Source organism: Mustela nivalis (assembly GCF_964662115.1).
Source record: "Mustela nivalis genome assembly, chromosome: Y".
Taxonomy (NCBI): domain Eukaryota; kingdom Metazoa; phylum Chordata; class Mammalia; order Carnivora; family Mustelidae; genus Mustela; species Mustela nivalis.
The window spans coordinates 12,764,462-12,836,550 of NC_139041.1; positions in this window are offsets into that span (position 1 = coordinate 12,764,462).

A 72,089-nucleotide genomic window follows, 5' to 3' on the forward strand; every position below is an offset into this window, starting at 1 on the left:
GAGGAATACCTTGGCTCTTCGTAAAGGAAAGGAAAACTGAATGGGAAGAATGCAGAGACAGAGACCCACCAAGAGTGACTTAGGACTCTGAGAACCAAGCTGAGGGTTACAGAGAAGAGACACATGCAGGGAATTTTGAAATGCTTAATGGGTGTTCAGGAGCTGTGTCATAGATTAGGAAAAGCACTAGGTCGCATATGAAACTAACATCCGTGAATACTGTGTCAAAAAAAAAAAAAAGACAAAAAAAATTCCAAGAAGAATTCTAAGATTTTCAACAAAAAAAAAAAAATCCGAAAAAAACAATGTGACCCTTTCAAAACCTAAAGAAGGCACAGGGAGAAAAGGAAAGAATTATATTTTATATTATCTTTCCTTATTGAAATGGCATGGGATTTTCCTAAAATGTCCTTATCTGAATTGGGTCTTTATCCTTGTAAATTAGAGTCTACCTGCCTCTTCCATCTCTAAAGTTGATGAGAGGACATGACATTGACTTCGCTAAATACCTAGAAGTGTGGCCCAGGAAAATGACTTGTACCTGGCCCTCTGTGTGCTGGCAGGTGTTTGATTACTGCTTCAAACACTTCAGTCACTACTAAAGAGCTGAGATTTTGTAGGTTTCCTGACCTCATCGTGGGAGATTCTATGTGTCTGAAAATTTAACCTTTTCTCTCCGGTCTTGATTTGCTAGCATAAATGTGTGTATGTGCCTCTTAGGTTATTCTTTTTTCCTTTCTACCAGTTGTCATGTGGTTTCTTACTTTCAGCTGTGTGCTTGTCTCCCTGCTATATCCCAGTAATGGCTTTGCACTTTGTTCATGTTTTCAGAACTGAAGTGTGAGATCTCCGGATTTTTTAATTGGTTTTTTTGTATTTCCTTTATTTCGATAATCATATGTATGATTTCATTTTTTCCGTTAACTTTGGAGTTCGGCTGTTCTTCTACTTGTTCCTCAGGCGTCCAGTTAGGTTCCTTTTTTTTTCCGGTGTTTTTAAATTTTGGAAATGCATGCGTTTAACACTTTATGTTTTCCCAATAAAATGTTTTGGCATCACTGCTTAAGTTTCTTGACATTCTTTTGTTCATGGCTCTTTCTGCATTTCCTTTGGATTTTCTTGCTTGCATTCATTGCTAGTTAGTGAGTGTGTTGTGTTTTCCAACCTTTAGGGTATGGCTGTATTTCCAATTTGAAAGTGATATCTTCCCGTTTTCATACCTTCGTGATTATAAGTGCCCAGGATAGGTTTTGACTTCTCTTCCATGAATTAAGACTGGATTTGGTCTCGAGCTCATTACCTGAGATAGACAAAGTTAGGTCTGCCGCTGGGAAGAACATATCTTACTGTCCTCAGAGACGCAATCTTACTCATGGATCCCCAAAGATCAGGTGGTCTCGAGAGCCCATGTGGACGTCAATTATTCCTTACCACCTTTCCATCCAGATGATCTATCCTGTGCTTAACTTGGATATCATAGTCCCCAACAATATTGGATTAAAGTCCCCATCTTCCTTCCTCTCTGTTCATATGCTTCCAACGTTAAGATACAGCCGTGTTCTGGTATATATGTTGGCAGTTCTTCCAGGTTTCTGATGATTTGATGCTCCATCATGACAAAACACCTTCCGCTCTCTTTTGTCTCTCAAAGGCATGAAAGCACTCTAGATAACTTAGGCACAATCACTTTGGCTCTCTTCACCTTGGCAAGAGCAGAACCTACTTTTCCAAATTTCTTCACTTTCAAGCTATGTGTATCTTTATAGTCAAAGGAAATCTCCTATGGGCAACAGAAGGACGAGCTTGTTTAATATTTGTTGTTTTCTGATGGATCTATTCTCGATTTTGTTTGTTTGTTTGTTTTATTTTATTTTATTTTATAATTTCAACCACACCTACAAAATGTTTGTATTGACGGGAGACTTTCGTCCTGAATGCTGAATAAATTATTGTTAGGTAAGAAGTTCACTTTCTTATTTCGTTTGACTTTTGACTTGAATTCTCTGTGTCTTTCCCTTTTATGGTATTTTCTTTGGGGATGCTTCATTAGTGCGATTTCTCACTTCCTCCCCCTCTTTCGCGTGTCTTATCTCTGTGTGTGTTCGTGTGTGTGTGTGCATGTGCATGTCTTAATGTGTGAGTGGTCTGTGTGTGTTTCACACAAGACTTATAGTTCAATTTCAAGAGGTAGGAATTGGGTCTCTTAAGGTTAGCAATTCAATTTGACATGCCTTGACATCTCACATTCCATCTGTTTCAAGAACATCTTCTGCAAGGAATGTCATCATTTGTACTCTTCCATAAACACATATTCTCACAAAAATGCCTTCAAAAAAACACATTTTGTGTGCCTCATTAGAATCGTATTGTTTCTCCGTATACCCTTTGATTTTTCATACGTTTCTTGACTGTCTTGAGGGAGTGAAATCGTCTGTTTGTTTTCTTTCTGAGAATGATAGATATGACAGAGCCCAAAGCTCTCTGCAAGCCTGTCACATGAGTCATGTGGAAGAATTCATTCTATTTTAAGTCTCAGTAAGAATTTGCGTTGACATCGAAGACAGTGAGATGGTAGTAGTGTCTAATAACATCGTGGTTATCTTCAGCCATGAAGGCAAAAGGAAGATGACAACAATGACGGAGGCGGGGTGGAGATTGACCTGAAGCCTACACAGTAAACTCCACAGAGTGAGAGATCAGAGGTCGCAGAAACTATGGGAGTTTGGAGACATGGCTCATGGGAGATTTGGGTGGTTCGTGCATCAGAGGGCAGTGATCCCATGCAAAGGACAAAGGCACAGGAGAACAGGGCACACTGGGATACGACAAGGAACCTGTTTCCAAGTGCAATTGGCTGTGACCAACAGAGGGCCTGAGTTCATGACAACACAATTTTTGAGGACTGGAGTTTTCAGATCAGCAGGGGTGACAGAATACGACTCGAAAGAACACCATATTTTTCTTGCAGGGGACACCAACAAGCAACCCGGTGCAGACAGCCTGGAGACCATGATCAGAAACAATACCAGGAGATGTAGTTGGGGGAGACTGGGTCCTGGCAGTGCATCCATGAGAGGCAGTGTTTGTGAAAATGATTCGATGGGTGCATAAGAAATGTTCGGCTCTCACACCAGTAGCAATAAATCTGAGCTAATGGCCAAAACAGGATGGTGAGACATTTGCTGTCTACCCTGCCAACACAAAAACCCAACCGTGGAACACTTGAGGGACTGCCTTCCTCAGTCCAAGATGCTTAGTCCAAGAGAACACATTCTCCCATAGGGGACAAAAAGAATTCCTTGACCACATGCTCTCTTCTGAACACAGCATTCTGCAGGCCTGCATTCTATTGGGTTGTGGAATGTCTCCTTTCACACGCACACCAGATCCTACTAAGTAAAACCTTAGCATATTCAGCCCGGGGCCCAAACATAGCAAACGCCAGACAAGGAGGGCCCTTGCAGTTGACTGGTCTCAAGGACAGGGTCAGCCACAACACAACAGCAGATGGCATGCATCACACACACACACACACACACACACACACACACACACACACACACCTCCATCATCCCTTAAGGGCCAGCACTTGTTCACTCACGGATTTCCTCTACTTGAAGACATTCACCTCAGGATGGAAAAAGAATGAGCATTCAGAATACGGAGAGGAAGACAAAAACTTATATCCAAGGGTTATTCATTCTCCTGTTCTTTGTCTTCCTGGATCTCCTCACCAACCTGAAGCATCAGCTGCGTGTCACGCTCTACTGACCCCTTGTTGACACATGTTCATTCTCTTCTGGCTCCATTATAACATGCCCATCTTCTACAACAGGCACTGTTTGATTCTTACATGACTTCATTTGGCTGAGGGTCATGAGAGGTAGAAAGCAGGCTTGTGCTGCCACATCCCCATGCAGTTCCACAGGGGTAGCTGCTCCACCCTGAGGGAGTGCTCAAGGTTCTTCCACATTCGAATCCTCTTCAATGCGTCCTTTTGGACATACAAGTTGTCTTCCTGAAACGGGCATGGAAGTCTTTCAGATGGCTTCTCTTGGGCTATGGGTGTCTTCCAAAATGCTCTCCGTTTGCTTCTGTGGACTCAAAGTACATGAGTCCATCCTGGACCTAAGGTTCTACACCTAAGGTGTAGAGTCTGCCTTTGATGCATGGTCATTTTTGAATATTGGGAGGCCTTGTAGGCAACATTTCTGGAGAGGCTAGAGGTACTCGTGTCCTCCCTGTTGAAGACTGCCGACATGTCTTTGGCACGGTTGCGGGTGTACAGTTTTCTTTCCTTGGGTGGCCCTTCTCCTGTTCAGAAGCTCTGTGATTGTGTGGGAGGGCCTTATCCTTGTGCCAGGCTCAGATTTCCTCCCCTGAGGCTTTGCTTGAGGCCTGATTGTTTCTTGCCCTGTCGTGGTTAAGATGGAATGGTGGATGCTTGTCTTTCTCTGGAGTCCAGAGGGTTGGTGCTGATAATCACAACCAATGACTATGAATTGGGCCCTGTAGAAGGTGACTCCGACTTGCTTCATAAACTGCCTTGTTGAGAGACCAGACATCTCCAGCGGTTCAGGACGGTCTGGAGTGCTCTTGGCCCACTCACGACTACTCTAGCCAATTGTAGTGATCAGGCGTGATGTAATGAGGAGTGGTTGCTATGAACTCAAAGCATTGTGTCATCACAAATGCTACCTTCACTGAAGCAGCTGTCCCTCTCCCATGACCTTGGTGTCCTAAGGCTTTAGGTAGGAAGCCCCCAAAGAACAGAACAAGAGCCCTCTGAGTCTAATCAAAAACTCAGGTTGTCTTGTGGGTTAGTGTCCCACTTCCTCTTTCTGGAAAAAGGGGAAAGAAAATGATGTTCAGTATACCTTCCTTTAGGCCAACATTTTTCCAGAGACGGCAAGGTGTCCTATTTTCACTAAAATTTCTAGCGATCTCAAGAAACAGTGAGGCCTCATGGGTATCAACTCTTAGTTGGTCTCATCTCTTAGTTTTCTGAAACACACGGCTAATGGTTTAAGGCTCTGTCTACCTGGCTTTCCCTTACACACCTTTGCAAAGTCTTATAGGAGAGAGTCATTCTGCATCAGGGCTAAATCTAAGGAGAGGCCTGGACCGCACCCGTTGTCATCATTAGTTGTCCTTGTTGCGGTAACGGGTATAATCATGTTGACCATGTCTCTTTAGTCAGAAGGATAGGTACGGCTAATATCGATGGCTTGCATGGCCCATTCGAGCAGTCCTTTGCAGTGAGCCGCAATGCCCTTGCAAGGACTAGTGGATAAGGAAGGCTTGGTCCATTTTGGCAAGACAGTATTCCTCGGCCGTTGAAGAGAATGAACGCCCTGGACCTTGCCTTGACATGAAAGTCCCATGCCTGGCTGATGTGAAATGAAAAGGCAAGCAGAAAAAGGGAAATATCATATGGCTTCCCACAATATGTGCCTCATAAGGAATACCTTGGCGCTTTGTCCTCTTCAATAAACACATATTCTCATAAAACTGCCTTCACACAATCACCATGATTGTGTGCCTCATTAGTTTCATATTGTTTGTCCCTATACCCCTTGCTTTTTCATCTGTTTCTTGACTGTCATGATGGATTGAAATCATCTGTTTGTTGTCTTTCTGAGAATGATAGATGTGACGAAGCCCAATGGTCTCCGCAGCACTGCCACATGAGGCAACTGGAAAAATTCATTCTTTCTTATGTCTCCGTAAGAATTTGTGCTGACATGGAGGACAGTGAGGTGGTAGTAGTGTCTAATAACCTCGTGCTTGTATTCAGCCAAGAAGGCAACAGGAATATGACCACAACAACTGCAACAGAGTGGACATTGACGGTAAGCCTACAAGGTAAACTCCACAAAGAAGAAAGGTAGTTGCAGAGACTAAGGGAGAAGTTTGGAGACATGGCTTATCGGAGATTTCGTTGGTTTTTGCATCAGATGCCAGTGATCCCTTGCAAAGGACAAAGGCACAGGAGAGGAGGGCACGCTGGAAAACCACAAGGCACCTGTTTCCCAGTGCCATTGGCTCTGACAAGAAGAGGGTCTGAAGGGCACGAGTTCTTGACAACACAATTCTTGAGTGCTGTAGTTTTCAAATCAGCAGGCTTGGCAGATATAAACTTGAAATAACTCCATGTTTTTCCTTCATAGGTCACCAACAAGCAACCATGTGCAGACAACCTGGAGACCATGATCAGCGACAATACCAGGACACGCAGTTGGAATATGGTGGGTCCTGGCAGTGCATCCATGAGAGGCAGTGTTCGTGGAGTTGTCTCAATGGGGGCATAAGAAATATTGGGCTCCCACACGAGGAGCATCAAGACCGAGCTACTGGCCAATACAGGATGGTGAGGAGCATCCTCACCTCATACAGAGCACCAAAAGACTGCCTACTCTGCCCATACGAAGTCCCAACCATGGAACCCTTGAGGGACAGCCTTCCTCACTCCAAGTTGTTTAGTCCACGTAGAACAGACTCTCCCATAGGGGACGAGAAGAATGCCTTGACCACATGATCTCTTCTGAACACAGCATTCTGTAGGCCAGCGTTCTGTCTCTTTTCACAGTCACACCAGAGCCCACCAAGGTAAACCTCAGCATATTCAGCCCAGGCTCCAAACACACCAAATGGCAGGCAAGGAGAGCCACTGCAAATGGCTGGTCTCAAGGACAGCGTCAGCCAGAACACAAACATCAGATGGCATGCATGCCACACACACACACATACACACACACACACACACACACACGACAAAACTTAAGGGCCCGCCCTTGGTCACTCAATGATCTCTTCTACCTAAATAAATTACCCACAGGATAGAAAACAGAATAAGTATTTCGAATACAGAGAGGAGACAGAGATCTAGATCTAATACAGGATGGAAGAATCAATAGATGCCAAGGAAAAAGAATAAGAAAGGATCACGGCTAGGAAATCATAGTGAAGCTTCTACATATAACACACCCGATGTAGGTTTGAAAGCAGTGGCCTAGAGCCTCCATATAAATCAGAAAACATAGAAGATATCAGAGAGTCTCGAACCACAGAGATAAATCTGATAAAGATAAAAGAACCTAAAGAGCTCCTGAAGAGAAGATTGTAGGAGACTGGATGCAAAGACTGGGAACATGGCAGAAGTAAAGTATCCAATTAGTGACCTGGAAGTAGAAGCCTAGAAAATAAGGAAGCAAATTCTAAGAGAGAACGAAGAATGACGAAACATGATGATGAGCTTAGAGAATCATCATCCAAAATAAAAAGGAAATAGGATGTCTATTGTAGGATAAGTAAGGGTGAGAGAAAGAAAAGAGGGCTGAACATGGATTTGAGAATCGGGGCTGTCAATGACCCTCATCTGGGAGCTGAAAAAGTGTTCCAGAATTGAGGCACACAGGACTCCCATCACCTTCCACATTAGCAGAGCACCAAAAGATATTTTCCCCCTCTAAAATCTAGGCATGAGGAATTCTCTTTAGGCAAATAAGCATCGGAGAATAGTTTGTCCATAGCCCAGTCACTGACTTCAAGAGGAAAACTATACCAACTCTCAAAGCAAGCTGGATAGCTCAAGCAACACCCGACCAAGCCAAAATCCTTATCCCCTGCATTTCTGAACAATTACAGAGCAGTGGTTCTTGTCTAGAACCAGGAGGTATTCAGAAGTCAAAGGTTGGGTCCCTTGTTGTGTCCATCAGTTCAGACGCGGCCTTCAGATTAACTCATGATTCCAGGATCTTGGCTATGACTCTGGACTCAGGTTCTCTGCTCAGGGGCAAGTATACTTCTCCGTCTCGAGCTCCAACCCCTGATTGCCATCTCTCTGTCTATCTGTCCAATACGTGCATGTGCATCATTTGACAAGATAAAAAATAAACCAGGGTACATTAATTGATTCATACCAGAGGATGTTTTCTTGAATTAGGACCTAGGTTCCTGTGGAGGGTAGCCAGGTACAGAGAACCTCTCACCATCCTAAAATCCCCTACCTTCGCTTTGAGCTCCCACATTTATTCTACTGTTCTTTGTCTCCCTGGATCTCCTCACCAAACTGAAGCATCTGCTGTCTGTCGCGCTGTACTGACACCTTGATGACAATTGTGCATCTTCTCTGGGCTCCATTAGAACATGCCCATCTTTCGCAAGAGGCACTGTTTGCTTATCTCATGAAACAATTTCGGGGATGATCATGAGAGGGTAAAGGAAGGTTTGTGCTGCCACATTTCCATGCAGTTCCTGAAAGGGTAGCTGCTCCAACCTGAGGGAGTGCTCAAGGTTCTTCCACATTAGAATCCTCTTCAATGTGTCCTTTTGAACATAAAAGTTGTCTTCCTGAAATGGTTAGGAAGTCTTTCAGATGGCTTTATTTGGGCTTTGGGTCTCTTCCAACATGCTCTCCATTTGATCCTGTGGACTCCAAGTTCATGAGTCCATCCTGGACCTAAGGTTAAGGGTGTAGAGTCTGCCTTGATGCATGGTCATTTTTGAAGATTGCGAGGCCTTGTTGGCACCCTTTCTAGAGATGTTCGAGGTACTTGTGTCCTCGCTGTGGAAGACTCCAGACATGTCTTTGGCACGGTTGCAGGGTTTCATTTGGAGCACTCCTTGCGTTGCCCTTTTCCTGTTCAGAAGCACCATGATAGGGTGGGAGGGCCTTACCCTTGTGCCGGGCTCAGATTTCCTCCCCTGAGGCTTTGCTTGAGACCTCATTGTTATTTGGTCTGTTGTGGTTAAGATGGAATGGTGGATGCTTGCCTTTCTCTGGAGTCCAGAGGACTGGAGCTGACAGTCACGACGAAACACTACGAACTGGGCCATGGAGAAGGTGACACGAACTTGCTTCGCATACTGCCTTGAATTGAGACCGAAGCAGCTCCAGCAGTTTGAGACAGCTTGGTGTCCTCTTTTCCCACCCAGCCAAGTGTAGTGATCAGGCGTGGGTTGATGAGGAGTTGTTGCTATGACCTCAAAGCTTTGTGACATAACAGATGCTGGCTTCACTGAAGCAGCTGTCCCTCTCCAATGAACTTGGCGTCCTATGGCTTTAGGTAGGAAGCCCCGGGAAGGACAGAACAAGAGCCCTCTGAGTCTGATGAAATACTCAGGTGTTTTGGGGGTTAATGTCCCACTTCCCCTTTCTAGACTAAGAGGAAAGAAAATAACGTTCAATATACCATCCTTTAAGCCAACATTTCCCCAGATACGGGAAGGTGTCCTATTTCCACTAAAATTTCTAGAGAGCTCAAGACACAGGAGACCTCGTGTGTATCAACAGCTCTCCGTGGGTTTTGTCATCCTGTGGGTGAGAGCATCTTTGTCAGCGTCTTTTGCCTATGGGTCAGTGATGAGTATGGATGGAAAGTCCCTTTTCGAGGAAAAGGTGAGGGCTTCGATATACGGTGCTGTCTGTGGCCTCATCTTCTAGTGTTCTGAAATGCACGGCCAGGGAATAGGGCTCTGTCTCCCTGGTTTTTCCTTAATTACCTTTGCAAAGTCTTTGAGGAGACTGACCTTTGGCATCACAGCTAACTCTTAAGGGAGAGGACTGGACTGCACCCATTGTCATCATTAGTTAACTATACTTGTTGTGGTAAGGGGTATAGACACGCAGACCAAGTCTCTTTAGTCAGAATGAAAGGGACGGCCTATACCGATGACTTGCAAGGCACATTCGAGCGGACCTTTGGAGTGAGCCGCAATGCCCTTACAAGGGCTAGTGGATAAGGAAGGTTCGGTCCATTTTGGCAACACAGTATTCCTCAGCCATCGAGGAAAATGAACCCATGGACCTTGACTTGACATGAATGTCCCATGCCCTGCTGATGGGAAATGGAAAAGGCAAGCAGAAAAAGGGAAATGTCATATGGCCTCCCACAATATGTGCCTCGGGATGAATACCTTGGACCTTAGTACAAGAAGGGAAAACTAAAGGGAAAGAAGTCAGAGAATGAGACCCACCAGGAGTGACTCACGACTCTGAGAACCAAGCTGAGGGTTACAGAAAAGACAACTGTTAAAGGGGTGTTCAGGAGTTGTGGCATATATTAGGAGGAGCACTGGGACGTACATGCAACTAAAACATCCGTGAATACTCTGTCAAAAACGGGGTAGGATGATAGGCAGGCCTCTCAACAGAACAGCAACAACAACAAAAATTCAGAGGAAAACAATCTGGCCCTTTAAAAACCAAAGGAAGTCACAGGGAGAAAAGGATAGCATTATCTTGTTTATTATCTTTCCTATTGAAATGACATGGGATTGCTTTACTAAAATGTCCTTCTCTGAATTGTGTCTTTATCCTTGTGACTTATATTCTACCCGCCTCTTCCATCTCTGGAATTGATGAGAGGACATGGCAATGCCTTCGCTCAATACCTAAAAGAGTGGCCCAAGAAAATGACTTGGACCTGGCCTTCGGTGTGTTGGCAGGTGTTGGATTACTGCTTCAAACGCTTCAGTCACTACAAGAGAGCTGAGATTTTGTAGGTTTTCTGACCTAATCTTGGGGGTTGCTATGTGTCTGATAATTTATCCTCTTCTCTCCAGTCTTGGATTTGCTAGCATAAATGTGTGGTGTCTCTTAGGTTATTCTTTTTCCCTTTCTTCTAGATCTCAATTTGTTTTATACTTTCAGCTGTTTTCTCGTCTCCCTGTTTTATCCCAGTAATGGATTCTGCAGTTTGTTCATGATTAAGACACTGAATTGTGAGATCTCTTGATTCTTTTTCCTATTGGTTTGTTTGTATTTCCTTTATTTTGATAACTATATGTATGATTTCATTTTTTCTCTTAACTTTGGAATTTGGTTCTCCTTCTTCTTATTTCTTCAGCATTGAGGTAGGTTGCTTTTGTGTGTGTGTGTTTGTGTTTATATTTTGGAAATGTGCACATTAACAGTATTTAGTTTCCCCATAAAATGTTTTGGCATCACCCCATAAGTTTCTTGAAATTCCTTTGTTCATGGCTCTTTCTGCTTTTCCTTTGGATTTTCTTTCTTGCATTCATTGCTAATTCGTGACGTGTTGTGTTTTCCAACTTTTAGTGTCTGGCTGAATGTCCAATTTGAAAGTGATATATTCCCGTTTTCATACCTTTATGATCATAAGTGCATAGGATAGGTTTTGACTTCTCTTCCATGAATTACCCCTCGATTGGACTCCAGCTCATGATCTGTTATATACAAATTTCGGTCTGCCTTTGGGAAGAACATATATTATGCTCCTCAGATACACAATCTTTCTCATGGATCCCCAAAGCTCAGGAGGTCTAGAGAGCCAATGTGGACGTTTGTTATTCCTTACTGCCTTTCCATCAAGATGATCTGTGCTGTGCTTAACATGAATATCATAGTCTCCAACAATATTGGATTAAAGTCCCCATCTCCCTTCCTCTCTGTTCATATGCTACCAACGTTTAGATACAGCCATGTTCTGGTATATACGTTGGCTGTTCTTCCAGGTCTCTGATGTTTTGATGCTCCATCGAGACAAAACACCTTCTGCTCTCTTTTGTCTCTCAAAGGCATAAAATCACTCGAGATGACTTAGGCACAATCCCTTTGGCTCTTTTCTCCTTGGCAAGAGCAGAACTTACGTTTCCAAATTTCTTCACTTTCAAGCTATGTGTATCTTCATAGTCAAAGGAAATTCCCTTGGGCAACAGAGGTCGAGCTTGTTTAATATTTGTTGTTTTCTGATGGATCTTTTCTCGGTTTTTTTGTTTGTTTGTTTTATTTTATTTTATTTTATTTTATTTTATTTTATTTTATTTTATTTTATTTTATTATTTGTAATTTCAACCACACCTACAAAATGTGTGTATTGACGGGAGACTTTCGTCCTGAATGCTGAATTAATTATTGCTAGGTAAGAAGTTCACTTTCTCATTTCAGTTAACTTCTGACTTGAATTTTCTGTGCCTTTCCCTTTTATGATATTTTCTTTGGGGATGCTTCATTAGTGCGATTTCTCGCTTCCTCCCTCTCTTTTGCGTGTCTTCTCTGTGTGTGTGTTCGTGTGTGTGTGCATGTGCATGTCTTAATGTGTGCGTGGTCTGTGTGTGTTTCACAAAAAACTTATAATTAAATTTCAAGAGGTAGGAATTGGGTCTTTTAAGGTTAGCAATTCAATTTGACATGCCTTGACAACTCACATTCCATCCATTTCAAGAACATCTTCTGCAAGGAATGTCATCATTTGTACTCTTCCATTAACACGTATTCTCACAAAACGGCTATGACCTCAAAGCTTTGTGACTTCACAGATGCTGGCTTCACTGAAGCAGCTGTCCCTGTACCATGACCTTGGTATCTTATGGCTTAAGGTAGGAAGCCCCCTAACAAGGACAGTACAAGAGCCCTATGAGCCTGAACAAGAACTCAGGTTGTCTTGTGGGATAATGTCCCACTTCCTTTTCTAGAGACAAAGAGGAAATAAAATGACATTCAGTATAACTTCCTTTAGGCCAACATATCCCCTGAGACGGCAATTTGTCCTATTTCCATTACAATTTCTAGAGATCTCAAGAAACGGTGAGGCCTCTCGGGTTGAGCACTCTCCGTGGGGTTTGTCATCCTGTAGGTAGAGCTTCCTTTGTCAGCGTCTTTGGCCTATGGGTCAGTGATAACTAAGGGAAGGAAAGACCCTTTTCGAGGAAAAAGGTGAGGGCATCAATATATTGTGCTGTCTGTGGCCTTGTCTCCTAGTGTTCTGAAACATGTGGTTAAGGGATTAGGCCTCTGTGTATCTGGCTTTCACTTAAAAACCTTTGCAAAGTTTTTGAGGAGAGTGATATTCTGCATCAGAGCTAACTCTTAAGGAAGAGGCCTGGACCACACCCATTGTCATCATTAGTTATCTGTACTTGTTGTGGTAACGGGTATATATATGTTGACCTAGTCTTTTTAGTCAGAAGAAAAGGGATGGCCTATACCGACGGCTTGAGAGGCCCATTGGAGCAGACCTTTGGAGTGAGACACAATACCCTTGCAAGGACTAGTGGATCAGGAATTTTGGGTCCATTTCGTCACCACAGTGTTCCTCAGCCGTCGAAGTGAATGAAACGCTGGACCTTCCCTGACATGAATGTCCCTTGCCTGGCTGACGGGTAATGGAAAGGGCAAGCAATTTAAGGGAAATATCATATGGCTTCCCACAATATGTGCCTCGGGAGGAATACCTTGGCCCTTAGTAAAGGCATGGAATACTGAGGGGCAAGAAGTCAAAGAAGGAGACTCACCAGGAGTGACTCAGGACTTGAGAACCAAGCTGAGGGTTACTGAAAAGAGAACTGCTTAATGGGTGTTCAGGAGTTGTGGCATATATTAGGAGGAGCACTAGAACGTCCATGCAACTAAAGCATCCATGAATACTCTGTCAAAAACAGATGATAGATGATAGGCAGACTGTCTCATCAGAACAGCAACAACAACAACAACAAATCAGTGGAAAACAATCTGGCCCTTTCAGAACCAAAGGAAATCACAGGGAGAAAAGGAAAGCATTATATTGTTTATTATCTTTCCTTATTGAAATGACATAGGACTGGTTTCCTAAAATGTCCTTCTCTGAATTAGGACTTTATCCTTGTGAATTAGAATCTACCTCCTCTTCCATCTCTGGAATCGATGAGAGGACATGACAAGGCCTTTGCTCAATACCTAGAAGAGTGTCCCAGGAAAATGACTAGTACCTGGCCTTCTGTGTGTTGGCAGGTGTAGGATTACTGCTTCAAACACTTCATTCAATAGTAAATAGCTGAGATTTTGTAGGTTTCCTGACCTAATCTTGGAAGTTTCTATGTGTCTGGGAATTTATACTTTTCTCTCAGTTCTTGGATTTGCTAGCATAAATGTGTGGAGGTGCCTCTTAGGTTTTTTTTTTTTTTTTCATTTCTACCACTTGTCATGTGGTTTAATACTGTGAGCTCTGTGCTTTTCTCCCTGTTTTTTACCAATAATGGCTTCGGCGCTTTGTCCTTGTTTTCAAACCGAAGTGTGGGATCTCCTGATTTTTTTTCCTATTGGTTTGTTTATATTTCCTTAATTTTGATAATCACATGTATGATTTCTATTTTTCTGTTATCCCTGGAGTTCGGTTTTTCTTCATTCTGTTCCTTCAGTCATCCAGTTAGGTGGATTTCTTTTTCGGTGTTTTCAAATTTTGGAAACGCATAAATTTAACCCTATATGGTTTTCCCCTAAAATGTTTTGGTAACATCCCATAAGTTTCTTGACATTCCTTTGTTCATGGCTCTTTCTGCTTTTCCTTTGGATTTTCTTTCTTGCATATTTTGCTAGTTTGTGAGTGTGTTGTGTTTTCCAACTTTTAGTGTCTGGCTGTATTTCCATTTGAAATGATATCTTTTTGTTTTTGTACCTTCGTGATCATAAGTGCACATGATAGGTTTTGACTTCTCTTCCATGAATTGCGACTGGCATTGGACTCGAGCTCATGACCTGCGATAGACAAAGTTAGGTCTGACGCTGGGAAGAACATATGTTATTGTCCTCAGAGACGCAATCTTACTCATGGATCCCCAAAGTTCAGGTGGTCTCGAGAGCCCATTTGAACGTCTCTTATTCCTTAGCACCTTGCCAACCAGATGATCTCTTCTGTGCTTAACGTCGATATCATAGATTCCAAGAGTATTGGATTAAAAACGCTATCTCCCTTTCTGTCTGTTCATAGGCTTCCAGCGTTTAGATACACCCTTGTTCGTGCTGTATATGTTGGCAATTCTTCCCGGTTTCTGTTGTGTTCTGTTGTGTTGATGCTCCATCAAGACAAAACACCTTCTGCTGATCTTTTGTCTCTCGAAGGCATAAAATCACTCTCGCTGACTTAGGCACAAACACATTGGCTCTTTTCTCCTTGGCAATATCATAACCTACGTACTCCCAATTTCTTCACTTGCAAACTATGAGTTTCTTTCTTAGTCGAAGAAAATTTCCTATGAGCAACAGAAGGTCGAGCTTGTTAATATATGCTGTTTTATTGTGGATCTTTTCTACTTTTTTTTTTTTTTTTTTGGTTTGGTTTTGGAATTTCAACCACTCCTACAAACTGTTTGTATCGATGGGAGATATTAGTCTCATTTCCGTTGGCTTCTCACTTGGATTCTATTTGCCTTTCCCCTTTATGGTATTTTCTTTGGGTATGCTTCATTGTTACGATACTTCGCTTCCTCCCTATCTTTTGCATGTCTTATTTTTGTGTGTGTTTTTGTGTATGCATGCGCATGTGTTAATATGTGTGTGGTCTGAGTTTCACATAACACTTATTATTAAAATATGAGAGATAGGAATTCAGTATCTCATGTGTAAGCAATTATTTGACATGCCTTGAAAACTCACATTCCATCCGTTTCTGAAAATCTCCTGCAAGGAATGTCATTTCTTGTCCTCTTAGAGAAACACTTGTACTCACAAAACTGCCTTCAAACAAACACCACCATTTGAGTTCCTTAGAGTCGAACTGTTTGTCCCAATACCCTTGCTTTTTCGTAAGTTTTTTGACTTTCATCAGGGAGTGAAATCGTCTGTTTGTTGTCTTTCTGAAATGATAGATGTGACGAAGCCCAATGCTCTCTGCAGCACTGCCATATGAGACAAGTGGAAGAATTCATTCTTGCTTATGTCTCAGTAGGAATTTGCGGTGACATAGAGGACAGTAAGATGGTAGTCGTGTCTAATAACCTCATGCTTGTCTTCAGCCATGAAGGCTACAGGAAGATGACCACAACAACTGTATTGGGGTGGAATTGACTGGAAGCCTAAAAGGTAAACTCCACATCGAAAGAGAATGGAAGTTGCAGAGATAATGGGAGAAGTTTGGGTACATATCTCAGAGGATATTTGGTTGGTTCCTGGATCAGAGGCCCGTAGCCCATGCAGAGGACAAAGGCACTGGACAGCAGGGCACACTGGGAACCCACAGGAACCTGTTTCTCAGTGCTCTTGGCTGTGACATGCAGAGGGTCTGAAGGGCACGAGTTTTTGACAACACACATCTTGAGGGCTGGAGTTTTCAGATAAGCAGGCTTGGCAGACATAGACTCGAAAGAACACCGTCTTTTTCCTGCATAGAGAAGGCAGAATGATGTAACATGATAATGTCTTTAGGGAATATCTTGTAGGAGAAGTAAGAGTGAGAGAAAGAAAAGAGCCCTGAACGTAGATTGGAGAAATCAGGATTGAAAGTGACCTTCATCTGGGAGCAGAGACAGAGGTCAAGAACCAGAGGCACCGAGGATTGCCATCACCTTCCACAGATGCGGAACACAAAAGACATACTGTCATTCCCCCTGGAAAATCTAGGCATGGAAGTATTCTCTTAAGGAAAATAGGCATAGGAGAATATTTTGTGATAGCCCAGTCACTGACTTTAAGAGGGAAAGCTATACCAGCTTTCGAAGCAGGCCAGATAGCTCAAGCAACACCCGACCAAAACAAAATCGTTATCCCCTGTATTTCTGAACAATGACAGAGCAGCGGTTCTTGTCTAGAAACAGGAGGTATTCAGAATTCAAAGGCTGTTCCAGGGTTGTGTCCATCAGTTCAGAGTCAGCCTTCAGATCAACTCATGATTCCAGGGTCTTGGCATTGACTCTGGTCTCAGGTTTTCTACAGAGGGGCAAGTAAGAATCTCCCTCTCCAGCTTCAAACGCTGATTGGGATCTCTATGTCTCTGTTCAATACGTGCATGTGCATCATTGGACAAGGAAACAAAAACTAAAGCAGTGCACAATAAATAACTGGGGCCTGGGGATGTTTTATTGAATTTGGACCTAGGTTCCTATGGAGGGCAGCAAGGTATAGAGAGCCTCCCACCATCCTAAATTGCCAGACCTTCACTTGGAGCTCCCTTGTTCATTCTCTGGTTCTTTGTCTTCCTGGATCTTCTCACCAACCTGCAGCATCTGTCACGCTGTACTGACCCCATGTTGACACACTGTGCATCATCTCGGGGCTCCATTGGAACATGCCCATCTTCTGTAAGAGGCACTGTTTGCTTATTGCATGTAACCATTTGGGGGATGGTCATGATAGGGTGAAGGCAGGCTTGTGCTGCCACATCTCCATGCAGTTCCACAGAGGGTAGCTGCTCCACCCTGAGGGAGTGCTCAACGTTTCCGCATTCAAATCCTCTTCGATGCGTCCTTTGGACATACAAGTTGTCTTCCTGAAACGGGCACGGAAGTCTTTCAGATGGCTTCACTTGGGCTATCGGTCTCTTCCAAATTGCTCTCCGTTGGCTTCGGTGGACACCAAGTACATGAGTCCATCCTGGACCTAAGTTTCTATGGTGCAGAGTCTGTCTTGGATGCATGGTCATTTTGGAAGTTTTGGAGGCCTTGTTGGCACCGTTTCTGGAGACGTTCGAGGTTCTCGTGTCCTCACTGTGGATGACTCCAGACATGTCTTTGCACAGTTGCGGGGGTTCACATTGATCTTTACTTAGGTGAACCTTTTCCTTTTCTGTAGCTCTGAGTTTGTGTGGTATGGGCGCGCCTCATCTTCCGCATGGCTCAATTTCCTCCTCTGAGGTTTTGCTGGCGGTCTGATTGTTTCTTTGCCTATCGTTGCTAAGATGGAATGAAGGATGCTTGTCTTTCTCTGGAGTCCAGAGGGTTGGTGCTGACAGTCACGACCACACAGTACAAATTGGGCCATGGAGAAGGTCACACCGACTCGCTATGTAAACAGCCTCGGTGAGAGATCCAGGTGGCTCCAGCAGTTAGGGATGGTGAGGTTCTCTTGGTGCACCCATGAAGACTCCAGCCAAGTGTAATGATCAGACATGGGTTGAGGAGGAGTGGTTGCTATGACCTCAAAGCCTTGTGACATCACAGATGTTGGCTTCACTGAAGCAGCTGTCCCTCTCCCATGACCTTGGTGTCCTATGACTTTAGGTAGGAAGCCCCGGGAAGGACAGAACAGGAGCCCTCTGATTCTGAACAAGAACTCAGGTTGTCTTGTGGGATAATGTCCCACTTCCCCTTTCTAGAGACAAAGAGGAAAGAAAAAGACATTCAGTATACCTTCCTTTAGGCCAACACATCCCCTGAGATGGCAAGTTGTCCTATTGCCAATACAATTTCTAGAGATCTCAAGAAACGCTGAGGACTCCGGGTATGAGCGCTCTCAGTGGGGTTTGTCATCCTGTAGGTGAGAGCTTCCTTTGTCAGTGTCTTTTGCCTATGGGTCATTATGACTAAGGGACAGAAATTCCCTTTTCTAGGAAAAAGTGAGGGCATAGATATATGGTGCCGTCTGTGGCCTCATCTCCTAGTGTTCTGAAACACGTGGCTAAGGGATTAGGCCTCTGTATATCTAGATTTCACTTAAAAAACTTTGCAAAGTCTTCGAAGAGAGTGATATTCTGCATCAGAGCTAACTCAAGGAAGAGGCCTGGACCGCACCCGTTGTCATCATTAGTTTACTGTACTTTTGTGGTAATGGGTATAGACTTGTTGTCCAAGTCTCTTTAGTCAGAAGGAAAGGGACGGCCTATACCAACAGCTTGCAAGTCCCATTTGAACAGACCTTTTGAGTGAGCCACAATGCCCTTGCAAGGACTAGTGTATCAGGAAGTTTGGGTCCATTTCGGCACTACAGTATTCCTCAGCCATCGAAGTGAATGAACCCCTGGACCTTGCCTTGACATGAATGTCCCTTGCCTGGCTAAGGGGTAATGGAAAAGGAAGAAGAAAAAGGGAAACATCATATGGCTTCCCTCAATATGTGCCTTGGGAGGAATACCTTGGCCCTTAGTAAAGGAAGGGAAAACTGAAGGGAAAGAAATCAGAGAAGGAGACCCATCAGGAGTGACTCAGGAATCTGAGAACCAAGCTGAGGGTTACTGAAAAGAGAACTGCTTAATGGGTGTTCAGGAGATGTGGCATATATTAGGAGGAGCACTAAGACGTACAAACAACTAAAGCATTCGTGAATACTCTGTCAATAACGGATGATGGATGCTAGGCAGCCTTTCTCAAAAGAACAGCAACAACAACAACAAAAATTCAGAGAAAAACATTCTGGCCCTCTCAAAACCAAAGGAAGTCACAGGGAGTAAAGGAAAGCATTATATTTTTTATTATCTTTCCTTACTGAAATGACATGGTATTGGTTCCCTAAATTGTCCTTCTCTGAATTAGGTCTTTATCCTTGTGAATTAGAGTCTACCCTCCGCTTCCATCTCTGGAATTGATGAGAGGACATGACAAAGCTCTTCGCTAAATACTTAGAAGAGTGGCTCAGGAAAATGACTTGACCTGGCCTTCTGGGTTTTGGCAGGTGTTGGATTCCTTCTTCAAATGCTTCAATCACTACTAGAGAGCTGAGATTTTGTAGGTTTCCTGAACTAATCGTGGAAGTTTCTATGTGTCTGGGAATTTATCCTTTTCTCTCAGTTCTGGGATTTGCTAGCATAAATGTGTGGATGTGCCTCTTCGGTTATTCTTTTTTCATTTCTACCGCTTGTCATGTGGTTTAATACTGTGAGCTGTGTGTTTGTCCCCCTGTGTTTTCCCAGTAATGGCTTCGATGGTTTGCTCTTGTTTTCAAACCGAACTGTGGGATCTCCTGATTTTTTTTTCCTATTGGTTGGTTTGTATTTACTTAATTTTGATAATCACTTGTATAAAATCTATTTTTCTGTTAACTCTGTAGTTCGGTTTATCTTCATTCTGTTGCTTCAGTCGTCCAGTTAGGAGTCTTTCTTTTTCAGTGTTTTTAATATTTGGAAATGCATGAATTTAAACCCTATATGGTTTCCCCATAAAATGTTTTGGCCTCATCCCATATGTTTCTGAACATTCCTTTGTTCATGGCTCTTTCTGCTTTTTCTTTGGATTTTCGTTCTTGCATATTTTGCTAGTTCCTGAGCGTGTTGTGTTTTCCAACTTTTAGCATCTGTCTGTATTTCCATTTGAAAGTGATATCTTCCTGTTTTCTTACCTTCGTGATCATAAGTGCACAGTATAGGTTTTGACTTCTCTTCCAGGAATTACGACTGGCGTTGGACTCGAGCTCATGACCTGCGATAGACAAAGATAGGTCTGCCGCTGGGAAGAACATATCTTATTGTCCTCAGAGACACAATCTTACTCATGGATCCCCAAAGTTCTGGTGGTCTCAGAGCCCTTGTGGACGTCTTTTCTTCCTTTGCTCCTTCCCATTGTCCTGTGATTAAGGTGGATATTATAGTCCCAACAGTATTGGATTAAAGTCGCCATCTGTCTGTTCATAGGCTTCCAATGTTTAGATACGCTCTTGTTCGTGGTTTATATGTGGCAATTCTTCCAGGTTTCTGTTGTTTTGAAGCTCCATCAAGACAAAACACCTTCCACTAATATTTTGTCTCTTGAAGGCATAAAATCATCTCGCTAACTTAGGCACATGCACATTGGCTCTCTTCTCCTTGGCAATAGCATAACCTTCGTCTTCCCGATTTCTTCACTTGCAAGCTATGACTGTCTTTATAGCGAGGAAAATCTCCTATGGGTAACAGAAGGTCTAGCTTGTTTAATATTTGTTGTTTACTTAGGGATATTTTCTACATTTTTTTGTTTGTTGTTTTTTTTTTTGGAATTTCAACCACTCCTACAGACTGCATTGAAGGGAAACTTTGGTTCTGAATACTGAATGAATTAATGATAGGTAATAGTTCCCTTTCTCATTTCGGTTGGCTTCTCACTTGGATTCTATTTGCCTTTCCCCTTTATGGTATGTTCTTTGGTTTTCTTCATTGGTACGATCCCTCGATTCCTCCCCATCTCTTGCATGTCTTATCCTTGTGTGTGTTCATGTGTGTGTGCATGAGCATGTGTTAATGTTTGTGATGTCTGTGTGTTTCACATCACACTTATTAAAATACGAGAGATAAGAATTCGGTCTCTTATGGGTAGCAATTAAATTTGATATGCCTTGAAAACTCACAATCCATCAGTTTCAGGACAATCTCCTACAAGGAATGTCATCTCTTGTCCTCTTTGAGAAACACATGTTCTCACAAAACTGCCTTCAAAAAACACCACCATTCCAGTTTATCATTAGAGTCGTACTTTTAGTCCTGATACTAACAGTTAGTCCTGATCAGTATTTTTCGTTTGATTCTTGACTGTCATGAGTTAGTGAAATCGTCTGTTTGTTGTCTTTCTGAGAATGATAGATGTGATGAAGCCCAATGCTCTCCGCAACACTGCCATATGAGACAAGTGGAAGAATTCATTCTTGCTTATGTCTCAGTACAAATTTGCAGTGACATGGAGTACAGTGAAATGGTAGTAGTGTCTAATAACCTCATGCTTGTCTTCAGCCATGAAGGCAACAGGAAGATGACCATGACAACTGCAGTGGGGTGGAAATTGACATGAAGCCTACAAGGTAAACTCCAAGCGAAAGAGAATGGAAGTCGTAGAGATGATGGGAGAGGGTTGGAGACCGGGAAGATTTGGTTGGTTCATGGCTCAGGGAAGATTTGGTGGTTCGTGGATCAGAGGTTGGTTCGTGAGCCCATGCAGAGAAACAAGGCACAGGAAAGCAGGGCACACTGGGAACCCACAAGGAACCTGTTTCCCAGGGCTGTTGGCTCTGACACACATAGGGTCTTAAGGGCATGAGTATTTGACAACACAAGTCTTGAGGGTTGGAGTTTTCAGATTAGCAGGCTTGGCAGACATCGCCTTGAAAGAACACTGTATTTTTCTTCATAGGATACCAACAAGCAACCAGGTGCAGACAGCCTGGAGACAATGATCAGAGACAATACCAGGAGACGCAGTGGGAAGATGGTGAGTCGTGGGAGTGCATCCGTGAAAGGCTGTTTTCCTGGAGGTGTCTCAATGTGGACATAATAAATTTTGGGCTCTCAAACCAGCAGCATCAAGACAGAGTTACTGGCCAAGACAGGTAGGTGAGGACATTGGCTACCTACCATGCCATCACGAAATACCAAACGTGGATCATGGAGGACTGCCTACCTCAGTCCAAGATGATTTCAATGGGTGGCGCTTTTCCTGCTCAGGAGCTCTGAGATTGGGTGGGAGGGTCTCACCCTTGCACAGGGCTCAGATTTGCTGCCCTGAGGCTTTGCTTGTGGTTTGATTGTTTTTTGGCCTGTAGTGGCTAAGATGGAATGAAGGATGCTTGCCTTTTTCCGGAGTCCAGAGGGATGGTGCTGACAGTCACAACCAAACACTATGAATTGTGCCATGGAGAAGGTGACATTGACTAGCTTCACAAACTGCCTTGGTGAGAGACCCACGAAGCTCAGCGGTTTGGGACAGCTTGGCATCCTCTTGGCCACCTATGACTACGCCAGCCAAGTGTAGTGATCAGGCGGGGGTTGATGAGGAGTGGTTTCTATGACATCAAAGCATAGTGACATCACAGAATGTGGCTTCACTGAGGCAACTGTTCCTCTCCAATGACCTTGGTGTCCTATGGCTTTAAGTAGGAAGCCTCGGGAAGGACAGAACAAGAGCCCTCTGAACCTGATCAAGAACTCAGGATGCCTTGTGGGTTAATGGCCAACTTTCCCTTTCTGGAGACATAGAGGAAGGAAAATGACATTCAGTATACCTTCCTTTACACCAACATATCTCTAGAAATGGCACGGTATACTTTCCACTATAATTTCTAGATATCTCAAGAAAAGGTGAAGCCTTGCGAGGATGAGCAACTCTCGGTGGGTTTTGTCGTCCTGTGGGTGAGGGCATAAAATGACAGCGTCTTTTGCCTATGGGTCAGTGATGATTAAGATACGGAAAATCCCTTTCTGAGGTAAAAGGTGAGGGCATCGATATATGGTGCCGTGTGTGGCCTCCTCTCCTAGTGTTCTGAAACATGCGGCTAAGGGATGAGGCCTCTGTCTACCTGGCTTTCCCTTAAACACCTTTGCAAAGTATTCGAGGAGAGTGACATTCTGCATCAGAGCTAACTATCAATGAATAGGCCTGGACCGCACCGATTGTCATCATTAGTTAACTGTACTTGTTGTGGTAACGGGTATAGACATGTTGACCAAGTCTCTTTAGTCTGAATGAAAGGGACGGCCTATACCGACGGCTTGCAAGGCCCCGTCGGGCAGACCTTTGGAGTGAGCCACAATACCCTTGCAAGGACTACATGATCAGGTAGTTTGGGTCCATTTCGGCACCACAGTATTCTTCAGCCGTCGAAGTGAATGAACCCCTGGACCTTGCCTTGACATGAATGTCTCATGCCCTGCTGATGGGAAATGGAAAAGGCAAGCAAACAAAGGGAAATATCATATGACTTCCCACAATGTGTGCCTCTGTGAATACCTTGGCCCTTAGTAAATGAAGGGCATACTAATGGGCAAGAAGTCAGAGAAGGAGACACACCAGGTGTGACTCAGGACTCTGAGAATCCAGCTGAGGGTTACAGAAAATAGAAAAGCTTAATGGGTGTTCAGGAGTTGTCGCATATATTAGGAGGAGCACTAACACGGTCATGCAACTAAACCATTCGTGAATACTCTGTCAAAAACGGATGATGGATGACTGGCGGTCTCTCTCAACAGAACAGCAAAAACAACATAAATTCAGAGGGAAACACTTTGCCCCTCTCTAAACGAAAGGAAATCACTGGGAGTAAAGGAAAGAATTATATTGTTTATTATCTTTCCTTAATGAAATGACATGGGATTGGTTTCCTAAAATGTTCTTCTTTGAATTGGGTCTTTACCTGTGAATTAGAGTTTACCCACTTCTTCCATCTCTGGATTTGATGAGAGGACATGACAATGCTTTCACTAAATACCTAGAAGAATGGACCAGGAAAATGACTTGTACCTGGACTTCTGTGTGTTGGCAGACGTTTGATTAATGCTTCAAACGCATCAGTCACTAGTAGAGAGCAGAGATTTTGTAGATTTCATGACCTAATCTTGGAAGTTTCTATGTGTCTGGGAATTTATCCTTTTCGCTCAATTCTTGGATTTGCTAGCATAAATGTGTGGATGTGCCTCTTCGGTTATTCTTTTTTCCTTTACCAGTTGTCATGTGTTTTCATACTTGCAGCTGGTTCTTGTCTCCCACTTTATCCCAGTAATGGCTTCTGAGGGTTGTTCGTGTTTTCAAAATGAAATGTGAGATCTGATTTTTTTCCTATTGGTTTGTTTGTATTTCCTTAATTTTGACAATCACATGTATGATTTCAATTTTTCTGTTACCTTTGGAGGTCGGTTTTTCTTCATCTTTTCCTTTAGTCGTCCTTTTAGGTGGCTTTCTTTTTCGGTGTTTTTAAACATTGAAAATGCATGCATTTAACCCTATATGGTTTCCCCATAAAATGTTTAGGCATCATCCTCTAAGTTTCTTAGAATTCCTTTGTTCATGGCTCTTCTGCTTTTCCTTTGGATTTACTTTCTTGCATTCATTGCTAGATAATGAGTGTGTTGTGTTTTCCAAATTTTAGTGTCTGGCTGTATTTCCAATTTGAAAGTGATATCTTCCTGGTTTCATACCATTGTGATCATAAGTGCACAGGATTGGTTTTGACTTCTCTTCCATGAATTACGACTGGATTTGGACTCGAGCTCATGATCTGCGATAGACAAAGGTAGGTCTCCCGCTGGGAAGAACACATCTTATCCTCAGTACGCAATCTTTCTCATGGATCCCCAAAGTTCAGGTGGTCTCGAGAGCCCATGTGGACATCTGTTATTCCTTAGCACCTTCCCATCCAGATGATCTGTCCTGTGCTTAACTTGGACATTTTAGTTCCCAACAGTATTGGGTAAAAGTCGCGATATCCGTTCCTGTGTGTTCATAGGCTTCCAACGTTTATATACATCCTTGTTTGTGGTGTATATGTTGGCAATTCTTCCAGGTTTCTGTTGTTTTGATGCTCCATCAAGACAAAACACCTTCCACTTATCTTTTGTCTCTCGAAGGCATAAAATAACTCTCGCTGTTAGGCACAAACACTTTGGCTCTCTTCTCCTTGGAATAGCATAACCTACGTCTTCCCAATTTCGTCACTTCCAAGCTATGAGTATCTTTATAGTCGAAGGAAATCTCCTATAGGCATTGGAAGGTCGAGCTTGTTTAAATTTGTTGTTTTCTTATGGATCTTTTCTTACCTTTTTTTCTTTTTTTTCTTTGGGAATTTCAACCACTCTTACAACTGTTTGGATTGACGGGCAACTTTAGTCCTGAGAAATGAATGTGTTATTCATAGGTTCACTTTGTCATTTCAATTGGCTTCTCTCTTGGATTCTATTTGTCTTTTACCTATATGGTATTTTCTTGGGGTTGCTTCATTGGTACTCTTCCTCGCTTCCTCCCCATCTTTTGCGTGTCTTATCTTTATGTGTGTTCATGTGTGTGTGCATGTAAATGTGTTAATATGTGTGTGGTCTGTGTGTTTCACATCACACTTATTATTAAAATACGAGAGAATGAAATTCGGTCTCTTATGGGTACTAAGTCAATTTGACATGCCTTGAAAACTCACATTCCATCAGTTTCAGGAAATCTCCTTCAAGGAATGTCATCCTTTGTCCTCCTCAAGAAACATGTGTTCTCACAAAACTGCCTTCAAACAAACACCACCATTTGAATTCGTCATTAGAGTCCTAATGTATGTCCCAATACCCTTGCTGTTTCGTATGTTTCTTCACTGTCATGAGTTAGTAAATTCGTCTGTTTGTTGTCTTCCCGAGCATGATAGATGTGACAAAGCCCAATGCTTTCTGCAAGACTACAATAAGGACAAGTGGAAGAATTCCTTCTTGCTTATGTCTCAGTACAAATTGTAGTGACATAGAGGACAGTGAGATGGTAGTAGTGTCTAATAACCTCATGCTTGTCTTCAGCCATAAAGGCAACAGGAAGATGAACACAACAACGGCAGTGGGGTGAAAACTGACCTGAAGCCTACAAGATAAACTCCAGAGCGAAAGAGAACGGAAGTTGCAGAGATGATGGGAGAAGGTTGGAGACATGGCTCAGGGGAGATTTGGTTGGCTCGTGGATCAGAGTGTCGGAGCCCATGCAGAGGACCAAGGCACAGGAGAGCAGGGCAAACTGGAAACCCACAAGGAACATGTTTTGCAGTGCCGTTGACTGTGACACACGGAGGGTTTGAAGGGCACGAGTACTTGACAACACAAGTGTTGAGGGTTGATGTTTTCATATCAGCAGGCTTGGCAGACATCAACTTGAAAGAACACCATCTTTTTCCTGCATATGACACCAACAAGCAACCAGGAGCAGAGAGCTGGAGACTATGATCAGAGAAATTAGAAGATACATAGTGAGAAGATGGTGAGTCGAGGGAGTGCATCCGTGAAGGGAGTGTTAATGGAGATGTCTCAATGTGGACATAATAAATTTTTGGCTCTCGCAACAGCAGCATCAAGACAGACCTACTGACCAAGCCAGGTAGGTGAGGACATAGGCTGCCTATCCAGCCAACACGAAATCCCAACCATGAAACACTTGGAGGACCTCCTTCCTCAGTCCAAGATGCTTAGTCCAAGGAGAACAGATTCTGCCTTAGGGGATGAGAAGAAAGCTTTGACCACATGTTCTCTTCTGAACACAGCATTCTGCAGGCCTGTGTTCTGTTGAGTTGGTGGAATTTCTACTTTCACTGGCACACCAGAGCCCACTGAGGTAAACCTCAGCATATTCAACCCCGACCCTAAAATCACCATACAGCAAGAAAGGAGAGGCACTGCAAATGACTCAACAAACCTTAAGATCCCGCCCTGGGTCACTCCCGTATCTCTTCTTCCTAAAGATATTACCCTCAGGTTAGAAAACAGAAGGAGTTTAACAAATAAAGAGAAGTGACAGAGACCTAGATCCAATGCAAAGATGGAAGAATCAATTCATGCCCAGGTGAAGGAAGAAGGAATGATAACAGCTAGACAATCGGAGTGAAACCTCTACATAGAACACCTCCGATGCGGGTTTGAAAGCAGCGGCCAGGATACTCGCTGTACATCAGAAAACATTGAAGATATCAGAGTCTCGAACCACTGAGAAAAAACTGATAAAGATAAAGGCACCTAAAGAACTCCTGAAGCCAAGATTGGTAGGAGACTGGATGCAAAGTCCGGGAAAATGTCAGAAGTGGAGGATCCAATTAGGGACCGGGAAGAACAAGCCTAAAAAATAAGGACGCAAATTCTTAGAGAGAAGTCAGAATGATGGAACATGATAATGAGCTTAGGGAATTTCCAAGGAAATGAAAGAGGTGCCTCTTGTAGGAGAAGTAAGAGTGATAGAACAAAAAGAGGGCTGATCATAGATAGGAGAACTCGGGGCAGAAAAGGATTCTCATCTGGGAGCAGAGACAGAGGTCCAGAATCAGAGGCACAGAAGACTCCCAACACCTTCCACAGAAGCGGAGCACCTAAAGACATAGTGTCATTCCCCCTGGAAAATCTAGGCATGGAGGTATTCTCTTTAGGCAAATGAGCATCAAAGAATAGTTTGTCAATAGCTCAATCACTGAGTTCAAGAGTAAAAGCTATATGAGCACTTGAAGGAGGCTGGATAGCTAAAGCAACACCAGACCAAGCCAAAGTCCTTATCCCCTGCATTTCTGAACAATGACAGAGCAGCGGTTCTGTCTAGAACCAGGAGGTATTCAGAAGTCAATGGTTGGGTCCCAGGTTGTGTCCATCAGTTCAGAGGCGGCCTTCAGATTGACTCATGATTCCAGGGTCTTGGCATTGACTCTGTTCTCAGGTTCTCTGCTCAGGGGCAAGTAAGCTTCTCCCTCTCCAGCTCCACCCCCTGATTGGGATCTCTGTGCCTCTCTGTCCCATATGTGCATGCGCACGTTGGATAAGATAACAAAGACAAAAACATTGCACAATAATTGACTGGGGCCATAGGATGTTTTATTAAATTTGGACCTAGGTTCCTATGGAGGGCAGCCAGGTACAGAGAACCTCCCACCATCCTAAAATGCCCGACCTTCGCTCGGAGCTCCCTTTTTCATTCTACAATTATTTGCCTTCCTGGATCTCCTCACCAACCTGCAGCATCCACTGTCTGTCGCGCTTTACTGACCCCTTCTTAACACATTGTGCATCCTCTCGGGGATCCTTTAGATCATGACCATCTTCCGCAAGAAGCACTGTTTGCTTATCGCATGTAACCATTTGGGGGATGGTCATGAGAGGGTGAAGGCTGGCTTGTGCTGCCACATCTCCATGCAGTTCCACAGAGGGTAGCTGCTCCACCCTGAGGGAGTGCTCAAGGTACTTCCACATTCGAATCCTCTTCAATGCGTCCTTTTGGACATACATGTTGTCTTCCTGAAATGGGTCCGGAAGTCTTTCAGACTTCACTTGGGCTATGGGTCTCTTCCAACATGCTCTCCGTTGGCTCCTGTGGACTCCAAGAACATGAGTCCGTCTGGACCTAAGGTTCTAGGTTATAGTGTCTGCGTTGGATGCATGGTCTTTTTGGAAGATTGGGATGCCTTGTTGGCACCGTTCCTGGAGACCCTAGAGGTACTCGTGTGCTGGCTGTGGAAGACTCCAGACTTGTCTATGGCACGGTTTTGGGGTTCACTTTGAGCTTCCCTTGGATGGCCCTTTTCCTGTTCAGATGCTCCGTAATCTGGTGCAAGGGCCTCATCCTTCCGCAGGCTTGGATTTCCTTCACTTAAACTCTGCTTGTGGTCTGTCAGTTTCTTGGCCATCGTGGCTAAGATGGAATGAGGGATCCTTACCTTTCTCCAAGGTCCAGAGGGCGGTTCTGACACTCACGACCAAACACTATGAATTGGAACATGGAGAAGGTGACACCGATTCGCTTCGCAAACTGCTTGATGAGAGAACCAGGCAGCTCCAGATGTTTTGGACGGCTTGGTGTCCACTTGGCCCACAAATGAGTATTCCAGTCAAGTGTAGTGATCAGGCCTGGTTTGATGAGGAGTGGTTGCTATGAGATCAAAGCTTTGTGACATCAGATGCTCTCTTCACAGAACTAGCTCTCCCTCTCCCATGACCTTGGTGTCATGGCTGTGAGTAGGAAGCCCCGGGAAGGACAGAAGACGAGCCCTCTGAACCTGATCAAGAACTCAGAATGTCTTGTGGGTTAATGTCCAACTTGCCCTTTCTGGAAACATTGAGGAAGGAAAATGACATCAGTATACCTTCCTTTAGGCCAACATATCCCCAGAGACAGCAAGGTGTCCTTTACTACTACAATTTCTAGATATCTCAAGAAAAGGTGAGTCCTCGTGGGTAAAGCAGCTTTCCGTGTGGTTTGTTTTCCGTGGTGAGAGCGTACTTTTCAGTGTATTTTGCCTATGGGTGAGTAATGTAAGGTACGGAAAGTCCCTTTCTGAGGTAAAAGGTGATGGCATTGATATATGGTGCCCCCTGTGGCCTCGTCTCCTAGTGTTCTGAAACATGCGGCTTAGGGATTAGGCCTCTGTCTACCTGGCTTTCACTTAAACACCTTTTCAAAGTCTTCAAGGAGAGTGACATTCTGCATCAAAGCTAACTCTCAATGAAGAGGCCGGACCGAACCCGTTGTCATTATTAGTTAACTGTACTTGCAGTGGTAACGGGTATAGACATGTTGACCAAGTCGCTTTAGTCAGAAAGAAAGTGACGGCCAATACCGACGGCTTGCAAGGCCCATTTGAGCAGACCTTTATAGTGAGGCACAATGCCCTTGCAAGGTCTAGTGCATCAGGAAGTTTGGGTCCATTTTGGCACCACAGTATTCCTCTGCCGTCGAAGTGAATAAACCTCTGGACCTTGCATTGACATGAATGTCACATGCCCTGCTGATGACAAATGGCAAAGGCAAGCAGACTAAGGGAAATATCATATGGCTTCCCACAATATGTGCATCGGGAAGAATAACTTGGCCATTAGTAAATGAAGGGATACTGAAGGGCAAGAAGTCAGAGAAGGAGACCCACCATGAGTGACTCAGGACCCTGAGAAACCAGCTTAGGGGCACAGAAAAGAGAACTGCTTTGGGTGGTCAGGTGTTGTGGCATATATTAGGAGGAGCACTAGGACGTCCATGCAACTAAAGCATCCGTGAATCCTCTCTCAAAAACGGATGATGGATGATAGGCAGGCTTTCTCAACAGAACAGCAACAACAGCAACATAAATTCAGAGGAAAACTATGTGGTCTCTTAAAACCAAAGGATGACACAGTGAGTAAAGGAAATAATTATATTATTTATTATCTTTCCTTATTGAAATGACATGGGATTGGTTTCCTAAAATGTCCTTCTTTGAATTGGATCTTTAACCTTGTGAATTTTAGTTTACCCGCCTCTTCCATCTCTGGATTTGATGAGAGGACATGACATTGCCTTTACTAAATAACTAGAATAGTGGCTCAGGAAAATGACTTGACCTGGCCTTCTGTGTTTTGCCAGGATTGGAATTACTGCTTCAAATGCTTCTGTCACTACTATAGAGCTAGAATTTTGTATGTTCCTGACCTAGTCTTGGAAGTTTCTATGTGTCTCGGAATTTATCCTTTTCTCTCAGATCTTGGATTTGCTAGAATAAATGTGTGGGTTTGCCTCTTAGGTGTTTCTTTTTTCCTTTCTACAAGTAGTCATGTAGTTTCATACTTTCAGATGTGTGCTTGTCTTCCTCTTTTATCGAGTAATGGCTACTGCAGTTTGTTCGTGTTTTCAAAACTGAAGTGTGAGTCTACTGATTTTTTTCCTATTGGTTTGTTTGTATTTCCTTAATTTGGAAAATCAAATGTCTGATTTCAATTTTTCTGTTAACTTTGGAGTTCAGTTTTTCTTCATCTTGTTCCTTCAGTTGTCTTTTTAGGTGGCCTTCTTTTTCAGTGTTTATAAATTTTGGAAATGCATGCATTTAACCCTATATGGTTTCCCCATAAATTGTTTTGGCATTATCCTCTAAGTTTCTTAGAATTCCTTCGTTCATGGCTCTTTCTGCTTTTCCTTTGGATTTTATTCCTTGCATTCATTGTAGTTCGTGAGTGTGTTGTGTTTTCCACTTTTAGTGTCTGGCTGTATTTCCAATTTGAAAGTGATATCCTCCTGGTTTCATACCTTCGTGATCATAAGTGCACACGGTAGGTTTTGACTTCTCTTCCGTGAATTACGACTGGATTTGGACTCGAGCTCATGACCTGCGATAGACAAAGGGAGGTCTACCGCTGGGAAGAACATATCTTATTGTCCTCAGAACGCAATCGTACTCATGGATCCCTAAAGTTCAGGTGGTCTCGAGAGCACATGTGGACATCTGTTATTCCTTAGCATCTTTCCATCCAGATGATCTGTTCCGTGCTTAACGTGGATTTCATAGTTGCCAACAGTATTGGATAAAAGTCGCCATCTCCCTTCCTTTGTGTTCATGGGCTTTCAAGGTTTAGATACACCCTTGTTCGAGGTGTATATGTTGGCAATTCTTCCAGGATTCTCTTGTGTTGATGCTCCATCAAGACAAAACACCTTCCGCTTAGCTTTTGTCTCTTTAAGGCATAAAATCACTCTCGCTGACTTAGGCACAAACACATTGGCTCTCTTCTCCGTGGGAATAGATAACCTACGTCTTCCCGATTTCTTCACTTGCAAGTTTTGAGTATCTTTATAGTCGAAGGAAATCTCCTATGGGCAACAGAAGGATGTGCTTTTTTAATATTTGCTGTTTTCTTATGGATGTTTTCTAACATTTTTTTTTTATATGGAATTTCAACCACACTTACAAACTGTTTGTATTGACGGGAGAGGTTCATCCTGAGTACTGAATGTATTATTGATAGGTAATAGTTCACTTTCTCATTTCGGTTGGCTTCTCACTTCGATTCTATTTGCCTTTCACCTGTATGGTATTTTCTTGGGGTTGCTTCATTGGTACAATTCATTGATGCCTCCCCATCTTTTGCATGTCTTATCTTTGTGTGTGTTCATGTGTGTGTGCATGTGCATGTGTTAATGTTGTGTGGTGTGTGTGTGTTTCACATCACAATTATTATTAAAATACGAGAGAATGGAATTCGGTCTCTTGTGGGTAGCAATTCAATTTGACATGCCTTGAAAACTCACATTCCATCGATTCCAGGAAATCTCCTGCAAGGAATGTCATCTTTTGTCCTCTTCAAGAAACTCGTGTTCTCACAAAACTGCCTTCCAACAAAGACCACCATTTGAATTCCTTATTATAGTCATACTGTTTGTCCCAATACCCTTGCTTTTTCGTATGTTTCTTGACTGTCAGAGTTAGTGAAGTTCTCCGTTTGTTGTCTTTCTGAGAATGATAGATGTGACAAAACCCAATGCTCTCTGCAATACTGCGGTAAGAGACAAGTGGAAGAATACCTTTTTGCTTTTGTCTCAGTACGAATTGCGGTGACATGGAGGACAATGCGATGGTAGTAGTGTCTAATAAACTCATGCTTGTCTAGAGCCATGAGGGCAACAGGAAGATGACCACAACAATTGCAGTGAGGTGGAACCTGACCTGAAGCCTAAAAGGTAAACTCCAGAGCAAAAGAGAACGGAAGTTGCAGAGATGATGGGAGAAGGTTGGAGACATGTCTCAGGGGAGATTTGGTTGGTTCATGGATCAGAGGGCCGGAGTCCATGCAGAGGACCAAGGCACAGGGGAGCAAGGCACACTGTGAACCTACAAGGAACCTGTTTCCCAGAGCTGTTGACTGTGACATACAGAGGATCTGAAGGTCACGAGGACTTGTAAACTCAAGTGTTAAGTGCTGAAATTTTCATATCAGCAGGCTTGGCAGACATCGACCTGAAAGAACACCATCTTTTTCCTGCATATGACACCAAAATACAATCAGGAACAGACAGCCTGCAGATATAATCAGAGACAATACCAAGAGACGCAGTGAGAAGATGGTGAGTCGTGGGAGAGCATCCGTGAATGGAGTGCATCAGTGTTAATGAAGATGTCTCAATGTGGACATATTTATAAGTTGAAATGAGGGTCCTTGTCTTTTCGAGGAAAAAGGTGAGGGCATCGATATATGGTGCCGTCTGTGGCCTCATCTCCTACTGTTGTGAAACACGTGGCTAAGGGATTAGGCCTCTGTGTATCTGGCTTTCACTTAAAAACCTTTCCAAAGTCCTCGAGGAGAGTGATATTCTGCATCAGAGCTGACTCTTAAGAAAGAGGTCTGGACTGCACCCGTCGTCATCATTAGTTTACTGTACTTTTGTGGTAATGGGTATAGACATGTTGACCAAGTGTCTTTAGTCAGAAGGAAAGGGAAGGCCTATAACTACGGCTTGTAAGGCCCATTCGAGCAGACCGTTGGAGTGAGCCGCAATGCACTTGCATGGACTAGAGGACCAGGAAGTTTGGGTCTATTTTGGCACCATAGTATTCCTCTGCCGTCGAAGTAGAAAATAGAAATTCCCTATGACTCTGCCATTGCACTAGTGGGTCTTTACCAAAGATACAGATGTAGTGAAAAAAAGGGCCATTTGTACCCCAATGTTTATAGCAGCAATGACCATGGTCGCCAAACTGTAGAGAGACCCAAAGTGCCCTTCAATGGAAGAATGGGTAAGAAAGAAGTGGTCCATTTACACTAAGGAGTATTAATGCTTTCCTCAGAAAGGATAAATACCCAAGTTTTGTAGTAACATGGATGGGACTGGAAGAGATTATGCTGAATGAAACAAGTCAAGAAGAGAAAATCAATTATCGTATGGTTTCACTTATTTGTGGAGCATCACGAATAACATGGAGGACAAGGGGAGATGGAGAGGAGAACGGATTTGAGGGAAATTGGAAGGGGAGGTGAACAATGAGAAACTATAGACACTGTAAAACAATCTGAGGTTTCTGAAGGGTCATGGGGTGGGAGGATGAGGGAACCAGGTTGTGGGTATTAGAGAGGGCACGGATTGCATGGAGCAAGATAGGGTTTGAATTCTCTTCTATTAATTGCAACTGGATTTGGAATACAGCACACGATATGTAATAGACAATGCTAGGTCTGCCTATGGAACAACTTCTCCTATGGTCCTCAGAGATACATCTTATACATGTTTCCCCAAAGCTCAGGTGGTCTAGAGATCCCGTGATGATGTCAGTTATTCCTTCCCACCTTTCAGACTTTATGATCTGTCCTGTGCTTAAAGTGGATATCGTAGTCCCCAAGAATATTGGATTTTTGTCCCCACATTCCTTCCTTTCTGTTAATATGCCTCCAACATCTAGATACACCCAGGTTAGTGGTATATATGATGGAAATTCTTCCAACTGTCTTATGTTTGGATGCTCCGTCAAAACTAAACAGCTTCTGATAATTTTTTTTTCTCTGGAACGCATAAAATCTCTCTATCTGCCATAGGCACATTCGCTTTGGCGGTCTTCTCCTTGAGAATTGCATATTCTATGTCTCCCCCAGTTCTTTCCTTTCAAGCTATTGGCATCTTTATAGCCAAAGGAAATCTCCTATGGCCAACAGAAGGTCAAGTTTGGTTTATGTTGTTTTCATGTCGACCTTTTTTGCATATTTTAAAAATTTTCATCCTTCCAACAAACTTTTTATAGGGATAGGAAAATTTATTCCTGAATACTTGATCTAATTATTGATAGTTAAGGAGTTAACTTTCTAATTTTGGTTCATTTCTGACTTGTATTCTCTGTGCCTTTCACCTTTATGGTATTTTCTTTGGGATTTGCTTCCTTTATGTGATTCCTCACTTGCTCCCCATCTTTTGTTTGTCTTATCAGTGGGGAAGTGTGTTTTGTCTGTGTTTGTTTCATATAACACTTAAAATTAAATTTCAAGAGATAATAACTCGGTCAATAATGCATAACAATTCAATTTGATATGCCTTGAAAACTCACATTCCATCACTTTCAGCCAAATTTCGTACAAGTTATGTCCCATTTATGCCTTCAAGCAAACACACAATATTGTGTGCCTGGTTAGAGTCATATTGTTTGTACTTTTTCCTCCTGCTATTTCAAATGTTCCTTGACTATGATGAGACGGTAAAATTGTTATTTGTATTTCTGAGACTGAGAGATGTGATGTAGCCCAATGCTCAACAAAACTCTACCACATGAAGCTAGTGGCAAGAATTCGTTATTGATTATAACTGTAGTAATATGTGGTGCCTATGGAGGACAGATTTGGTAGTATTTTCTGAGAACTCCAGGCTTGTCTTCAGCCATGAACACAAACTGAAGATTACCACATATAATAAAATATTTTGGAAAATGACCCGAAGCATACCAAACTCCACAGTAAAGGAAAAAAGTAATCCCAGAGAATATGTGAGAAGATTTGTGACATGAGTTAGGGGATATGTTGTCGTTGGTACTTCAGAGTGCAGTGAGCCAATGGAAAAGGTAAAGCCACAGGAGAGAGGAGTACACATTGGGAACACACATGATGCATATATCCCAAAGCCATTGCCTTTGACCAGCCGAGGGTCTGAATGGCACAAGTTCTTGCCAACAAAGAATCTTATTGCCCAGAGATTTCATATCAGCCTGCTTGGCAGACATCGACTCAATAGCACATTGTGTTTCTATTGGACAGGACACCACCAAACTACCAGGTGCAGACAGCCAAGAAACCATGATCAGAGACAATGCCAGAAAACATAGTGGGAAAGTGGTGGGTTCTGACAGTGCAACCATGAGAGGCAAGGTTCGTGGAGATGACTCGATGGGGGCATAATAAATTTGGGGTTCTCGCACCAGGAGCATAAAGACTGAGTTAATGGCCAAAGACAGGTCGGTGAGGACATTTCCTGCCTAAACTGCAAGCAAGAAGTTCCAACGGTGAAACACTGGGGGGACAGCCTTCCTCAGTCCAAGTTGCTTAGTACAAGGGGAACAGACTCTCCCTTAGAAGACTAGAAGAAAGCCCTGCCCACATGCTCTCTCATGACCACAACATTCTGCAGGCTTCATTCTGTTGTGTTGGTTGAATGTTTCCTTTCACAGACACATCAGAGCCCACCAAGCTAATCCTCACCCTATTCAGCCTAGACTTCAAACACTCTGAACATCAGGCAGGAGAGCCTGTGCACATAACTGGCTCAAGGACAGGGGACAGCAACAACACAACAGCAGAGGGTATGCATGAAACACCCACATGAGACTCCCAAAAGGGCCAGCCCTTGGGCACTCCATGATCTCTTCTTTTAAAGATATTACTCTCAGGTTATAAAAGAGAATGGGCTTTTCAAATACTGAGAAAAAGACAGAGACCTGTACCTAATGCAAAGATGGAAAATCAATTAATGACGAGGTAAAAGAACAAGAAATGACCATGTCCAGGCAGTCAAGGGAAACCTTTGCATGTAACGTGCCTGATGGATTATTGATAGCAGCAGCCAGAATACTCACTATACATCAGAAAAATCAGAAGTCATCAGGGAGTCTTGAACCACACAAATATAAAGTGATACAAATAATATAAATAAAATAAAATAAAATAAATAAAATAAAATAAAATAAAATATAAAAGACTCCTGGTTGAAAAGATTGATAGCAGATTGAATTGAATGCAAATACGTAAAGATATGTAAAGATAATTAAAATACACTTCTTTCCTTTTCTCTGTCTGTCTTCATCTGGTTTTGAAAGATACAGATTGTTTTTCTTTTAATTTATTTGTTATTTGAGGAAGCAAGCCTATCATCCATCATCCATTTTTGACAGAATATTCATGAATGCTTTCTTTCCATATACAACCTAGTGATCATGCTAATATATGCCACAACTCCTCAACACCAGTTCCCTCATTCCTTGCATCTCATTCTTTTCTGCAACCCTCAGCTTGGTTCTGAGAGTCCTGAGTCACTGCTGGTTTGTCTCCTTCTCTGTCTTATTCCCCTTCTGGTTTCCCTTCCTTTCTAAGGGCCATGGCATTCCTCCTAGGGCACATGCAAGAGAAGTCATATGATATTTCCATTTATCTGCTTGCTTTTTTTCATTTTGCATCACCCAGTCATGTGGCATTCATGTCAATGCAAGTACCAGGGTTTTATCGTCCCTGAGGGCAAAAGAATACTGTGTTGTCAGCATGGTCCACACCTTCTTTATCCACTAGTCATTGCAAGAGCATTGTGGCTCATTCCACAGTTCTGCTCGAGTGGGCATTTCATGTCATTGATATAGTCCATTCCACTTTCTCAGATTAAAATATTTGATCAACATGGGTATACCCAATGCCACAGCAGATAGAGTTAACTAATGATGACAAGGTGTGCTGTCCAAGGCTCTTCCTTAAGAGTTAGCTCTCATGCAGAATGTCACTCTATTGAAGCCTTTGTAAAAGTGTTTAAATTAAAGCCGAGTAGACAGAATCCTATTCCCTTATGTCTAGTGTTTCAGAACACTAGGAGATTAGGACAGGCATCACAATACATTCATGCCCTAACATATTTTCTTGAAAACAGACTTTCCGTCTCTTAGTATTCACTGACTCATAGGGGAAAGACACTGACAAAGGACCCTCTCACGCACAGGATCACAAACCCGACGGAAGGCTATTGATAGCCAAGATGCTTGACTGTTTCTTGATATCTCTAGAAATTGAAGTGGAAATTGTAACACCTGGCCATTTCTGGATAAATATTGGCCTTAAGGATGGTATACCGAAGGTCATTCTCTTTACTCTTTGTCTAGAAAGGGAAAGTAGGACATTAACACAAAGACAACCTGAGTTTTTGAATAGGCTCAGAGGACTGTTTTTTAGTTCTTCCAGGGCTTCCTACCTAAAGCCATAGAACTCAAAGGTCATGAAACATGGACTGCTGCTTCAGTGAAGCCAGCTTCTGTGATGTCACAAAGCTTTGAAGACATAGAAAACACTCCTGTTAACTACACTTGCCTGGAGTAGTCATGTGTGGGCCAAAAGTATCCCAAGCACTCCCAAACCACTGGAGCCGCCTGGGTGTCTCACCAAGGCAGTGTGCAAAGCGAGTTGTTGTCACCTTCTCCATGGCCGAATTTGTAGTTTGGTCATGACTATCAGCACCGGCCCTCTGGACTCTGAAGAAATGCAAGGATTCAGCATTCCATCTTACCCATGAAAGACCAAGAAACAATCAGGCTGCAATCAAAGCCTAAGGGTTAGAACTCTGCACCCTGCACATGGGTATGGTCCTCCCACCCAATCAGGGCACTTCTGTGCAGGAAATGGGCCACCCAAGGAAAGTTTAAATGGAACGCCTGCAACCATGCCAAAGACAGGTCTGAAGTCTTCAACAGTGAGGACTTGAGTACTTCTAGCGTTTCAAGAAATTGTGCTAACACTACTTCCCAAACTTCAAAACTGACCAAGCACCAAAGACAGACTCTACACCCTCGGACCTTAGGTTCAAGAAGGACTCATGCACTTGGTGTGACAGGAGCAAACATGGAGGATGTTGGAAGAGAGCCATAGCCCTATTAGAGCCATCTGAAAGACTTTCATGCCTGTTTCAGGATGACAACTTGTATCTCCAAAAGGACACATTGAAGAGATTTCGAATGTCCAATGTCTAAGAACCTTGAGCATTCCCAAAGGGTGGTGCAGTTACCCTCTAGGGAGCTGCATGGAGATGTGGCAGGACAAGCCTGCCTTAACCCTCCAATTACCATCCAACAAATGGTATAAAGTGATTAGCAAACCGTGCCTCTTGCAGAATATAGGGATAACCTAATGAATCCAGGAGAAGAGTAACAATGTATAAACAAGGGGCCATTACACCAGGTCAGACTATGATGCTACAGGTTTGTAAGAAGATACAGGAAGACAAAAACAAAACAACACACACACACACACAAACAAACAATAAGAACAAAATGCTCAGAGCCAAGGTCTGGCATTTTAGGATGGTGCTCTGTCCCAGGCTACATTCCATTGGGACCTAGGTCCAAATTAAAAAAAAAAAACCACTCTGGCCAATTGAATCCTTGTACCCTGGTTCTGTTTTTGTTTTTGTTTTTGTTTTTTTCAAGTGATGCACATGCACGTATTTGACAGAGAAACAGAGAGATCACAATGAGGTGGTGGAGCTTGAGAGAGAGAATCTGGCTTGTCCCTGAGAAGGGAACCTGAGACCAGAGTTGATGTTATGGCCCTGGGATCAAGAGATGAGAGTAGGCCATCTCTGAACTGATGGACACACTCTGGACCCAGTCTTTCTCTTCTGAATACCTCCTAGTTCTAGGCAAGAACCACTGCTCTGTCTTTTTCAGCAATTCAGGGGATGCAGATTTTGGCTTGGGCTGGTGTTTCTTGAGTTTTCTGACCTGCTTTGAAGCTGATGTACCTTGTTTCCTTGAAGTCAGTGATTGACTATGGACAAACTACTCTCCCACGCATATTTGGGTACATAAAATTTCTCCATTGTAGATTTTTTGGGGAATGATACTATGTCTTGTGTTGCTCTGCTTCAGTGGTTGGGATTCCTCTTTGCCCCTGAATCTGGATCACTGCTTCTGCTCTCAGAAGAGGGACATCTTCTGAGTGATTTATCAAAAAAAAATGTTCATCCGTCTTCTTTTCTCTTGCTCCTAGTTCTCATAAAATAGGCACATCTTTCCATTCCTTGGAATCGATGATTTCCCTAAGCTCATTGTCATGTTCAATCATTCTTCCTTCTCTCTTTGGATTTGCTTTCTTATTTTCCAGTATTATTCTTACAGGTCAATAGTTTTATCCTCAGATTCTGTCAGCTTTTTTGACTTTACATCCAATACGCTACCCATCTTTTCATCATGAAATCTTTATTTTATCTTTTTTTAATCAGTTTTATCTCTGTGGTTAAAGACTTCCTGATGTCTTCTGTCTTTTTTTTTTTATGTACAGGGAGTATCCTGTCTATAGAGTTCTATCCTTCATTGGGCGTGTCACTTGTAGAGTTTTCACTCGTATTGCATGGCCATAATCATTTTTTATTCCTTTTCCTTGGCATCAATTGATACTTCCATCTTTGAATAGAATACAAATCTCTGTCTTCTTCTCTGTACTCAAAATCCAATTATGTTTTCTAGCCTGAGAGTAATTTATTTAGGAAGAAGAGGTGATGGAATGCCCAAGGGCTGGCCATTGAGAGAGTCTAAGGTGTGTGTGTGTGTGGCATGCATGCCCTTTGATGTTGTGTTGTTGCTTTCCTCCTGTATTAGAGGCCAGTTATCTGCAGGGGCTCTAGTTTCATGCCATTTGATGTGTTTGGGGTCTGGGCTGAATATGCTGAGGTTTAGCTTGCTGGGCTCTGGTGTGCCCGTGAAAGGTGACATTCAACCAACTCAACAGAATGAAGGCTTGCAGAGTGTAATGGCCAAAAGAGAGGTTGAGGGCAGGGCTTTCTTACCAGTCCACTACAGGAGAGTCTGCTTTCCTGGGACTAAGCAACTTGGACTGAGGAAAGCATCCCAATGTATTCCGGTGCTTGGGATTTCCTGTTTACAGGTTAGGCAGCTAATATCCTTACGGTCCATTTTCCCACTGTTTCTCCTGGTATTGTCTCTGATTATGGTTTCCAGTCTGTCTGCATATGGTTCCTTGTTGGTGTCCTCTCCAGGAGAAAACCAGTGTTCTCTTGAGTCGATGTCTGCCAAGCCTGCTGATATGTAATCTCCAGGATACAAGACCCTTTGTTTGCAAGATGCATGCAGTGCAGACCCTCTGCTGGTCACAACCAATGACATTCGGAAATATGCTCCTTGTGAGTTCCCAGTATGCTCCCCTCTCCTGTGCCTTTGTCCTTTGCATTGGCTCACTGCCCTCTGAAGCACCAACTGCCCATGTCTTCTTAAGCCATGTCTCCAATCGTCTCCCCTAGTTTCTGCAACTTATTTTCTCTTTTGCAATGGAGTTTAGTTTGTAGGCTTCAGTTCAGTTTCCACCAAGTTGTAGTTGATGTGGTAATCCTCCAGTTGTGTTTATGACTGAAGGAAGCATGGAGTTCTTAGACACTACTACCATCTCACTGTCCTCCAAAGGTACCTCGGATTCTTACTGAGGCATTAGAAAGAATGAATTCTTGCCACTTGCCCCATGTGGCAGTGTTCTGGAGAGCATTGGGCTATGTCACACCTATCAGTCTCAGAATGACAAATAACATACGATTTTACTCTCTCGTATTAGTCAAGAAATATGTGGAAAAGCATAGGAAAAATGTACAAACAAGACAACTCTAAACAGGCACACAAAATATGGTGTTTGTTTGAAGGTAGGTTTCTTAGAATATGTGTTTATAAAAGAGGACTACGTAGGACATACGTTGTGGGAAATGTGGCCGAAAGTGATGGATTCTGAATTTTCAAGGCATCTCAAATTGGATTGTTATCCAAAGAAGACCAACTTACTACCTCTTGAAATTTAATTATAAATGTTATGTGAAACACACACGGACAAATACACACACACACACTCACACACAGATAAGATGCACAAAAGATGGGGACAAAGAGAGAAATCACAGTAAAGGAAGAAAACACCAAATAAAATAATATACAGTGGAAAGGCACAGAGAATCCAAGTCAGAAATCAACCAAAATGAGAAAGTTTACTCCTTACCTATCAATAATTAGTTCAACTATTCAGACTAAAATCTCCCATCACTGCAAACATATTGTTGAACTGGATGAAAATAAAAAAAAAAAAAAAAAGAAAAATAAAAGGCCAAACTGTCCACAAGAAAACACAAAAAGTAAACAAGCTCGACCTTCTGTTACTCATAGGAGATTTCCAAAGAATATGAAGATACACATCTTGAAAGTGAAGGAATTGGGAAGATATAGGTTATGCAAATGACAAAGGGAAAGAAGCCAAAGAGATTGTGCCTATGGCAGGTAGAGAGATTTTATGACATTGAGAGACAAAAGATTACTGGCAGGTGTTTTGTCTTGATGGAGCATCAAGACATCAGAAACTTGAAAGAATTGCCAATATATAAACCACCAACATGAATGTGTCTAAATGTTGGAACCATATTAACAGAAAGGAAGAGATACGGGGTCCTCAATCCAATATTGTTGGGAACTACGATATCCTCTTTCAACACAGTACAGATCATCCAGATGCAAAGGTGGTAAAAAGTAACAGACATCATCATGGAGTCTCTAGACTACCTGACCACATGCATAAAATTTTGTCTCTAAGGACCATAAGAGAAGTTCTTCCAAAGGGCAGATCTAACTTTGTGTATCACAAATAGTGTGCTGGAGTCCAAATCAAGTCGTAATTAATGGAAGTATATTAAGTGAAAGAATGGAAGAATAAGTATCTTGTATACTTATGACCATGAATGTATGAAAATGGAAAGAATTCACTTATGAATGTAAAACAAACTCAGACACTAGTAGGTGGAAAACACAACACACAACTAAACTAGCATGGATCAAAGAAAGAACATCCAAAGGAAGATCAGACAGTGCCATGAAATAAGGAAAGCCAAGAAACTTAACCTAAAAAGTTTTCGGGATGATGTGAAAACATTTTATGGGGAAACAATATAGGTTAAATGCGTGTATTTCCAAAAATTAAAAACACAGAAAAATAGCGACCTAACTGGATGCCATAAGGAATAATAATAAGAAGAAGAACCAACCGCCAAAGTTTACAGAAAAAATGAAATACTACAATTGATTATAGATAAATGAAACACAAACATACGAAAAAGGAAAAAATCAAAAGAACTCAAACGTCTGTTTGAAAACTTTAATAAACTAGCGAAGCCAATACCTGAATAAAACAGGGAGATAAGCACACAACTGAAAGTATAAATCCACATGACAGCTGATAGAAAAAAAAAAAAACCTGAAATACGACTCTACACAATTATGCCAGCAAATCCAAGAACTGAGTGAAAAGAATTTATTCGAAGACACATATCAACTCCCAAGTTTAGGTCAGTAAGTCTACAAAATCTAGGCTCTCTACTAGTAACTAAAGCATTTGAAGCAGTAATCAAACCTCTGCCACACACAGAAGGCCAGGTCCAAATCATTTTCATGAGCAACTTTCTAGACATTTAATGAAGGGAAAGTTGTTTCTTCTATTGATTCCAGAAATGGAGGCAGGGGGACTCTAGTTTACAAGTATAAAAACCCAATTCAGTTAAAGACACTATAGGAAATAAATTATATGCCTTTTCAATAAGTAAATATAATAAAATTATAATTTTTCCTTTTCTCTGTCTCTAATCATCTGGTTTTGCAAAGGCCAGATTGTTTATCTTTTAATATTTTTTGTTCTGTTGAAACCAGCCTATCTACTGTCATTCGTTTTTGACTGAGTATTAACGGATGTTTCAGTTCCATATATGACCTAGTGCTCCTTTTAATATATGCCATACTCCTCAACAACCATTAACCAGTTCCCTCATTCCCTAAATAACTATATTTTCTGTAACCCATAGCTTGGTTCTCAGAACCTGAGTCACCACGGGTTTGTCTACTTCTCTGACTTCTTCCCCATCAGTTTTCCTTTCTTTATTAAGGGCCATGGTATTCCTCCTGGGGACATACTAGGGAAACCTTATGATATGATATTTTCCTTTTTTTTGCTTCCCTTTTTCATTTCACATGACCCAGTTCTGTATCATTCCTGTAAAGGCAAATACCAGGTTTTCATCCTCCCTGATGGCTGAAAAATAATCTGTTGACAATATGGACCACACTTTCTTTATCCAAGAATCTTTGCAAGGACATTGTGTTTAAATCCACAGCTCTGCTGGAGTGGGGATTGCAGGCCATCAATATAGGCCGTTCCTTTTCTGATGATTAAAGGGACTTTGTCAACATGGCTATTCCCTTTAAAGCAGCAAGTAGAGCTAACTAACGATCACAAAAAGAGCTCTCCAGGGCTCTAAAATAAGAGTTAGCTCTGATGCAGAATATCACTCTTCTTGAAGCCTTTGCAAATGTGTTTAAGGTAAATACATGTAGATATAGCCCTAATCCCTTATGACTAGTGTTTGAGAACACTAGGAGATGAGGAAACACAAAGCAAAATACATCTATGCCCTAAGACTTTTCCTTGGAAATGGATTTTCCATTCCTTAGTTATCAGGGACCCATAGGGAAAGATGCTGAGAAAGGACTCTCACCCACAGGATGACAAACCCCACGGAGAGCTGTTGATACACAAAATGCCTCACTGTTTATTGAGTTCTCAAGAAATTGCAGTGGAAATAATTAAATCTAACCATCTCTTGAGAAATTCTGGCCCTAAAGAATAGTATACTGAATGTTATTTCCTTTACTCTTTGTCTAGAAAGGGGAAGTGGGACATTAAAACCCAAGGCTACCTGAATTCTTGATCAGGCTTAGAGGGCTCTCTTTCTCTTTCTTTCTACCTAAAGCCATATGACTCAAAGGTCATCAGAGAGGGACTGCGCTCCAGTGAAGCCACTTTCTGTGATGTCACAAAGGTCATAGCAAGCACTTATTATCAATCCACGCCTGAGTAGTATACTTGGCTGGATTAGTCATGGAAGGGCCAAGAGTATCCCAAGTCTCCCAAACCGCTGAAGGCACCTGGGTCTCTCACCAAGGCTGTTTGTGAAGCGAGTTGTTGTCACCTTCTCCATGTCCGAATTGGTAGTCTTTGGGGGGTGACTGTCAGCACAAGCCCTATGGACACCGGATAAAGACAAGAATCTACCATTCCACCTTAGCCACCAAAGGTCAAGAAGCAATCAGGTCTCAAACAAAGCCTTAGTGAAGTAATTCCACGCCCTGTATATGGGTATGGTCCTCCCACCCAATCAGGGCGCTTCTGACCAGGAAAAGGGCCACCCATGGAAAGCTTAAAGGGAACACCCACAACCATGCCAAAGACATGTCTGGAGTCTTCAACAGCGAGGACATGAGTACCTCCAGTTTCTATGGAAATTGTGCCAAAACAGCCTCTCAATCTTCAAAACTGACCAAGCACCAAAGGCATACTCTATACCCTAGACCCTTAGGTCCAGGAAGGACTCATGTACTTTATGTCCACAGGATCAAGCATGGGGCATGTTGGGAGAGACCCATAGCCCAAGTGAAGCTATCTGAAAGACATTCATGCCCGTATCATTATGACTACTTTTATATCCAAAAGGCCGCATTTGAGAGGATTTGAATGTTGAAGAACCTTGAGCATTCCCACAGGCTGGTGCAGCTACCCTCTGGGGAAATGAATGGAGATGTTGCAACACAAGCCTGCCCTAAAACTCTCATGACCATCCCCCAAGTGGTTTCATGTGATAAGCAAATAGTGCTTCTTGCCTATAATGGGCATGTTCTCATGGATCCAGGAGAGGGTGAATAATGTGTCAACAAGGGGCATGTACCGGGGGACAGACAATGGATTCTACAGTTTGGTGAGGAGATCCAGGAAGACAAAGAGCAGGTGAATGAGCAAGGAAGCTCCGAGAAAAAGTCTGGCATTTTAGTATGGGAGGAGTTGCTCTGTACCTGGCTGCATTCCATAGGAAATGGGTCTAAATTAAATAAAACGTCCTCTGGCCCAAGTCAATCCTTGAACACTGGATTTTGTTTTTTTTTGTTTTGTTTTGTTTTCGTTTTTTTGTCAAATGATGCACATGCACGTATTTGACAGAGAGACAGAGAGATCACAATGAGGGGGTGGAGCTGGAGAGGGAGAAGCTGACTTGCCCCTGATATGGGAACCTGAGACCAGAGTCGATGCCATGGCCCTTGATTATGACTTGAGCTTAAGCCTGCCTCTGAACTGATGGAAACACCCTGACACCCAATTTTGCTTCTTTATACCTCCTAGTTCTAGACAAGTACCGCTGCTTTGTCATTGTTCAGAAATTCAGGCGATTCAGATTTTGGCTTGGCCAGGTGTTGCTTGAGCTATCTGACCTGCTTCAAGAGATGATCTAGCTTGTCCTCTTGAAGTCAGTGCCTTGGCTATGGACAAACTATTCTCCCACGCATATTTGGGTAAAGAGAATTCCTCCATTGCTATCTTTTGCAGGGGGAATGACACTATGTCTTGTGGTGCTCTTCTTCTATGGTTTGTGATGGGAATACTCTGTGCATCTGAATTTGGATCTCTGTTTCTGCTACCAGATGAGGGACATTTTCAGCACAGATTTCTCAAAGACAAGTTGAGCCCTCTTTTTATTTCTCACTCCTATTCTCCTTCAATAGGCACCTCTTTCTTGGAGTAAGATGACCTCCTTAAGCTAATTGTCATGTTCCATCATCCTTTCTTGTCTCTTCAGATTTGATTCCATATTTTCCATTTTTTTCTTCCAGGTCACTATTTGGATGCTCTGCTTCTGCCAGCTTCCTGGACTTTGCACCCAGTCTGCTACAAATCATTTCACCAGTGACTCTTTAATTTTTTAATCACGTTTAGCTCTGTGGTTTGAGACTCCTTAATGTCTTCTGTGTTTTTCTGATGTACAATGAGTCTCCTGGCTGCTGATTTCAATCTTCCAATGGGCGTGTTACATGTCAAAGTTTAACTTCAATTGCCTGCACATGATCATTTATTGTTCTTTTTCCTTGACATCAAATGATTCTTCTATCTTTGCATTGGATCTAGGTCTCTGTCTTCTTTTCATTAGTTCGAAAGCCTCTTTTGTTTTCTCTCCTGGGTGTAATTTTTTTAGGATAATGAGATCATGGAATACCCAGGGTCTCCCCCTTGAGGGAGTCTTCCATATGTGTGGCATGCATGCCCCATGCTGTGTGTTGTGGCTGTCCCTGGTTTTTGGAGACAGTCATCTGCAGAGGCTCTCCTTGCCTGCCATTTGGAGTGTTTGGGGTCTGGGCTGAATATGATGAGGCTCAGCTTGGGGTGCTCTGGTGTGCTTGTGAATGGAGATGTTCAGCCAACTCAATGGAATAAACGCCTGTTGAATGCTGTGGTCAGGGGAGAGCATATAGGTAGCGCTTTTTTCTAGTCCCCCACGGAAGAGTCTGTTCTCCTGGGTCTAAGAAACTGGGACTGCAGAAGGGAGTTCCCTAAGTGTTCCATGGTTGGGATTTTGTGTTTGCAGATTAGGCCGCTAATGACCTCACTGACCTGTCTTTGGCCAGTAGCTCAGTCTTTATGTTACTGGGGCAAGAGCCCAAAATTTCTTCTGTCCCCATCGAGTCATCCCCATAAACACTGGCTCTCATGGATGCATTGCCAGAACCAACCATCTTCTTACTGTGTCTCCTGGGATTGTCTCTGATTATGGTTTCCATGCTGTCTGAATCTGTTTGCTTGTTGGTGTCATCTCCAGGAGAAACACAATGTTCTCTCGAGTCGATGTCTTCCAAGAGTGCTGATCTGAAAACTCTGGACTTTGTTGGCAGGAACTCGTGACATTCAGACCCTCTGCTGGTCGCAGCCACTGGCATTGGGAAACATGATTATGTGAGTTCCCAGTGTGTTCCTCGCTCCTGTGCCTTTGCCCTTTGCATTGTCTCACTGCCCTCTGAAGCAATCCCCATGTCTCCCAAAACCATGTTTCCAGGCTTCTGCCGAAGTTTCTTTGAATTCTTTTCTCTTTTGCTGTGGAGTTTGCTTTGTATGCTTCAGGATCATTTCTGCCATATTGCACCTAATGTGGTAATACTCCAGTTGTGTTTCTGGATGAAGACAAGCCTGGAGTTCTCAGATACTATTACCATCTCACTGTCCTCCAAAAGCACTGCAGATTCTTACCAAGCCAAAGAAAGAATAAATTCTTGCCACTTGCCCATATGGTAGTGTTGTGGAGAGCATTGGACTACATCTATCAGTCTCAGAAAGACAAATAATATACAATTTTATTCTCTAATGGTAGTCAAGGAACATGGTAAAAATCAAGTGAAAAGGGGACAAAAAGCATGACTCTAACCAGGCACCCACAATTTGGTGTTTGTTTGAAGGCAGATTAGTGAGAATATGTGTTTATAGAAGAAGACTACCTGGGAAATTCTTTGCAGGAACTGTGGCTGATAGTGATCGAATGTGAGCTTTCAAGGCATATCAAATTGAATTGCTATCCTTAAAAGACCGACTTCCTATCTCCTGAAATTTTGTTATTAGTTTTATGTAAAACACAGACAACACACACACACACACACACGCACGCACACACACACACACACACACACACACACACAAACACACACCAAAAAGACACACAAAATATGGGGTGGAAGTGAGGAATTGCTCTAAAGGAATCAAACTCCAAAGAAAATACCATAAAGAGGAAAAGGACACTGAATCTAGGTTGGACAAAAACGAAAATGAGAACATTAACTACTTACCTCTCAATAATTAGTTAAAGTATTCAGGACTAAATTCTCATTTCCCTATAAACAGATTTTTGGAAAGAGGAATATTTAAAAGTAAAAAAAAAAAAAAAGGCAAAAAAGGTCCACAAGAATACAGCAAAAACTAAACAGGCTTGTCCTTCTGTTGCCCATAGATTTCTTTCCACTAAAGATACACATAGCTTGGAAGAGACCTATAGCATAAGTGAAGCCATCAGAAAGACAATATTTGCCATTTCAAGATTTAAACGTGTATCTCCAAAAGGACGTATTGAAGAGGATTCAAATTTTGAAGAATCTTGAGAATTCCCGCCAGGTTTTGCAGCTACCTCTAGGAAACTGAATTGAGAAATGGCAGCAGAAGACTTCATTAAACCTCTCAATACTATCCAAAAATGGCTTCAGATGATAAGCAAACAGTGCCTCATAAGGAAGATGGGCATGTTCTCATGGAGCCCTGAGAGGATGAACAATGTGACAACCAAAGGCCATTACATTGGGACAGACAGTCCCACTGTATGCTACAGTCCCACCATATGCTACAGGTTGAAGGAGAGATCCAGGAAGACAAATAATAGGAGAATGAACAAGGGAGCTCAGACCTAAGGTCTAGCATTTTAGCATGGTGGGAAGTACTCTATACCTGGCTGCATCTCATGGGGACCTAGTTCTAAATTAAATAAACCATCCTCTGGCCTCAGTCAATCCTTGTAAAATGTTTTTTTTTTTGTATTTGTTTTTTATCAAATGATGCACACGCACGTATTTGACAGAGAAACAGAGAGATTACCGTCAGGTAGTGGCACTGGAGAGGGGGGATCAGACTTGCCTCTTAGCATACTCTGAGACCAGAATCGAGGCCATGACCCTTGGATCATGAGATGAGTAAAGCCCGCCTCTGAACTGATAGACACACAGTGGCCCAAACTTTTGTCTTTTTAATACCTCATAGTTCTAGACAAGAACCACTTCTCTGTATTGTTCATAAAATGCTTGGTCAGGTGTTGATTGCTCTATATGACCTGCTTCTAGACCTGCTATAACTTGTTTTGAAGTCAGTGACTTGGCTATGTACACACTACCTCCCCACGCATAATTGGGTAAAGAGTATCCCACCATTGCTAGCTTGGCAGGGGGAATGACACTATGTCTTCTGTTGCTCTACTTCTGTTGATGGTTATGGGACACCTCTCTGACTCTTAATATGGATCTCGGTTTCAGCTCCCAGATGAGGGACAATTTCAGTTCTGATTTCTCAAAGAAAATTTGGCCCTCTTTCTTTTCTTGCTCCTAGGTCTCCTACAATAAACACCTTTTTCCATTCCTTGGAGCTGATGATTTCCCTAATCTCATTGTCATGTTCCATCATTCTTCACTTTTTCACTGGCTTTGCTTCCTTATTTTCCAGTGTTTGTCATCCAGGACACTAATTTGATCCTCTGCTTCTTCCAGGTTCTTGAGATTTGCCTGCAGTCTGTTACCAATCCGTTCATCAGAGACTCTTTATTTTATTTTATTAATTTATATTATTTTATTTTTATCACTTTTATCTCTGTGGTTCAAGACTCCCTAATGCCTTCTATGTTTGTCTGATGTACAGTGAGTATCCTGGCTGCTGCTTTCCATCTTTTTGCGGTCGTGTTACATGTACAGGTTCCACATTGATTGCCTGGTCATGATCATTTCTTCTTTGCCTTTGGCATCAGTTGATTCTTCCATTTTGCATTGGATCTAGATATCTCTCTTCTTCTCTGTATTCAAAAAGCCCATTCTTTTTTCTATTTTTTTTAAATTTTTAGCATAACATTATTCATTATTTTTGCATCACACCCAGTGCTGCATGTAATACATGGCCTCTATAATATCCAACACCTGGTTCCCCCAACCTCACACCCCCTGCCACTTCAAACCCCAAAGATTGTTTTTCAGAGTCCATAGTATCTCATGGTTCACTTCCCCTTATTTCCCTCAACTCCCTTCTACTCTCTAACTCCTCAAGTCCTCCATGTTATTTGTTATGCTCCAGAAGTAAGTGAAACCATATGATACTTGACTCTCTCTGCTTGAGTTACTTCACTAGAATGATTTCTTCCAGCCCCGTCCATGTTGCTATAAATGTTGGGAATTAATCCTTTCTGATGGAGGCATAATACTGCATACTGTATATGAACCATATCTTCCTTATCTATTCATCCCTTGAAGGTATCTTGGTTCTTTCCACAGTTTGGCGACCGTGGGAATTGCTGCTATAAACTTTGGGCTACAGATGACCCGTCTTTTCACTGCAGAGTCATAGGGAAGCTCCATTTTTTATTTCTTGAGAAATATCAATGCCGTTCTCCAAAGAGGCTGCACCAATTTGCATTCCCATCAACAGTGTAAGAGGGTTCCCCTTTCTCCACATCCCCTCCAGCACACGTTTCCTATCATGCTAATTTTGGTCATTCAACTGGTGTAAGGTGATAACTCAATATGATTTTCATTTGAATCTCCCTGATGACTGGTGATGATGAACATTTATTCATGTGTCTGACAGCTCTCTGTATGTCTCCATTAGAGAAATGTCTGTTCATATCATTTGCCCATTTTTTGATATGATTGTCTGTTTTGTGCGAGTTGAGGTTGAGGAGTTCTTCATAGATCGTGGATATCAAACTTTTGTCTGTACTTTCAATTCCAAATATCTTCTCCCACTCCGTGGGTTGCCTCTTTGTTTTCTTGTCTGTGCAGAATCTTTTGATTTTGACCCCTTTCCCTCTAACTACCCATGTCCTCCATGCTTTTAGTTATGCTCCACAAATAAGTGAAACCATATGATAATTGACTCTCTCTGCTTGACTTATTTCACTCAGCATAATCTCTTCCAGTCAAATCCCTGTTGATACAAAAGTTGGGTATTCGTCCCTCTGATGGAGTCATAATACTCCATAGTGTATATGGACCACATCTTCCTCCACATCTTCCTTATCTATTTGTCTGTTGAAGGGCACCTTGGTTCTTTCCACAGTTTGGCGACCCGCCATTGCTGATATAAACATTGGGGTACAGATGGCCCTTCTTTTCACTACATCTGTATCTTTGAGGTAAATACCCAGGAGTGCAATGGCAGAGTCATAGGGAAGTTCCATTTTTAATTTCTTGAGGAAACTCCACACTGTTCTCCAAAGAGGCTGCACCCACTTGCATTCCCACCAACAGTGGAAGAGGGTTCCCCTTTCTCCACATACCCTCCAACACATGTTGTTTCCTGTCTTGCTAATTTTGGCTATTCTAACTGGTGTAAGTTGATATCACAATGTATATCTTGAAAGAAGTTGCTGTGGCTCATATCAGAGAGGTTACTGCCTATATTCTCCACTAGGATGCTGATGGATTCCTGTCTCACGTTGAGGACTTTTATCCATTTTGAGTTTATCTTTGTGTATGGTGTAAGAGAATGGTGGAGTTTCATTCTCCTACATATAGCTTTCCAGTGTTCCATCACCATTTATTGAAGAGACTGTATTTTTACCACTGTATATTTTTTCCTGTTTGTCGAAGATTATTTTCCCATAGAGTTGAGGGTCCATATTTGGGCTATCTATTCTATTCCACTGGTCTATGTGTCTATTTTTTATGTCAGGACCATTCTGTCTTGATGATCACAGCTTTGTAGTAAAGCTTGAAATCAAGTAATGTGATGCCCCCAGTTTTATTTTTGTTTTTCAACATTTCGTTAGTGATTCAGGGTCTCTTCTGATTCCATTCAAAATTTAGGATTATTTTTGCATCTCTTTGAAGAATACCAGAGAATTTTGATGGGAATGGCATTAAAAGAATACATTGCTCTAGGCAGTATAGACAATTTCACACTGTTTATTCTTTTGATGCAAGAGCATGGAATGGTCTTCCATCTTTTTGTGTATTCTTCAATTATTTTCATGAGTGTTCTGTAGTTCCTCGAGTACAATTCCTTTACCTCTTTGGTTAGTTTTATTCCCAGGTACCTTATGGTTCTAAGTGCTATACTAAATTGAATTGATACTTTAATTTCTTTTTCTGTATTTTCATTGTTAGTGTACAAGAAAACCACTGATTTTCACATTGACTTTGTATCCTGCCAAGTTGATGAATTGTTTTATGAGTTCTAGTGGTTTGCGGGTGGAGTCTCTTAGGTTTTCCATATAAAGAATCATGTTATCTGCAAAGAGAAAAGGTTTGAATTCTTCATTTCCAATTTGGATACATTTTATTTCTCTTTGTTCTCTGACTGCTGTTGCTAGGACTTTTAATACTATGGTGAACAAACATCTTAGAAACCATGAAAAAGAATGAGGGAAATAAATAATGCCATGAAACGTTCCAACGTCAGAATTATCAAAATCCCCAAAGGGAAGGATAAAGAAGGAAGTCTCAAAAATCTAGTGAATTAAGTTCTTCACGAAAATTTCCCAATCTCACATATTGAACCAGCAATCATGTACTAGAGACCTAACAGTCTCCTCCCAAGATTATAGATAACAAAAACAAACCATCAAGAAAACTGATAGTCAAACTGAGGAATCAAAATTGAAGGTATAAACTTTTGAAAGTCACTAGTTCATAGAGGTTCCTTACTTACAGTGGAAAGCCCATCAGAATCACGTCAGACCTCTCCACAGAGATGTCTCAAGCAAAAAAGGCCTGGAAAGATATATTCAGGGCACTAAATGAGAAGAATATGCAGCCAGGAATACTTTATCCAGCAAGACTGAATTTCAAAATGGATGGAGAGATAAAGAGTTTCCAAGACCGGCAAGGCTTAAAAGACAATGCAACTACCAAGCCAACACTGAATGAATATTAATGGGGGTTCTATAAAAGAGGAAAAAATCCTAAGAATATCATTGAACAGAAATATAGAGACATTTTACAGAAAGATAGACTTCAAAGGTCACACAATGTCAATAAAAACATATCTATCAATAATCACTCTCAATGTGAAAGGCCTAAATGTGCACCGCCAAAATGGCACAGGGTTGCAGGTTGGATAAAATGACAGGATCCGTCCACACTTTGTCTACGAGAGACTTTTGAACCTAATGATACACGCAGACTGAAAGTGAAAAGACGGAGAAACATCTTTCATGCCAATGTACTCAATAAATGCTGGCTTAGCAATTCTCATATCAGATAAATTAGATTTTAAACTAAGACTATAGTCAGAGATACAGAAGGACATTGCATAATTCTTAAAGGGACTATCAACCAAGATGATCTAACAACTGTAAATAGCTCTGGCCCCAATATGGGTGCAGCCAATTACATAAGAAAACTGTTAATCAAGATAAAAAGTCATATTAATATGAATGCATTAATAGTAGGAGATCTTAACACACCTCTTTTATAAATAGACGGATCATCCAGGAATAAAATCCATAAAGAAACAATAGCATTTACTGACATATTGGACCAGATGGACCTCATAAATATATACAGAACATTCCTCCCTAAAACAACAGAACACTCATTCTCTCAAGTGCACATGGATCTCAATCACTATCCACCAAGACGATCTAACAATTGTAAATATCTATGCCCCCTATATAGGAGCAGCCTATTACATAAGAAACTGTTAGTCAAGATAAAGAGTCATATTGACATGAATACATTATAGTAGGAGATCGTAACCTACCTAACATCATCCAAGCAGAAAATCCATAAAGAAAGCATTTAATGACACATTGGACCACATGGACCTCATAGATATATACAGAATATTCCATCGTAAAACCACAGAATACTCATTTTCTCAAGTGCACATAGAACATTCACAAGAAGAGACCACATACTGGCTCACAAATTAGGACTCAACCTATACCAAAAGAATGAGAATATTCCCTGCATATTCTCAGATCACAATGCTTATAAACTGGAGATCAATCACATGAAAAAGTTCCTAAGGAACTCAAACACCTGGAAGCTAAAGAGCTCCTTGGTTAAGAATGCTTGGATCACCACACACAAAAATAGACTTCCAATGGATGAAAGACCTCAATGTGAGAAAGGATTTCATCAAAATCCTTGAGGAGAACAGAGGCAGCATCCTCTTTGACATCAACCGCAGCAACATCTTTCTAAGAACATCACCAAAGTCAACAGAAGCAAGGAAACAAATGAACTATTGTGATTTCATCAAGATCAAAAGGAAACAGTGAGCAAGACCAAAAGACAACTGACAGGCTGGGAGAATATATTGCAAATGACATATCCAATAAAGGGCTAGTATCCAATATGTATAAAGAGCTTGGAAAACTCAACACACAAAGAACAATGTAATACTCTGCAACCATCAAAAGAAAAGAAATCTTGCCATTTGCAATGACGTGAATGGAACTAGAGGGTATTATGCTTAACGAAATAAGCCAATCGGAAAAAGATAACTATCATATGATCTCCTTGATATGAGGAAGTGGAGATGCAATGTGGGGAGTTTGGGGAGTACGAAAAGAACAAATGAAAGAACATGGGATTGGGAGGGAGACAACAATAAAGGACTCAATCTCAAAAACTAGACTGAGGGTTGCTGGGGTGAGGGGGGACAGGAGAGGGTGGTGAGGATATGGTCTTCGGAGAGGGTATATGCTATGATTAGTCCTGTGAATTGTGTAAACTTGGCGATTCACACACCTGCATCACTGGGGATAAAAATAAGTTATATATTGATAAAAATAATGAAGTAATTACTTTAAAACTTTTTAAAAAGATAGAAGTCTTGAATCATCCAGGAGATCATAGAAGAACTCAAACAATTCAGGGAAAACAATGAGAATGAAGACATTTTGGTCCAAAACCTATGGGATACAGCAAAGATGGTCGTAATGGAGAAATGCATATCCATCCAAGCTTCCCTCAAAAAATATGTAAAAATCCAGAATACACCAGCTGTCTCTACACCTTAATGAACTGGAGAACCAACAACAAATCAAACCAACTCCATACATAAGAAGGAAAATAATCAAGATTAGAGCTGAGATCAATGAGGTAGAAACCAGAAATACAGTAGAACGTATCGATGAAACTAAAGTTGGTTTTTTGAAAGAATCAATAAGATTGACAAACAATTGGCCACACTAATCTTAAGGAAAGAAATAAAGCCAAAATTAATAAACTTATGAATAAAAAGGGAGAGATAGCAACTAACACCAAGGAAACAATTATCAGAAGTTATTATCAATAGTTATATGCCAAGAAACTAAGCAATCTAAATGAAATAGATGCATTCCTGGAAAACTTTAAATGCCCAGAATTAAACCAGGAAAATATTAACAACCTGAATAGAACGATATCTAGTAACTAGATTTAAGCAGTGATCAAAAACCTCCCCAAAAACAAGAGCCTAGTACCAATGGGATTCCCTGGGTAATTCTACCAAACTTTCAAAGAAGAAATAACACCTATTCTCCTGAAGCTGTTTCAAAAATTGAACCAGAGGAAAAACTTCCAGACTCTTTCTATGAATCCAGCATTACCCTGATCCTTTAACCAGGCAAAGACCCTATCAGAAAAGAGAATTTTAGACCTATATCCCTGATGAATATGGATGCTAAGATTCTCAGCAAGATCCTAGAACAGGATACAACAGCACATTTAAAAAAAAAAATTCACCATTTCCAGGTGGGATTCATCCGTGGGCTACAAGGATGATTCAACATTTGCAAATCAATCAATGTGATAGAACAAATCAATATGAGAAGATAGAAGAACCACATGGTCCTCTCAATTGATGCAGAAAAAGCATTGGACAAAATCCAGCATCCGTTCCTGATCAAAACTCTTCAAAGTATAAGGATAGAAGGATCATTCATGAACTTCATCAAATCTATGAAAGACTCACAGCAAATATCATTGTCAATGGGAAAAAGCTTGCAGCCTTCCTTTTGAGATCAGAAACTTAACTAAACCCACTCTCACCAATCTAGTTCAACAAAATATTAGAAGTTTTAGCAATAGCAATCAGACAACAAAGAGAAATAAAAGGTATTCAAATTGGCAATGAAGAAATTAATCTCCTCTCTTTGCACATGACATGATTCTTTATATGGGAAATCCAAAAGACTCCACCCCGCAAACTACTAGAACTCATATAGCAATTCAGTAATGTGTCAGGATACAAAGTCAATGTATAGAAAAAGGGGCTTTCTTTTACACTAACAATGAAAATACCGAAAGGGAATTTAGAGAATCAATTCCATTTACTATAGCACCAAGAAGCATAAGATACCTGGGAATAAACCTAAACAAAGAGGTAAAAGAACTGTATTTGAGGAACTACAGAACACTCGTGTAAGAAATGGAAGAAGACACTAAAACAAGGAAAACCATTCCATGCTCTTGGATCTGAATAATAAACATTGTGAAAATGTCTATACTGCCTCTAGCAATCTATCCTTTTAATACCATTCCCATCAAAATTCTACAGGTATTTTTCAAAGACCAGGAGCAAATAATCCTAAAATTTATATGGAATCAGAAGAGAAGCTGAATTGCTACTGAAATCTTGAAAAACAAACATATAACTGAGAGCATCGCATAACCTGATTCCAAGCTTTACTACAAAGCTGTGATCACCAAGACCGCATGGTACTGGCTTAAAAAGTGACACGTAGACCAGTGGAACAGAGTAGAGAGCCCAGATATGGACCCTCAACTCTATGGACAAATAATCTTCGACAAATCAGGAAAAAATATACAGTGGGAGAAAGACAGTCTCTTCAATATGTAGTGATGGGTACACTGGACAGCTATATGTAGAAGAATGAAACTCGACCATTCTCTTACACCCTACACAAACAGAACTCAAAATTGATAAAGACTTCAGCATGAGACAGGTATCCATCCGAATCTTAGAGGAGAAGATATGCAGAGATTTCTTTGATTCAGCCACAGCAACATCTTTCTATATATGGCTGCAAGGAAAAAAAAAAGAAAAAATAAACTTTTGGCTTTATCAAAATCAAAAGCTACTGCACAGTAAAGGAAACAGTCAACAAAACAAAGAGGCAACCCACGGAATGGGAGAAGATATTTGAAAATGACAGTACAGACAAAAGTTTGATATTCAGGATCTATAATGAACTCCTCAAATTCTACACACACAAAACAGACAATCATATCAAAAGATGGGCAGAAGATATGAACAGACTCTTCTCTGAGACATACAAATGGCTATCAGACACATGAAAAAAATGTTCATCATCACTAGCGATCAGGGAGAATCAAATGAAAACCACATTGAAATACCACCACACCATTTAGAATGGCCAAAATTAGGAAGACAGGAAACAACATGTGTGGGAGAGGATGTGGAGAAAGGGGAACCCTCTTACACTGTTTGTGGGAATGCAAGTTGGTGAAGCCGCTTTGGAAAACAGTTGGAGGTTCCTCAAGAAATTAAAAATAGAGCTTCCCTATGCCCTTGCAATTGCACTAGTGGGTATTTACACCAATGCTACAGATATAGTAAAAAGAAGGGCCATCTGTACCCACTGTTTATAGCAGCAATGTTCATGGTTGTCAAACTGTGGAATGAACCCAGATGCCTTTCAATGGACGAATGGATAAGGAAGATGTGGTCCATAAAGTCTATGGAGTATTATGCCTCCATCAGAAAGGAGGAAACCCAACTTTTGTAGCAGAATGGAAGGGACTGGAAGAGATTATACTGAGTGAAATAAATCAAGCAGAGAGTGTCAATTATCATACGGTTTCATTTACTTGTGGAGCATAACAAATAACATGGAGGACAAGGGGTAATCAAAAGGAGAAGGAAGTTGAGGAAAATTAGAAGGGGTATAGAGAATCATGAGAGACTATAGAATCTGAAAAACAATCTGAGGGTTTTAAGAGGTGGTGGTTTGGAGGTTGGGTGAACCAGCTGGTGGGAATGGGAGAGGGCATGGATTGCATAGATCACTGGGTGTGGTGCAAAAACAAAGAATAAAATAAAGAAAAAAAAGAAATTAACCAAAAATAAGTGTTATGTGAAATGCACGCTGACAACACACACACACACACACACACACACACACACACACACACACACACACACTCACACACAGAGAGATAAGACCCAAACAGATGGGGAGGAAGTGATGAATCGCACTAAAGAAAGCAAGCCTCAAAGAAAATACCATAAAGGGGAAAGGAACAGAGAATCTAAGTCACAAACCAAACAAAATGGGAAATATAACTCCTTCATTATCAATAAGTAGTTCAGGTATACAGGACTAAAGTCTCCTATCACTACAAAAACATTGTTGGACTGAATGAAAATTTAGAAGAAAAAAAAAAAGGCCAAGAAGTTCACCAGAAAGAACAAAAACAAAGTGAGCTCAACCTTATGTTAACCATAGCAAATTACCTTCCACTATAAAGATACACATAGATTGAAAATGAAGGATTTGGGAAGACAAATATTATGCTATTGGCAATGAGAAGAGAGCCAAAGTAATTGTGCCTATGGCAGATAGATTTTATAGCTTTGAGAAACAAAAGATTACGGGAAGGTGTTTTGTCTTGATGGAACATCAAAACATCAGAAATGTGGATGATTTGCAATGTATACACCACCTTCCTGGCTGTATCTAAATGTTGGAAGCATATTATCAGAATGGAATGGAGATTAGGACCACAATCCAATATTGTTGGGGACTATGATATCCACTTACAGCACAGGACAGATCATCCAAATGGAAGATGCTAAGGAATAAAAGACGTCATCATCGGCTCTCTAGACCAACTGAACTTTGGGGAAACATGGATAAGATTGAGTCTCTGAGGACATTTAGAGAAGTTCTTTCCAAGGTCATACCTTACATTGTCTATCACAAATCCTGTGCTAGAGTCCAAATCTAGTCGTCATTAATAGAAGACATTTCAATTACTATTTTATAAACTTATGAACACGAAGTTAAGAAAAAAGAAAAAAGTCACTTATGAATGGGTAACACAGACAGTCACTAATAGGTGAAAAACAGTACACACTCGAGAACTAGCAATGAATCAAAGAAAGAAAATGAAAATAAAAATCAGAAAGTACCTTGAACAAAGAAAATTTAAGAAACTTATAAGATGATGCCAAAATATTTTATGGGGAAATAATATAGGATTAAATGAGTGTACTTCCAAAAATTCAAAACACTGAAAAAAATGAACCTAACATGAGGCCATAAAAACTAAAAAATAAGAATCAATCTCTAAGTTAACAGGAAAAAGAAAATAATGCATATGATCATCAAAATAAAAGAAATACAAACAAATCAATACGAAAAAATCAGGAGAACTCACACGTCAGTTTAGAAAACTTTAACAAACTGGAGGAGCTATTACCTGGAAAAAACTGGGAGACAAGCATACAACTGAAAGAATGAGACCACATGACAAATGATAGAAATGAAAAAAAAAAATCTAAAAGACTTCTATACAGAATTATGCCGGCAAATCCAAGAACTGAGAGAAAAGGAATTATTCCAAGACACATATCAAATTCCAATATTAGGTCAGGAAACCTACAAAATCTGAGCTCTCTACTAGTGACACAGCGTTTGAAGCAGCAATCAAACACCTCCCAATACACAGAAGGTCAGGTCCAAATCATTTTCTTATTCAACATTTCTAGATATTTAATAAAGTCAATGTCGTTTCTTCTCATCGATTCCAGAAATGGAGGAGGCGGGCAAATTCTGATGTACAAGTATAAGGACCTAATTCAGATAAGGACATTATAGGAAACAAATTCCATGCCATTTTAATAAGTAAAGATAATAAATAAATAATTCTGTCCTCTTCTCTGTCTGTCTTCATCTGGTTTTGCAAGGGCCAGTTTGTATTTATTTTAAGTTTTTGATATGTAGAGGAAACCAGTCTATCATCCTTTTGTTTTTGACAGAGCATTCACTGATACTTTAGCTCTATATACGACCTAGTGCCCATCTTAATATATACCACAACTTCTCAAACCCATTAACGAGTTCCCTCATCCCCCTCATGTCTACCTTTTCTGCAACCCTAAGCTTGTTTCAAAGAGTGCTGAGTCACTCAGGAGTGATATCCATTTGACTCCTTCTCTAATTTCTTCCCCTTCAGTGTTCCCTTTCTTTACTAAGAGCCAAGGTATTCCCCTTCCTTTACTCAGGGCCAAGGTATTCCTCATGAGGCACACACAGGGGAAGCCATATGATATTGCCTTTTGTCTGCTTGCCTTTTTCATTTTGAATCACCCTTTTCTGTATCATTCCTGTCAATGCAAGTACCAGGGATTCATCCTCTCTGATGACTGAGGAATAATCTGTTGCCAATATTAACCACACTTTCTTTATCCTCTAGTCTTTGCAAGGGTATTGCCACTCAATCCACAGTTCTGCTCCAGTGGGCATGGCAGGCCATTGATATAGGCCATTCCTTTTCCTCTTATTGAAAGGACTTGATCAAAATATCTATACCCATTACCACATCAATTCAAGTTACCTAATGAGGACAAGGGGTGCTGTGCAGGGCTCTTCCTTCAGCATTAGCTCTCATGTAGAATGTCACTCTCCTTGAAGCCTTTGCAAAGGTGTTTAAGGTAAAATCAAGTAGACAGAGCCCTAATCCCTAATGACAGGTGTTTCAGAACAGTAGGAGATGAGGACACATAAAGCACAATACATCCATGCCCTAACATTTTTCCTTGAAAACGGACTTCCATACCTTAATCCTCACTGACCCATAGTGAAAAGACAATGAGAAAGGACTCTCTCTCCACAGGATGACAAACACCACAGAGATCTGATGATATCCAAGAGGCCTCATTGTTTACTGAGATCTGTAGAAATTGCAGTGGAAATAAAGAAAACTTGCCATCTCTGTATAAATGTTGGCCCAAATGATGGTATACCGATTGTCATTTTCTTTTATCTTTGTCTAGAAAGGGGAAGTGGGAAATTAACACAAGACAACCTGAATTCTTGATCAGTCTTATAGAGTTCTTTTTCTGTCCTTCCAGGGGCGTCTCCCAAAGTCATAGGATGCATAGGTCATGAGAAAGGGAATGGTGCTTCAGTGAAGCCAGCTTTTATGATGTCACAAAGCTTTGAGGTCATAGCCATGCCTGAACACTACACTTGGCAGAAGTAATCATGGGTGGGCCAAGAGGATCCCATGACCTCCCCAACTGCTGGAGCAGCCTGGGTCTCTCACCAAGGCAGTTTGCAAAGCAAGTTGGTGTCACATTCTTTTTTGCCAAATATGTAATCTTTTGTCATGACTGTCAGCACCATCCATCTAGACTCTGGATAAATGCAAGAACCCAACATTCCATCCTACCCACAAAAGGCCAAGAAAGAGCCAGGCCTCAAACAAAGCATCAGGGGAGGAACACCATGTGCCATACATACGTATGGTCCTCCCAGGCAATAAGGTGCTTCTGGCCAAGAAAAGGGCCACACAAAAAAAGCTCAAAGGGAACACCCAAAACCATTCCAAAGACATATCTGGAGTCTTCAAAAGCAAGGACTCCAGTACTTTAACGTCTCAACAAATCATGCCAAAAGAGTTTCTCAATCTTCAAAACTGACCAAGCACCAAAGGCAGACTTTACAACCTATAACGTGAGGCACAGAACAGACGCATGTACTTGGGGTCCACATGAGTAAGCATGGATCATGTTGCAAAAAGCCCATAGCCCAAGTGAAGCTATCTGACAGACTTTCATGCCCATTTTAGGATGTCAACATGTATCTCCAAATGTCATCATTGAACATGATTCGAATGTCAAGGAACCTTGAGCATTCCCACAGTGTGGTGCAACTACCCTCTGGGGAACTGAATGGAGATGTGGTAGCACAAACTTGCCTTAACCCTCTCATGACCATCTCCAAAATGGTTTTATTTGATAACCAAACAATACTTCATGCGGAAGACAGGAATGTTCTAATGAAACCAAGACAGGTTGAACAATGTGACAACAAAGGGCCATTACAGCGGGACAGACAGCTGATGGTACAGGTTGGTGAGGAGATACAAGAAGAAAAGAACAATAGAATTAATAAGGGATCACATAGCAAAGGTCTGGCATTTTAGTATGGTTGGAGGTACTCTGTACCTGGCTGCATTCTATAGGGACTTAGGTCCAAAAAAAAAAAAAAATCCTCTGGCCCCAGTAAATCCTTGTAAACTCTTTTTGTGTTTGTTTGTTTGTTTGTTTGTTTGTTTGTTTTGGCAAATGATCCACATGCACTTTCGACAGAGAGACAGAGATAACAGTCAGGGGGTGGAGCTGGAGAGCAGACATTTCCCAGAGCAGGGAATCTGAGACCATTGTTGATGCCATGATCCTGGGGTCATGAGGTGAGCTAAAGGCTGCCTTTGAACTGATGGACACACCCTGGGCCCCAAACTTTGTCTTCCTAATACCTTCTAGTTCTAGAAAAGAACCACGACTCTCTCACTGTTCAGAAATGATGGGATACGGATTTTTGATTGGGCTGATGTTGCTTGCTCTATCTGCACTACTTCAAGAGCTGGTATTGCTTGTCAACTTGAAGTCAGTGACTTGACTATGAAGACATTTCTCTCCCATGGATATTTTCTTAAAGAGAATACATTCATTGCAAACTTTTGAAGGGGTTTGGCACTATAACTTGTGTTGCCCTTTTTCTGTTGATGGTGATTGAAATGCTCCCTATCTCCAAATACGGTTCTCCATTTTTGCTCCAAGATGAGGGACATTTTCAGCTCTGATTTCACAACGACAAGTTTGGCCCTCTTTTTTCTTTCTCTCCTAGGTCTCCTCACATAGTCAATGATTTCCCTAAGCTCATTGTCATGGTCCATCATTCTTTCTTCTCTCTGGATTTGCTTTCTTATTTTCTAGTCTTTTTCTTCCAGGTCACTCATTAGATCCTCTGATTCTACCAGACAGCTGGACTTTGCATCCAATCTGTTACCAATCTTTTCACCAGAAACTCTTTATTTTATTTTATTTTTATCAGTTTTATCTCTGTGATTCGAGACTCCCTGATATCTTCTGTGTTTTCTGATGTACAGGGAGTATCCTGGCTGCTGCTTTCAATCCTCCATCGGGCGTGTTATATGTAGAGGTTTCACTCTGATGGTCTGGCCAAGATCATTTCTTCTCCTTTTTCCTTGGCATCAATTGATTCTTTCATCTTTGCACTGGATTTAGGTCTCTGACTTCTTCTCTGAATTCGAAAAGCCCATTCTGTTTTTTACACTGAGGGTAATTTCTTTTGGAAAATGGATCATAGATTGCTCAAGACTGGCCCTTGAGGCAGTCTTGTGGGTCTGTGGTATGTATGCCCTCTGCTGTTGTGTTGTGGTTGTCCCCTGTCCTTGACGGCAGTCTTCTTCAGAGGATCTCACGCCTGAGCAAAATAGGGTGAGGTTTAGCGTGGTGGGCTCTGGTGTACCTGTGAAAGAAGATGTTGAACCAACTCATCAGAACGTATGGCTGCAGAATGCTGTGGTCAGGAAAGAGAATGTGGGCAGGGCTTTTTTCTAGTTCCCTACAGGAGACTCTGTTCTCCTGGGACTAAGCAACATGGACTGAGGAAGGCAGTCCCCCCAGAGTTTCACAGTTACGACTTCATGTTTGCAGGTTAGGCATCTAACGTCCTCATCACCCTATCTTTGGACAGTAGGTCAGTCTTGATATTGCTCGTGAGAAATCCCAAAATTTATTTTGCCACCATAAAGTCATCTCCATGCACATTGCCTATCATGGATGCACTGCCAGAAGCCACTATCTTCCCACTGTGTCTCCTGGTACTGTCTTTGATCATGGTTTCTAGGCTGTCTTCACCTGGCTGCTTGTTGGTGTTTTCTCCAGGAGAAACTCAGTGTTCTCTCGAGTCTATGTCTGCAAGTTTGCTGATCTTAAATCTCCAGGACTCAAGACTCATTGTTGGCAAGAACTCATGCCATTCAGACCCTTTGATGGTCACAGCCAATGGTTTCAGGAAACATGCTCCTTGTGACTTCTCAGTGTTCTCCTGTCTCCTGTGCCATTTTCTTTCACATTGGCTCACTTTTTTCTGAAGCACCAACTGCCCATGTCTTCCCAAAGCCATGTCTTCAACTTCACCAATAGTCTCTGCTACTTCTTTTCTCTTTTGATGTGGAGTTTTGTTTGTTTCCTTCAGGTCATTTACTGCCATGTTGCTCTTGATGTGGTAATCTCCCAGTTTTGTTCAAGCATGAAGAAAAGCTTGAGTTCCCAGCCACTACTACCATCTCACTATCCTCCGAAGACACTGCAAAATCTTACCCAGCCACACAAGAATAAATTCTTGCCCCTTGCCTCATATGGCAGAATTGTGGAGAGCACTGGGCTACGTCACATCTATCCTTGTCAGAAAGAGAAATAACACACAATTTTACTCTCTCATGGTAGTCAAGAAACATGTGAAAAAGAATAGGAAAAAGGGACAAACAATACGCCTCTAATCAGTCAGACAATTTTTTCCTTGTATGTTTGAAGACCAGTTAGTGAGAATATGTGTTTATAAAAGAGGACTAAATGAGACATTCTTTATAGGAAATGTGGCTGAGTAATGGAATGTGAGTTTTCAAATCATATCAAATTGAATTGCTATTCATAAAAGACCAATTTCTTATCTCTTGAAATTTCATTATAAGTGTTATATGAAACACACACACACACACACACACACACACACGAGACACACGAAAGATGGGGAGGAAGTGAGGAATCACACTAAAGGAAGCAAACCCCAAAGAAAACATCATAATGTGGAAAGTTACATTAGGACTCCAAGTTAGAAATCAACCAAAATGAGAAAGATAACTCCTAACCTATCAATAATTACTTCACGTATTCAGGATAAAATTCTCCTATCACTATAAACAGACTGTTGGACTGGATAGAAAAATTTAAAAAAAGGAAAAAAAAATGTCAATAGGAAAATAATGAAAACTCAACAAGCTCGACCTTATGTTGCCCATAAGAGATTTCCTTCAACGATAAAGATACACACAAAGATACCTTCTAATATAAAGTGAAGGAATTAGGAAGTCCTAGGTTATGCAACTGGCAAGGAGTGGAGAGCCAAACTGTGCTTTTGGCAGAAAGAGAGATTTTATGGCTTCAAGACACAAAAAGTTAAAAGAAATTAACAGAAAATTAACAGTTAACAGAAGTTAAAATTAACAGAAAACTTAAGAGTTATAAGAATAAAAGTTAGCAAGAGAATTGAAATAATGCATATGATCATCAAAATAAAAGAAATATAAACAAACTAATAGGAAAAATTCAGGAGAACTCACACGTCAGTTTAGAAAACTTTAACAAACTGGAGGAGGCAATACCTGGATAAAACAGGGAGACAAGCATACAGCTGAAAGTATGAGAACAAATGACAATTTATAGATAGGATAAAAAATTTCCTAAAAGACACCTTTACACAATTATGCCAGCAAATCTAAAAATAGGATAAATTCTAAGAAACATATCAATTCCCTCGTTTAGGTATAAAACCTACAAAATCGATGTCTCTAGTCAAGACCAAGGTGTTTGAAGCAGTAATTAAACACCTCCCAAAAGACAGAAGGCCAGGTCCAAATCATTTTGCTGGTCAACTCTTTTAGACATTTAATGAAGGAAATGTATTTTCTTCTCATCGATTCCAGAAATGGAGGAGGTGGGTAGACTCTAATTTACATGTATAAAGACCTAATTCAGATAAGGACATTTTAGGAAACAAATTCCATGACATTTCAATGAGGAAAGATAATAAAAATGCAATTCTTTCCTTTTCTCTGTCTTCACCTGCTTTAGAAAAGAGCAGTTTGTTTTTATTTTAATTTTTTATGTTGAAATAGAAGCCCTATCAACCATCATACGTTTTTGACAGAGTATTCACGGATATTTTAGTTCCATATACGACCTAGTGCTCATCCTGATATATGCCACAACTCCTCAACACCCAGTAGCCAGTTCCCTCATTCCCTGCATGTCCCTCTTTTATGTAACCCTCAGCTTGGTTCTCAGAGTCAGGAGTCACTCCTGGTTTCTCTCTTTCTGTGACTTCTTCTCCTTCAGTTTTCACTTCTTTCCTTCCATGGTATTCTTCCTGGGGCACATAGGAAGGAAAATATATGATATTTCCCTTTGTCGGCTAGCCTTTTTTGTTTTGCATAATCCAGTCCTCTGGCATTCATGTCAATGCAAGTACCAGGGTTTCATCCCCCCTGAGGAATACTCTGTTGCCAAGATGGACCACACATTCTTTATCCACTACCATTTGCAAGGGTATTGCAGCTCAATCCACAGTTCTGCTCAAGTGGGCATTGCAGGGCATCCCTATAGGCCGTCCTTTCCTTTGATTGAAGATACTTGGTTAACATGGCTATGCCCATTACCACATCAGGTAGCGTTAACTCATGATGACAAGGAATGCTGTCCAGGGATCTTCCATAAGGCTAAGCTATTATGCAGAATGTCACTCGCTTGAAGACTTCGTAAATGTGTTTAAGTTAAACAAGGTAGACAGAGCCTTAATCCCTTATTACTAGTGAATTGAACACTAGGAGAAGAGGACACAGACAGCACAATACATCCATGTCCTAACATTTCTTCTAGATAATGAATTTTCCATCCCTTAGTCATGACTGACCCATAAGGAAAAGATGCTGAGAAAGGACTTTCTCACCCACAGGAAGACAAACCTCAAAGAGAGCTAATGATACCCTCTATATTTTCAGTAGAAATAGGAACAACTTGCTTTCTCTGGAGAAATGTTGCCCTAAAGGATGGCATACTGAACGTCATTTCCTTTTCTCTTTGTCTAGAAAGGGGTAGTGAAAAATTAACACACAAGACGACCTGGAGTCTTGATCAGACTCAGAGGGCTCTTTTTCTGTCCTTCCAGGGGCATTCTACTTAAAGCCATAGAATTCAAAGGTCAGGAGATAGTGACTACAGTGAAGCCAGCTTCTGTGATATCACAAAGCTTTGAGGTCATAGCAACCACTTTTTTCAAAAACATGCCTGATCACTACACTTGGCTGGAGTAGTCAAAATTGGGCCAAGAGGATCCCAAGCCTCGCAAACCGCTGGAGCCACCTGGGTCTCTCACTAAATCAGCTTGGTAAATGAGTATGTGTCACCTTCTCTATGGCCGGATTCATAGTCTTTGGTCGTGAATGTAAGCACCAGCCCTCTGGACTCCAAAAAAAAAGGCAGGAATCCACCATTTTATCCTACCTACAAAAGGCCAAGAAAGTTGAGGCCTCAAACAAAGCATGACAGGAAGAACTCCATAGCCTGCACATGGCTATGGTCCTCCCAGTCAATCAGGGCGCTTCTGACCAGGAAAATTGCCACCCAAGGAAAGCTCAAATGGAACACACACAAGCACACCAAAGACGTGTCTGGAGTATTCAACAGCAAGGGCACGAGTACCTTGAGCGTCTCCAGAAATCATGACAATATGGCATCCCAAGCTTCATAATTGACCAAGCACCAAAGACAGACTCTACACCCTAGACCCTTAGGTCCAGGATGTACCCATTTACTTGGAGTCAACAGGAGCAAGCGTTGAGCTTTTGGAAGAGACCCATAGCCCAAGTGAAGCCAGATGAAAGTCATTTATGCCTGTATCAGAATGACAATGTGTATCTCCAAAGGACACATTGAAGAGAATTGAATGTCAAAGAAGCTTGAGCACACCCACATGGTGGTGCAGCTACCCTCTGGGGAACTGAATGGAGATGCAGCAGCACAGGCCTGCCTTAACCATCTCATGACCATCCCCCAAATAGTTTCATGTGATAAGAAAACAGTGCCTCTTGTGGAAAATGGGCATGTTCTAAAGGAGCCAGGATAAGGGAATAATGTGTCAACTAGGGCCCTTATAGGGGGACTGACACCGGATGCTACAGGTTGGTAAGGAGATACAGGAAGACAACAGGAGAATGAGAAAGGGAGCTCAGAGCAAAGGCCTGGCATTTTAGGATGGTAGGAGCTACTCTGTACCTGGCTGCATTCCTTAGGGACCTAGGTCCAAATTAAATACACAATCTTCTGGCCCCAGTCAGTCCTTTCACACTTGTTTTGTTTTTGTTTTTGTTTTTGTTTTTTTCAAATGATGCACGTGCAAATATTTGATAGAGAGTTCACAATAAGGGGGTGGAGGTGAGAGGGAGCTGACTTGCTCCTAAGTAGGTAAACTACTCAGTGCCTTTTAATCTTATCTTTATTTCTGTTCCCACATAAGGGTAATTTTCAGCTCTGATTTCTTAAAGAAATGTCCAACCCTCATTTTTTTTCTTGTCCCTAGGTTTCCTACAATAGGCACCAGTTTCTATACCCTGGAGTCAATGATTTCCATAAGCTAATTTTCATTTTCCACCATTCTTCCTTCTCTCTTTGGTTGCTTACTTATTTTCCAGTATTTGTCTTCAAGGTCACTAATTGGATTCTCTGCTTCTGCCAGCTTCCTGGCCTTTAATCCAGTGTGCTACCACTCTTCACCAGGGACTCTTTGTTATACTTTATTTTATTTTTTAACACTTTTATCTCTGTGGTTCGACTCTACCTGATGTCTTCTGTGTTGTCTGATGTATAGTGAGTATCCTGTCGCTGCTTTCAATCCTCCATCAGGCGTGTCACATGTACAGGTTTCTCATTATTTGTTGTTTTTTTCCCCCTTGGCATCAGATGATTTTTCCAGTTTTGCATTTGTTCTAGATCTCTGTATTCTTCTCTGTACTCTCAAGGCCAAATCTGTTTTTTAGCCTGGGGGTAATTCCTTTAAGAGAAAAGATCATGGAGAGCCCAAGGGATGTCCCTTGAAGAAGTTTCCGGTGTTTGTGTCATGCATACCATCTACAGTTGTGTTGTAACTGTCCCCTGTCCTTGAGGCCAGTCATCTTCAGAGGTTCTCCTTGCCTGCTGTTTGGAGTGTTTGATGTCTCTGCTGAATAGGGTGAGGTTTAGTTTGGTGGGCTCTTGTGTGCCTGTGAAAAGATGTTAAACCAATGCAAAATTATGATGGCCTGCAGAATGCTGTGTCAGGGAAGAATATGTGTGCAGTTCTTCCTTCTAGTTTCCTATGGGAGAGCCTGTTCTCCTAGGACTAAGCAACGTGGACTGAGGAGGAAGTCCCCCAATATTTCCATGGATGGGATTTCATGTTTGTAGGTAAGGCAGCTAATATCCTCACTGTCCTGCCTTTGGCCGGCGTCGGTCTTGATGCTGCCGATGTGAGAGCTCAAAATTTTTTGCCCCCTTTGAGTAATCTCTAAGAATACTGCCTCTCATGCTTGCACTGATACAACCCACCATCTACCCACTGTGTCTCCTGATATTGTCTCTGATCATGGCTTCCAGGCTGTCTGCACCTGATTGCTTGTTGGTGTCCTCTCTAAGAGGAACACAATTTCTCGAGTCAATGTCTGCGAAGTCTGCTGATCAGAAATCTCCTGGCCTCAAGACCCTTTGTTGGCAAGAACTTGTGCCATTCAGATGCTCTGCTGGTCACAGGTGATGGCGTCGGATTACATGTCCCATGTGGATTGCCAGTGTGTCCTCCTCCCTCCTGTGGCTTTGTCTTTTCCATTGGCTTACTGATCTCAGAAGCACCAATCCACAACATATCCCTTAAATTTTGTTTCCAATCTTCTCACATAGTCTCTGTGACTACTTTTCTCCTTTACTGTGGAGTTTGATTGGTATGCTTCAGTTCATTTTCCTCCATATTGCACTTTATGTGGTAATCATCAGGTTTTGTTCATGACTGAAGACATGCCTGGAGTTCCCAGACACTACTATCATCTCTCTGTCCTCCAAAAGCTCCTCAGACTCTTACACTGCCATAATGAAGAATAAATTTTTGCCATTTCCCTCATGTGGTAAAGTGGTGGTAAATATTTGCCTATGTCACATCTATCAGTCTCAGAAAGACAAATGACATACGATTACTTTTTCATGGTAGTCAACAAACCTGTGAAAAAGCGAGGGAAAAAGGGGCAAACAAAATGACTCTAAACACGCACGCAAAAATTTGTGTTTGTTTGAAGGCCGGGTAGTGTGAATACTTATTTACAAAAGAGTGATAAATGAGACATAACTTGTACGAAATTTTGCGGAAAGAGATGGAATGTGAGTTTTGAAGGCATATCAAATTGAATTGCTATCCAAAAGAGACCGACTTTCTATCTCTTGAAATTTCATTTTAAGTGTTATCTGAAACACACACACACACACACACACATAAAATCAGAAAGTACCATGAACAAAGGAAATTCAAGAAACTTATGAGATGATGACAAAACATTGTATGGGGAAACAATATAGGGTTAAATGCTTGTATTTCCAAAAATTAAAAACGCCAGAATAAAGCAACCTAACCTGATGCTATAAGGAAGTAGAAGAAGAAGAGACAAATTCTAAAGTTAATAGAAAGAATGAAATAATACATATGATCAAAGAAATAAAAGAAATATAAATAAACCAGTACAAAAAAATCAGGTGAACTCAAACATAAGTTTTGAAAATGTTAACAAACTGTATGAGGCATTACCTGGATATAACATGGAGATAAGCATAAGTTGAAAGTATGAGACCACAGGACAACTGACAGAGAGGAAAAAATAGTAACCTAAAAGATGCCTGTATGCAATTATACCAGCAAATCCAAAAACTGAGAGAAAAGAATATATTGCAAGACACATATCAACTGCCAATATTAGCTCAGATAACCTACATTTTGAGCTTGTTAGTAGTTACTAAAGCATTTGAAGCAGTAATCAAACACCTCCCAACATGGAGGCTAGGTCGAAATCAAGAAAAAATGTTAGGAAATGGATGTATTGTGGTGTCTATGTCCAAATCTCCTCGTGATCTGAAACATGAGGTTTTGTTTTTTATCATTTTTTTAAATATATTTTTTATTTATTATCTGCATAACAGTATTCATTATTATTGGACCACATCCAGTGCTCCATGCAATCTGTGCCTTTTATAATACCCACCAGCTGGTACCCCAAGGTCCCACCCTCACCCCTTCAAAACCCTCAGATTGTTTTTCGGAGTCCAGAGTCTCTCATGGTTCACCTCCGCTTCCAATTTCGCCCAACTCCCTTCTCCTCATCTCCCCATGTCCTCCATTCTTTTTGTTATGCTCCACAAATAAGAGAAACCATATGACAATTGACTCTCTCTGCTTGACTTATTTCACTCAGCATAATTTCTTCCAGTCCCATCCATGTTGCTACAAAAGTTGGGTATTCGTCCTTTCTGTTGGAGACATAAGACTCCATAGTGTATAGGACCACATCTTCCTTATTCATTCATCCGTTGAAGGGCATCTTGGTTCTTTACATAGTTTGGAAATTGTGGCCATTGCTGCTATAAACATTGGGGTAGAGATGGCCCTTCTTTTCACATCTGTATCTTTGTGGTAAATACCCAGTAGTGCAATTGCAGAGTCATAGGGAAGATTTATTTTTATTTTCTTGAGGAATCTCCACACTTTTCTCCAGAGAGTATGCACCAACTTGCATTCCCACCAAAATGAAAGAGGGTTCGCGTTTCTCCACATTCCCTCCAACACATGTTGTTCCCTGTCTTGCTAATTTTGGTCATTCAACTGGTGTCAGGTGATATCTCAATGTGGTTTTCATTTAAATCTCCCTGAGGGCTAGTTATGATGAACATTTATTCATGTGCCTGATAGCAATTTGTATGTCTTCATTAGAGAAGTGTCTGTTCATATCTTCTGCCCATTTTTTGATATGATTTTGTGTTTTTGGTGTGTTGAGTTTGAGGAGTTCTTTATGAATCCTGGTTATCATTCTTTTGTCTGTA